The sequence below is a fragment of the Andrographis paniculata genome, unplaced genomic scaffold, assembly GCF_009805555.1.
Source record: "Andrographis paniculata isolate CXL003 unplaced genomic scaffold, ASM980555v1 Contig75END, whole genome shotgun sequence".
NCBI lineage: Eukaryota > Viridiplantae > Streptophyta > Magnoliopsida > Lamiales > Acanthaceae > Andrographis > Andrographis paniculata.
In genome coordinates, this window is record NW_026137612.1 from 508,732 (window position 1) to 580,820 (window position 72,089).

The 72,089-nt window shown below is 30.0% G+C and overlaps 6 protein-coding genes across 19 annotated transcripts in view; 2 read left to right on the forward strand and 4 right to left on the reverse strand.

Moving 5' to 3' along the window:
- Positions 1–209: 209 nt before the first annotated feature.
- On the reverse strand, positions 210–6,058 carry LOC127266319 (putative clathrin assembly protein At5g35200). The gene is made up of 16 exons (XM_051296530.1): positions 5,915–6,058; positions 5,033–5,145; positions 4,881–4,950; positions 4,669–4,766; positions 3,304–3,445; positions 3,119–3,219; positions 2,422–2,505; positions 2,261–2,311; positions 2,111–2,176; positions 1,968–2,033; positions 1,797–1,877; positions 1,631–1,708; positions 1,388–1,549; positions 1,226–1,301; positions 1,032–1,147; positions 210–939 (listed from the first exon to the last, which is right to left on the reverse strand). The coding sequence occupies exons 2-16, from the start codon at positions 5,129–5,131 to the stop codon at positions 589–591; spliced, it is 1,641 nt and encodes a 546-aa protein (XP_051152487.1). The 5' UTR covers positions 5,132–5,145; positions 5,915–6,058; the 3' UTR covers positions 210–588.
- Positions 6,059–10,014: 3,956 nt separating this feature from the next.
- On the reverse strand, positions 10,015–20,954 carry LOC127266347 (uncharacterized). 2 transcript variants are annotated; one of them, XM_051296562.1, is made up of 16 exons: positions 20,763–20,954; positions 17,953–18,020; positions 16,616–16,771; positions 16,355–16,522; positions 15,412–15,562; positions 14,730–14,809; positions 13,817–14,092; positions 13,593–13,736; positions 13,037–13,171; positions 12,715–12,813; positions 12,140–12,196; positions 11,744–11,948; positions 11,138–11,256; positions 10,874–10,942; positions 10,588–10,686; positions 10,015–10,510 (listed from the first exon to the last, which is right to left on the reverse strand). In XM_051296562.1, exons 1-16 carry the CDS (start codon positions 20,884–20,886, stop codon positions 10,271–10,273), a joined length of 2,190 nt encoding a protein of 729 aa, XP_051152519.1. In that variant the 5' UTR covers positions 20,887–20,954; the 3' UTR covers positions 10,015–10,270. The 2 variants fall into 2 exon arrangements, with proteins under 2 accessions (XP_051152519.1, XP_051152518.1); XM_051296561.1 differs by having other exon boundaries at positions 10,016–10,510; positions 11,138–11,259.
- Positions 20,955–22,390: 1,436 nt separating this feature from the next.
- On the reverse strand, positions 22,391–30,307 carry LOC127266238 (probable sucrose-phosphate synthase 1). The gene is made up of 14 exons (XM_051296417.1): positions 30,196–30,307; positions 29,884–30,093; positions 29,679–29,768; positions 28,012–28,253; positions 27,708–27,771; positions 26,836–27,534; positions 26,169–26,282; positions 25,932–26,063; positions 25,646–25,822; positions 25,108–25,161; positions 24,960–25,022; positions 23,915–24,847; positions 23,653–23,780; positions 22,391–22,962 (listed from the first exon to the last, which is right to left on the reverse strand). The coding sequence occupies exons 2-14, from the start codon at positions 30,064–30,066 to the stop codon at positions 22,692–22,694; spliced, it is 3,150 nt and encodes a 1,049-aa protein (XP_051152374.1). The 5' UTR covers positions 30,067–30,093; positions 30,196–30,307; the 3' UTR covers positions 22,391–22,691.
- A 21,428-nt stretch (positions 30,308–51,735) lies between these two features.
- LOC127266305 (calmodulin-binding receptor-like cytoplasmic kinase 3) lies at positions 51,736–56,485 on the forward strand. 8 transcript variants are annotated; one of them, XM_051296502.1, is made up of 10 exons: positions 51,736–51,753; positions 52,071–52,194; positions 52,280–52,314; positions 52,394–52,742; positions 53,094–53,342; positions 54,350–54,633; positions 54,754–54,919; positions 55,005–55,094; positions 55,288–55,583; positions 55,972–56,485. In XM_051296502.1, the coding sequence occupies exons 4-10, from the start codon at positions 52,496–52,498 to the stop codon at positions 56,176–56,178; spliced, it is 1,539 nt and encodes a 512-aa protein (XP_051152459.1). In that variant the 5' UTR covers positions 51,736–51,753; positions 52,071–52,194; positions 52,280–52,314; positions 52,394–52,495; the 3' UTR covers positions 56,179–56,485. The 8 variants fall into 8 exon arrangements, with proteins under 8 accessions (XP_051152459.1, XP_051152463.1, XP_051152458.1 ...); XM_051296506.1 differs by having other exon boundaries at positions 51,737–51,753; positions 52,283–52,314; XM_051296501.1 differs by lacking the exon at positions 51,736–51,753 and adding an exon at positions 51,755–51,772.
- Positions 56,486–58,985: 2,500 nt separating this feature from the next.
- LOC127266288 (synaptotagmin-5) lies at positions 58,986–66,954 on the forward strand. Its single transcript, XM_051296479.1, has 13 exons — positions 58,986–59,330; positions 59,435–59,539; positions 59,632–59,682; positions 59,801–59,921; positions 61,055–61,176; positions 63,663–63,764; positions 63,895–63,969; positions 64,113–64,192; positions 64,414–64,564; positions 64,638–64,868; positions 65,392–65,682; positions 65,783–65,896; positions 66,384–66,954. Exons 1-13 carry the CDS (start codon positions 59,226–59,228, stop codon positions 66,531–66,533), a joined length of 1,698 nt encoding a protein of 565 aa, XP_051152436.1. The 5' UTR covers positions 58,986–59,225; the 3' UTR covers positions 66,534–66,954.
- Positions 66,955–67,646: 692 nt separating this feature from the next.
- Positions 67,647–72,089, reverse strand: part of LOC127266407 (bifunctional purple acid phosphatase 26) — a 5,213-nt gene continuing 770 nt past the window's right edge. For all 6 annotated transcript variants that reach the window (XM_051296647.1, XM_051296646.1, XM_051296649.1 and 3 more), the window contains 9 exons: positions 72,006–72,089; positions 71,527–71,727; positions 71,161–71,272; positions 69,739–69,965; positions 69,346–69,484; positions 69,004–69,224; positions 68,799–68,905; positions 68,545–68,706; positions 67,647–68,014 (listed from right to left, as the gene is read on the reverse strand). The exon at positions 72,006–72,089 is cut by the window's right edge. In XM_051296647.1, the coding sequence (XP_051152604.1) occupies positions 67,894–68,014; positions 68,545–68,706; positions 68,799–68,905; positions 69,004–69,224; positions 69,346–69,484; positions 69,739–69,965; positions 71,161–71,272; positions 71,527–71,727; positions 72,006–72,089 (1,374 nt within the window). In that variant the 3' untranslated portion in view covers positions 67,647–67,893. The remainder of the gene's footprint in view (positions 68,015–68,544; positions 68,707–68,798; positions 68,906–69,003; positions 69,225–69,345; positions 69,485–69,738; positions 69,966–71,160; positions 71,273–71,526; positions 71,728–72,005) is intronic.

Genomic DNA, 72,089 nt, shown 5'->3' on the forward strand with positions numbered 1-72,089 from the left:
GTAGATCCGTCGCTGCTTGAATCATCACAGCCTAAATCATTGATAATACTACAAAACATTTTTACAAAAATGTATCAACAATTTTTTTGTCAATTCTACAAGAACAGAGACAAATAACTACCATTGAACTAACTAATTTCCAAACACTATATAGATATATATATATATCGATTATCCATAGAAATCAATAATGCATTGACAAGAACCACTTGACCAATTTCTTCATCTTCATTGAAAAAAATAAACTAAAAGTATAACTACACGTTACAACAAATTGAAAACAAGAATGAATATTATCCACACCACAAAAATACTTCCGAAAATTCAAAAATAAAAAATAAAATATCTGTTCTTCACTGAAAAGCCACACTCACACAACAAATCTATGACCATAAAAATTATTGCCAAAAAAAAAAAAAAGGAACCGAATCATGGACCAAGAGTTATATCCAACGATCGGATCGGCTCGGATCTACTCGACTCCCAATCGCTCACACAACATCGAACGAACAATATATATCATACACCGATCATTTCCCCGAACTAGCTCGATACGAATCGAATTTCGATTCCATTCGATTCCCCGATTTATATGAGACCCGAGTAAGGATTGTGATGAGTTTGAACAGGCATACCTGGGCCGTAAATTTGTCCACCGGCATTATAGGCATTTCCGAAAGGATTCATCATCGGCTGCTGGACGGCCATCATCATCGATTGTTGCGGCGGGTACATAAACCCGGGTTGCTGGTGGGACATGGCAGCCATTTGCACCGACGGGGGCGCAGCGACGGCGTTTGACGCGTAGAACGGGTCGTGGCTCATTTGCGGGGGCATCATCGGGGATTGTTCCCACGGGTTGTAGCTTACGTTCTGGTTACTTCTTCTGATTGCGTCGTCATATAGGCTGTCGAGCGTGAGTTTATCCAGACCTCCTCCCTGCACCGTGGAAAAAACCAAAACGAAAATCGATTGGTATGATATGATGATTGTAGAGATGGAATGCACAGGTTTGGAGTTCGAGATTGTACCAATTTGCTAGTAGCGGCAGCGGTCTCGTTGGAGCTCGGAGCGGTGACGAGTGCGAGTTCCCAGCCGGAAGTTCCATTTGCTGGGTTCGGCGCAGTCGTATGGGATTGTCCCGAAGCTACATTACATTCACGACTACAAAGTTAAATATATCTGTAGAGTACAACGACCGAAACTTTTGAAAAAATCCACGTACCGACTGGCACAATAGCCAACGCCATAGCGTTCTTCTCATCGAGCTCTGAGGCAGCCGGAAGCGGCTCGTGCAGGCCCTGATGCAAAAAATGTTGTTGAGAGAGGAGAAATAAAGAAAATAAAAATGCACGAAAATTTATTACGTCAAAAGTCGAATAATTACCAGCAAATCAGGTTCTGCTTTGGGAGCAGGAATCTCCTCTTTGACAGTTTCGACTTCGGGTTGTGGTTCGGGTGGCGGCGGAGGCGGTGATGTTGGATGCTCTTCGTTCGCCTCCGGACTCTTTTTGTACTCAATGGCAAGGATAGCTTTAGGTTTTTCGCCCTGTACAATCGAATTGTCGAATAATTTTAAAAACATTCTGCTTCATGTACAAAAACGGCGCCAAGTTTGAACAATCAGTACCGAATCCTTTCGAGCTGTAGAAGCACGAGGTGCGTCTCTAACATACTCTTCCATAGCTTGTATGAAAGATGCCGGAGGCTTCCCCATTCATCACAAGAACAAAATAAATCAGGTACGACGTAAACAGCCAGTTAAATAATCACCAAGAATCGCCTAGAAGGTAAACCTGTTCAATCTTGATATATCGTTCTCCACGACCAACGTCTAGGTTCTTACATATTTCATAAAACTCCGATAATTTCTCAGCCTAGAGAAGCGAAAATAGTTCATTAGAAAAAAAGGTTCTCACACGCCAACTTTTGAAAAGACTACTGCCAAATGCATGTAATAGACGTACCTGCTGGCCGGCCCTTCGATATATATCCAAAGCCTTGAGGGCGTCCTGCCTTTGCATCTCAAAAAACTGTAAGGTGTAAAGGCAGTAAAAGTAAATTTCTGTACGGAGTTACGTTAGTTAGTGTAATCAAGAATCTTTCGAACCTTGTCGACCAAATTCACGGTGCCATCACTTATTGCATTGTATATTTTGATGCTTTCAGAAGCAACCTGCAAGAAAGAATAGCAGTGGATTAGATGTGTCAAGAATGACATTTCCTTGGTGGGATGAGGTAAAAACTTGGATCGGCATACCATGGAAAGGGCCAGCTGAATGATAAAATTATTAACTGTTGCTCCTTGTGGCTGCAAAAATACGAAACACACATTTTAACTTACTGGATCGACAACATTGTTTCACTCCATGGTGGATTAATAATCTACAGTTATATTGTGCCGTTATATATAGATACTACCTGGCAGCCAAGCACACGGTGAAGCAATTGTTGCAATGCAGGTAAGTGCTCGAGTAAATCTGGAGTGTCGAGATCTTTCATTCTCTGTGTAAAAAAGTGAACTTTAGTTTAAACCAAGAATAAAAAGATAAACACATCAATGAAGTTTTGGCACAATCATTGTTTTGAGTGAGACGACGATTAAACGAGCATAATGATTTTCGACTTCACCAATTAGAATCAACCTCAAGATTTTCGCAGTTCATTTAAGTGTATTGAGCAATCCATTGAACAAAACCACAAAATATAACACAAACTTTTTGTCACTATTAACCAGTCCAAACACTATCCCCGAAACTTGTTTTCCCTCTTCAAAGCATGTGAACTACCCAATGACAGAAACTGTGCAAATCCGAACAATGCTTACGACTGTATATATTTGAAAACACATAACAAATACATATAAAGGAGACGACACATTGGCTAGAAAGTTCAAACCATGAAGGAATAGGACATCCAAAATGCCATAACAATTTTTTTATGTAGCAACAAGAATTTTCAATCGTAAAAGACAGGTTTGCACAAGCTAATTCTGGCACTACACATTAAAAGAACAAGTGAACAGACTTAAACAAACACAAAGTGTATATATAAACATGATATTCAACAGTATCTAACATATTTGGTGAATATAAGAATTCCTAGAAAAGAATCTCACCGAGCGATCTGCCTCTATGTCATATTTCAATACTCTGAAACATTCTAGCCGCTCCTCCAAAAATAAAGCATAAGCACGCACCCAAGCAGAATAATCCCATGCTGTTCAAAGGTTGAACGTCCAATTTGGTAATGGATGATTTCATTTCCTTAAGCTATAATCATATAAGAAAACAATAGCTGTACCATTCGGACTGGAGTCATCCTTGAAATGAGCCATATTGAGCATATGACTTCTGCTCCTACCATAATTGATCACTTCTTCTTGGAAAGTCGGGTCCACCTCTCTCAAGGCACGATGTACGACAATCAAAGCTTTCAGGGCAACCTATAGAGAGAGAATGAGCAGTGACAAGGCACTATAGTCATCAGATAAAATAACATGACATATCCACATGCAACAAGGGAATATACTAATGTATGGACATCCACGGCATAATTTGCTGTATTCGTCATAAATATTATCACAAGTAAGACACAACTTTACTAATATCACCGAGTCAGTTTGTTGCCAAGAAAGAGGTCAAATCTCCATCACAAGGCTATGCCTACTGTGGTCGCAGCTCAAACATGAAACACTAAGCGTACAACACATCATTTAATCATCATTGAGCTATCAGAAAACTTAACACCAAGAAAACACCCACATTTTACCCGTCAAAAAGGTTGAAAAACCAAAGCAAAAGACTGCAATTTTTCTTTTGTTCTTTGTTTTCACCTCTACATTCTGAATTCAGTTGCCAATTTGAATAGCACAATTTTCTATTCAAGTGCCAGAGTCCATCAATATCAATCAATAGAGCTAGAATGTCGTTATAGAGCTAGAAGTTAAAAAAAGGAAGCAATTAAGCCCCTAGAATGTCCCCCAAACAATGCAAGATGAGGTACTGTAACAATTCCGAGACATCATAAAGTTAGTTTAAAAAGAGTCAAAACTGTGATTCTTGTCATGAGAGGGGCAAAGGCAATGTTAATATCTTGTTTCAATTTGGTTGAAACTTCCAAATCTACGGTTCAACATACAACCGCTGCATCCAGAATTAAAAACACTTAAATTTAGTTGAACCCAAGAAACGGCACACCAAACCCCTGAAGCATTGAAACAATCTATAGAAAATGATGATAGTTTAGATGGTTGCACTTAAATAATTAGATTGAAATTTTGAAGAGTTCGCTATATTCTACTTGACTTTATAAAATAAATTGCTCCCTAGTTAACTCTTAGTCTCTTACAAATTGAGTTACGAACCTATGATCACCCCCCCCCCCCCCCCCCCCCACCACCCCTTTTTCTGTGTTAACCTTGAAAATAGTATTTAACCACCCTGGGGAAAGGAATATTTTTAAAAGCATGAGCCGAAAAGGACAAGATAGACTTAAAGCTAAAACCAACCAGCTGGCGTAGCCACTAAATTTCGTCACCATGAAAGCCAATGCCTCCTAATATTCAAGAAACTTCACATTTCTTCACCTAACCAGCCTTGTATCAATTATTATTATATCCATTACATCATCCATAAGCACAATGACGACATTGTCGCAATTACATACCGCCCAATTATGAGTCTTCGCCAATCTCCTAGCAAGGGCATGTATGCAATAGGCAACATCAGCTCGTGGCCGAGTGGCCGATATAGCAGCAAATACAGCTGAAAATCAAATTGCACAGTCGATCAGTAATGTCTCCTGGGTACAATGAGAACAAACTCTAAAATCACGATGAACAGTGACACATAGTTATCTTCTCTTTTAAGATATAGTACCTTTTATGTGTCTCTCTTTTGCCGGGCGTTCGACATGATTTGTTGCCTTCACAATGGCAATATCCAAATCCTGCAATCAAATAAAGTTATCAATCGCTAATACATAAAATGCAGCTTCAATATATTGTGCATAACAAGAATTCAATCATTACCTTGTAGTCGCTGTTAATTTTCGCCAAACTAACCGTGGTAGTGTCCTTAAGAGCCCCGAGAGTTTTCCTTAAACTGTTTTGTGTTCCCCCACTTGACATCCTCTCTCCAAATTCTACAAAAGGATTCCAATAAACAATTAAATGCTGCAGTTTCATTAAATACATCTCAGACATACTTCAAAAAGACACTAAATTACAAATAAGAATCTTCTACTGAAAAGTGAACAATTCAACAAATGCCCCACAATTTCACTTCCAAATGGCAAAGATCTAACCAAAATCTAATTACATCACCAAGGCCATAACATTACAACAATTAATAATATACCAAACAGCAAAAAGGAGATTTGGGTAAGGTAAAGAACAATAAAAATAAAAATGAAAGTAAATAAACTGTTACCCACTCAAACCTTTAAAGTAAAAAAGTCACTCTTGATCAAATTCACTCACAACATAAGAATCTAAATATAAATCTAAAAAAAATCCTAAATCTAATCTTCAATTAGATTGAATTTTGTGCATAAAAATACCTTCACAGATATCAGCTCTATCACTACACAAAGCTCAACCCCCAAAATACAAATAACTCAAAGCAGCCCCACAGATTAAAAAAAAAAATAATAATAATAATAAAAACGAAGAACAATTCTCAAAAATCAAAATTAAAATTCAAAACAGAAATCAAACAAAACAAACAAACACACACACAATTCAGCCAGAACAACGAAAATCAAATCCGAAAATTCACCAACAGGCAAAGTGATCGCACTGATTCGAAAAACAGCAAAATAACGAAACAAAGGCACAATAATGAATCGGTCCCGAGCTGAATCCGCAGCAATAATTAGAAGAAAAAGGAGATCGAAAAGTGTTGAGTCAGACCTTGATTGAGCTGAGAAGAAATGCGAAATGCAGGAAGGAGGAAGGGAGGCGTATTTGTGTGGATGGATGGGTGGGGTTGGGTTGTCTTCGTCTTGGTGTCTCCAGAAGAATAGTCTTCAGTTGAATCAATGAATGAATTTGTTCTGCTTGGCCGTCGCCCTCAATATTTATTTATTATTATTATTATTATTATTTTATTTATTTATTTGTATCTGTAGAACATTAATTAATGTGCACTACAACGCATATAAACGGTAATAATTTGTCGGTAGTGACTCTTTTATGGGAAAGTTTTGCAAATATGGAGTTTGTTATTTTATGTTAGAAATTAACATAATAATCAATGAAAACAAAATTAAAGTATTATATTAAGATCTTATTTAAATAAAAATTTAAATTAATATATTATTTAATTAATTTCAAAGGACATATAAACTCTAGTGATTATTTTATTAGATTATATATTTTTTGTTTTATTTACTAAAATTTGCATGATAATATACTTCCATCTATATTTACTGCATGCATTTTCTGCTCTGTTTTAATTTTTTTTTAATCATAGATTTTAGTTGAAATATAATGAAGACATATTAGAGTGATTATATATATATAATTTAATATGTTTTATGTGATTTTTTTTTATTAAAACTAATTATTAATATTTTTATAAAAGAAAGGTTTATAATAGACTTCCCTTCTATGATGTAACATCATCTGAAAATATATAATTAATAAATAATTAAAAATTTATTAGTAAAACTAATAAGAATATAATACATAGTAATTATAAATTAAAATTAAAATAATTAAATAATTTAACTAAAAATTTTAAAAAATATATAAAAGTATCTAATTTTTTTTATCACAAAAATACTTTTAGCCCCTCCATGGAATAATTCTTGTTCCGTTATGAAACTGACACTGTATTTAAACAAATAATAATAATAATAATACAATACTTTTTTTTTTTCTCCAATTAATTTTGCTACTATACATTAATTTAATAATTCAATAATTATAGTTAATAATTAATTTTCATGTGAAATGAAACGACTAATTAATTATATAAAACCAAAAGGAACAAATCAAAGCCAACCAAAGTTGTCCGGAATCTATTGGTTATTATTAATATTATTATTATTATAATTATTAGGATAAACTGTTTTTTAGTGGAACTGTATCAAATTAATTCTAAAAAATTTTAGTTGTTTTAGTCCTCCGGTGCCGGTGATGCCCGCGTGGTTCACCGGAGACGCTCGCGTGGCTCACTGGAGGCCACATGTCCACCAGGTGTCCCGCCAGGTGAGCGACACATGGCAGACATGTGGATTTTTTTTATTATTATTATTTTAAATTTTTTAATTTTTTTTAACTAACCAAATAAAAAAATTAAAAAAAAAACAAATACAATTAAAAATAAATTTTTTAAAAAAATGAAAAAAAAATCCACGTGTGGCGGACACGGGCCTTCGCGAGCCACGCGGACGTCTCCGGTGCCAGAGGACTAAAACAACAAAAAATTTTCACTTATAAGACTAGGTTGCGACATGCTCCACTTACGAGACTAAAATGATAAAAAAGTCCAGACTAAAAAAAATACTTTACCCTTATTATTATTATTAAAATGCATTAAATAAATCTATTGATGATGTGATATTTTTAATCCTTGAGTGTGTAAAGAGAATAAACACATTACATTATATTTTCTCCTTAAATAATATTACATTACATATTATTTTTCTATTTTCTTTTATTCAAATTTATTTTTATTTACAATATAATATTAAATATTTATTTATATTACGTAAAAAAATCATTCTAATTTTAAAATTTTACTATTTATAAAACAGGCTAAAACTCAACAAACAAACTCATTAATCTTTGTTTACTTTCTGCCTAAATCTAACCAATATTGTATTTTAATAGTATTTGAAAATACTTATGTATTTAAAGCCTATCTTATCCTTGTATTTAATTTAATTTAATTTAATAATATTAATATAAATACATTTAAGTGTCATGATAATATTTAGTGAGTCTACTATTCATACTTAAAAAATAATATTTTATATTTTAACTATCAAAAGGTATAAAAACAAATATTTTTTGAGTGGAAGAATGAAATTTTTTATATATAAAAAAACTTAATAAATTCAATATTTGTTGACATATATCTTACTCTCTCTTTGTCCCAATACAATAGTCTTGTTTACTATTTTTTGTTCGTCCCAAAACATTAGTCTCATTTCAATAAATAATCATATCACTATAAAATTACCCTTACTTTTTCGTTATTATTACACAATTATCACTACTTTTTACACTAATACACTCACAAGGGCAAAGAAGTTTTTTACCCGTACTTTTTAGCCACTATTAATATAATATAAATATTCTTTAAATCTCGTGTCAAATACAACCAAGACTATAGCTCTGGGACGACGGAGGGAGTATAATATTGACTTCATAATAAATTTTGCTTGAATTGTGTATCACTATTGAATTAGTATATGATTTTATTTATAGTTTTTATTTTAATTATTGGTTTAATAGGGTTTTCATGTAATATTTTGTTATTATATAATAAAAAATAAAAAAAAAATGCAAAGTAAATAAACCTGAAATTATGTTATATACATTGAGTGAATAATGTCTGATAAAATAAAATGCAAAGTAAGGATAATGCATCTAATTACTTCTTTTTGATGAAATTAAAAACAATGTTTGATTATGTAAAAAAAAAAAAAAATTATCTAGAGAATAAAAATTGAATAATTAAAAGTCAATTAATTTTTCTAGATTGATTTGTGAATGCTTTCTAGAATGTATTTGGCAGAATTTTCTTTCTAAATGTTTATAGATAAAACCAAGCAAGGGTTTGAGGACTAGCAACTTTTTTAATTTGACTATGACTATGACTATGAAAGTTTGTGGATTAATTATTTGTTTATCTTTGATTTTTCTCATATTTGTTTTCATTTTCCAATATAAAATAAAATATTTACAATATATATAAAACACTAATATCCATTTTTCAATTTATTATCCCTAAATAAATTTATCATATACTATTGTAAGAGTGTAGTTGCTGTAATCATTATGGTACCTATAATTTTAATATTTGAATTTTATATTTTCAAAAATATATATATATATATACTATATAACTTTTTATATCATTCATACGAGAAAAACATCATACCGATAACATAGTAAGAGTCCGTTTCTTTTGATATAGTTTAAAAAAATTTTGATTTGAATTTTTTATTAAAATAACTTATGGTTGAGATATTTTTGTAAAAAAAACACATAACCCAAATAATAAAAACTGAAGTTTAGAGTTAAAAAAACAAACCCTAAATATTCGAAATACCGATAATTACTGTATAAAATTTTCATACCTATGCTAACCGTATATCATGCGAAAAGTTAATATTTCAAAATTAATGCAAATTTTAAAATATACTGAAAACCCAAAAACAACTAAAAATAGTAAAAATAATCATAATTAAAAACGACAATATAAACATATTAATATTTTATTTTTTAAACCTAATTCAATAATGAATTATTTTTTTTTATTTGGTATTTCCATAATATACCAAATGCAAGTTAATATCGGATTTACAATACATACCAAACCTTTTATATTACTAACTCCGGCCCGGCTCTAAATATCACATTTATTTTTTTTTTCTAATTTTTTAATATTAATTATTATATCAAAATATAGTATAAATTAAGAAAAAATTACAAAAATACTTTTATTATTGGTGTCTCATAATACCAATAGAAAACCATTTGTCCAAAAAAAATTATACAAATATACTGGAATATTTTTAATATAAGTACAACAATGCAAAAATTAAATGCGACTCTTGGAGGCGGAGGCGGACAGAGTGAGTACCAAACTTCAGTACGATAATAATATACCTTGGTATACAAAATATCATTACTCGATACTCACCCCGGACTTAATTTTTTCGAGTTCAATCCTAACTTATAACTCAAATTCGATATTACACTCGACCTATATTGGATACTCAACTCGAACTTTATTTTTTCGAGTTCAATCCGAGCATTGTACTTGTATAAAAAAAAATCACAAAAATTCACAACAAGAGCTTTTCATAAAAATCAAGGAATGGTTATGAGTATTCTTATCCTATCAAACCATAAAAAACTCACCACATAAAATGCAAACATCCTTCAATATATTCTTTTCTATCGAATTCGGAAATTGCACGATTATACACTTCTTGAAGGAGGAAAGGCAAATCAATGAAGAAAATGCAAAAATCTAACAAAAAGCTACAACAGGGAACCTAAAATCAATAACCAAAATTTTTCGGATCATCAAGACCTCTTCACAACGGCAAGAGCAAAGTGCGGATGGTGAATAAATTCAAACGATGTCTTAAGTGAAGGTTCAAGAGCGCCTAACCGGGAAAGAAGGTTGAGAGCAACGGCGTTATGTTCAGCCACCTGTTCGATGCGGCGAAGCTCTTCGATTCTTCCCGGATCACTAGAAAAATTGCCCCGAAGATCTTTGGCTATTCTCTGAGCATCTTTGAAGCAATCATACATGGAGAGAGTCTGCAAAATGAGATAAGAGTCGAATCAAAAGAAAACAAGAAGAAGATAATCTAAGCAGGCAATTCAGAATTACTTACAGAGAATCGAATATGGGCCGTAGCTTCCATGAATGAAAGGAATGATACGTTGTCGGGAAGGCAAGCCTTTTGCAATAGCTCAAAGTGCTGGAGAAATCTCTGGGAAAAATAAGAAATTTACGAAAATTGGCATCATAAATAAATAAAGGACAACGACAAACAACATTATATATGACGAAAAATTGAAGAATTGAGAGGACAATTGAATAGTATGCCGATCAGTCAATCACAAGGTTTGGTTGCGACAAAAGGGAAAAAAAGAAAAAGACAAGTTGAAGAAAGATACCTCTTGCTCGGTGTTAAAAGGGCCCCGACAGAGAAAGTTTCCATTTTCATTCCTCAAAGCAGCAAGCATCTGAAAGTTTTGTATGTGAATTTCAATGGTTAGATGGTCAATCAATTGTAGTCCCAAATAAAATCAATGAAAATCCTTAAATGGTAGAACTAAAAGACATTCAACAGAAATATTTATAACTTTAAGACACTGTTCTCATCGTTCATGGTAATCTTAACTTCTATACATCATCAAATGACAACAGACGGTGGTTACCATCATAAGACCTTCTGCAACATAGATGTAGCACTGAAGCAATAAGACAGCGGCTGGGATCTGATAGTCATTTGCCGCATCCTTAACAAAATTTTTCTTCTTTTTCGATTTCCGCCGACCTGCTAGAGAAGCAGATAAAACATATGTAAGAAAGGCTAAACTGCAGAATAATTAATACACTTAAAGGAACATGCTCGGTTATATTTTCTAGCAAACATCCAAACATTATAGACGCTACTTCAGTTTATAGAAAAATACTGTTGAAAGAGAAACTTGTGCTTTACAAAAGGGGTTTAACTATCATAAGAAAGCTTGAAAGATATCAAATCTGATCTTTAGGGTTCTTAAAAATATAATAATTTTTTTTAAATAGTATGCTGAAACAGAACTTCAGAGTTGAATTCATTAAGGCAAAACAAATGTTACCATCGTGATTATCACGATCACCAAGATCTATGCCTTATCCAGCTTTCTGGGTCGGCTTTATGAATTACATATCACCCGTTTGTTCTATAAAGCACATAACTCATCCTCCAGATTGAATGGTGCACTACTCTTTTGTATTAAAATGAATGAAGAGACTCAAGAGACTCAGTATGTACTCACTAGATTCATTGCTCAGCATCATTTTGAGATGACTTTTCTCAGCGAGTTTGACCAGAACAACATAAATGTACCAATACACCATGCAATATTCACTGGTCGAGTACAGCTCTAGCTCGAATCCCAGCACAAGGAAACGCAAAGCTATCCAGTATGTTTGCTCCTCTACCCAAATGAGAATGTGTCTGAAGATCTTCGCAAATGGATTCTGCAGGAAGGAAGTGAAGACCATAGGAATGAAGGCGCAAATTCACATCTCAAAGAAATTTGACATAAATGAGCAAAGGCATGAAATTATTCCAGTCAATAATAATATTAATTGCACAACAAAGATAAATTTTTAAAAATTAATGAAAATAAAAAAAGACAGATTTGCATTCAGGGGAACGGGGCATATACCTGATAGATGGATGTGCTTGTGATATCTCCAAACTCCTTTCTGAATGCCAATTCCATCTATTTAAACAACATATAGTTAAAAACCAGTTTGGTCTCTGGTGTTAATTATATGGGTCACTTTAGCAACTTATCTAAAAATGTTCACAATCATCACTATGTTTAATACATATATCATATTTATACTGTTCAAACTAAATTTTCTAACAAATTGAAATTACAAGAATAATAAAGTATTAAAAAGAACCATATTGTAGCATATTGTAACAAATGGGAGAGAATTGTATCCCATTGTTAAAGGAGCAATAATGACACATATGATGGGGCAAAAAAAGTGATTAACCCAAAAAATAAGATAAAGACATGAATCAAGCACTATGTAAGTGTTATCATTTATCGAGCTTCAAGATTGATTATAGTGTTCTTAATTTAAGTGTTCTAGATTGGTTCATTTGGCACAGTTTACGGAGTGATGGTCACCTATCACTTCCTAAATCTTAATATCTAGACTAATTTTGCAAATAAGATTATTTTACACCAAAAAAAAAAGAAAAAAAAAAAACATCACTTTGACAAACCTGTACATATATTACTTGCCAATCCTGTAAGAGCTTCCCAAGTTTACGCCTTTGCCATGCCATGTTAGCACATAGAACTCTCAGCAAACTTATCACTAACTGCATGAGTAAAAATGACTGCATTAGAATTTCAGTCTCATAAGTACGGATTGAGAGCAAGCAAGCAAGCAATCTAAGTAGAAAGAGAAAATATAGTAGAAGATACAAATGCTAGCTTCAAACAACAACCTCACATGCATTTATAATCGGAAAATATAAAATAAAAATAAAATAAAATGATTGACATCAGCTTATAGAAATTTATACATAGCAAGGAATTCACCTGCCCTAATTGCACAAAAGTTTCATTATTTTGGAGATCATGACTCTTTGTCCCATCAGGTAGCAGGGCAGCTTTGCAAATAACAGCAAACATAGGTTCACGTCCATACAATTTCCCATCTTGAACCAGCAGAAGCTGACATTAAGTTTTCAGACTTGAGCAACCAGTTGGTCAAATAAATTTAAAGATAGTTCAATCATGTGTTTATCGCATATAACAAAGGCAAAGTAATGAGGGACCACTGGCTCGATTTGGCATAAATCAGCAAGTACAGAAAATGTTAACCATGAGAGAGCCCTATTACTTCTGTTCCACAAAATCATCTTAGGGTTACTATTCGCACCATGAAGTTTGTTTTAAAAAAATTGTTAAGGCCTATAAATAATCCCCAGTGGCATCAATCTTGGCATCCATACAGATTTAATTTCCATTGCAATTGTAAGAACTTTCTAAGTCACCCTAAACCTAGTAGGTGGAAATGCAAGTTTAAACAACAAAATGTTATTAAGCTTCAAAACTCGTTCTCTATCAATATGGCTTCCAACCAGAAGCAAACCTGGGCATAAGCTCTAGCAACTAAATCTGGTTGAAGCTTCTGAAAGTCAACAATAAAACGCAAGGCAGAATCAAAAGCAGGATCCAAGGAGCAAGAACATATGAATTCCAGATCACGAAGAAGATCCTGAAAATAATTAACAGCCTGCAACAAAAAATTACAGAGAAAAATTCAACTTCCCCATATCATGTTTAATGTTAAATCGCAAATTCCTTGTCACTAACCTTTATCCAGCTGAGCAGTTTAATTGATCGAGGTGGGGTTGGGGCAGCAGATCTACTGTTCAATGTAGAATCAAAACCTACTGGCATACAACCAGAGGCTGTTGTTTTATTTTCTATATAGTCCTCTGAAGTTCCACTTGCACTGTTTTGCCTCAGAAAATCTTCTGACTTAAGCATAGCGTCTAGCTCAGACGAGCAACAAACAATATGTTTTTGAGCTAACTCTAACCCTTTGCGTTGAGGCTTCCTCAAACACATCAGCACATGGTAAAAATGCTGGGCATACAGAAAATTGACCAAAAATCATTTTAGTGAAAATGAAGAAACAAAAATTTACCAAATTTCACCTATTGAACTCTATATTTTAACATGATCCGTGGTAAGTTTTAACCTTGATGCTTCCATTTTTATATGTCAGGGATGCTATAGCATTTATTTTCAAGGAAATTGTCATTATGAGATCATCTGAGGCAATGAGGCTGTTAAGTGGCTAACCATTTGGAAAATCAACAAGCACCAGCACAATTTTTAGCAACTTCTAAATTCTCCTGGGTATTTGGCTGGATTATATTTTAGAAAGAATAATTTCTACTGCGATCCTCACAATAATCATCAACACCATCCTTATATTCTTAGCTAGGTTTTTCAATGTACAACTAACAGAAAGAGAATATCGGTCCTATCATTTCTTCATGATTTACGAAATACTATTTTCAATCTTCTCTGTTCTTCCATACACACTGAATTTCTTAACTACGATTCTTAGCTGCTGAAGTTACCATTTTAAGAGCACTAGCACAAAAACATTATCCAGGAGGCATTCTAGTGGAGTAGAGAATAAAAAAGTATCAACCCTAATTTAAAGCCTTTGAAATTGTAGTTGGACAATACAGACATAATACAAAGATGAGACCTTACGAAAACGTAAACGGCATAAAACAGCTTTGCAAAGTCCTTCTTCTAGATCAGGATTATTCTGCAGTGGCTCTACATCTGCATAAAACAGGTAGAAAAACCAATCTTGACTTCTAGATCTTCTAAGGAAAAAAATGATAAATAAATAACATTCACAAGGCAATGGTACCATAGAAAAACACTATATGCTAAAAAACCAAAGATACATGAGAAGGTTCTAGGATTTAATGAATTTACAATTACTAATTCATGCCAATAATATCGATTATCTATACTTCAAACTATAATTCACACTGAAAATACACAAAATTGATTGGGTAGGTAGAGACATTAATAATAATAGCAGGCCAAGAGTAAGTTTTACAAACAATACTTGTTGCTTCATCGATTAGAAACAAAATCAGTTGAATAATAATAAAGTAACAAGGGGTTTGTTTGATTTTGATTTAAAACTAAAATCAACACTATTCAGCTCAAACAGTTCCCAATACAAAACATCACATCAAATTACTATTTAAACCAAACTTCAAATCAAATCTCAAACTCAAATCAAAATGAAAAAAAAAAAAAAAAAAACCAATACTTGTTATTTATTTAAGTAGATAAATTATATTAGCTGGAAGTTTTATAAACATCATCACAATAAATTATCATTAAGAGATGTCAATGCAACCCTGTACCTTCTACAGTTCTCCTTTTAGGCAAGGATGCTTTACAAGCTTTCAGTTGGCGACAAATTGTTTCTTCAATTGCATGAAGCATAGATAAGCATTTTTCATCTCCATCGACTTTTAATGGTAGACCATAAGCCATGGTGAAAAGATCTTCTTCCTGTACAAGAAGAATACATTGTTATAGATCATAACTGACAGAATTCAGGCAAACAATCAAGAAAATTTATACTGAGAAAAAACAAACAAATGATGCAAGGATGAAAGTAATAGTGTTCATCCAGGTTGGTAAGTTTTTAACCGATTGATCTAGTCCAGAATCTCATAAAAGAGGAAGTTATTAACATCGAATATAACTAATACTGGGTACATATTTTAAGACCTTAAGAATTTTTTAAAATTTTATTTAATTATAAGTATCATTGGTTGCGCCAAATTCCAGCAGCTGCCATCTAATATATCAAATAATATTATCCTTGATATTCACAACATTGGATAAAAAATCACTAAAGGTTGTTTATTCGACAACATGATGCGAAGCAACAGGGCACTAATATGTTACGAGGCTAACATTTCTTTAAATCAATGCCATTAGACACCTCTAATATCTTTCAAATCAATAGCAAGATCACAATCTCAGAGACCCAAAAATTAAAAATAGAAGTAACAATTTAACATGTCTAGTAATTTTGTTGACCAAAGGATTCATAAAAGCTAGCGTTCTTGTACAGCATCTTCAGCATGAAGCACCTTTTTTTTTTTTTGTGTGTTTTTGAAATTTCTAAAACCTATAAAGAGAAGATGGTACAGGTCCATAGGCATGTCTTATTTAACTGTGCTGTCAAATAAAAAATTACTTTTCGCATAAATTTACTAACACACAATATGTTCATAATAGAAACTCTCCATTAAAAAAAAAAAAAAAAAGCAAAGATTCGTTGAAGTACTTTACTTCATTCGTTCGTGCATCTAAAACAGCTGAAACAACAGCATTGCAAGTTATACGAATGATTCTGCAGAATGAATGCAGCAAAGCATGTGATGATGTTCTCTCAGGCCTCAACAGGTAGATGCAAGAGAAAACGGTTTGAGCCAATGAACCCCCCTTATGCCATGTTGCCTGCAATAGCAATGACCAATCAGGAATGGCTTTGCTTTGCTACTCGCAAGTCACAAGCAACCATCAGATTAAATTAATGATTCGTAGGCATACCTCAAGAGCTAGAAGATGGTCCATTATGTCAATTATACACTGAATGTCAATCGTTCTATCATAGCTTAATGGAACAGGAGCAGCACCTTTATCAATGGCTTCATCAACAGAGTAATACGTAGAAACAATACCTGAATCCATCTTTGGGTCCATTATCTAGTTAAAATAAAATGCATGCATTAGGAACAGATTCTAAATATTGCAAGATGTGAAAAATGACAAAAGAATGAGAAGCAGAGTAAAGAAACTTCTAACATAAACCAAATAAACACAATAGGTTTGTTTGTTTGGAGGACTCGCACTATTCATCATTTTGCCCTGCTCAAAACCATCAAATAAAACACCAATTTTTTATTTAAAATAGTACATTAAAAATCAAATATCTATTCAAAACGGCACATCAAACACCTGTTTACATCATATGAAAACCCTATTTCATTTCAAACTTTTATTGTTCCCATCCAAACCCCAAACCAAACAAACCCAATATCTCTGTGTTATCTCAAATACCGAGAAGCATGAACGGTGCCAACTCATTTTACAGTTGTTGTTGTTGTTGTTATTATTATTACAGCTGTTAGTATATCAAACTGTGAGCATTTTTTGTCAAAAAACTTCAAGAAATAAAAGAAAATCACCAAAATTTTCCATTTGAAAACTAAACAGTGGTGTAAAGAGACATTATTGGTAATTCTTCAATTATCAAACCACATATAGAAGGTTGTATCAGTTGAACATATCAACCATTATCCCTTAGACTTAAATGGGTTCCAAAGTGAATGCTTTTGTTGGAGCTATAGAGGAATAAAGAATAAGAGCATAAGGAAATAGTATTTTTTTAGAAGAAATACAATCACGTCACATCATTAAGCACGTGACCACCAAAATATGGATTCTCCAACAATAAATACCAACTATAGGACCGCAGACATTGTAGAGTCATTACAGCATATTATTGATAGGAAGTATATACATTCCAAAAAAATGCAACCTATCATTATATAGACTCAAATGGTCACAGAAATAGACTATCTTTAAGAACCCACAATAATCAAGTCATAAAAAGGTTTTCGGTCACCTAATACATTTACAGGGTAACTTGTTTAACTTTCATTCAAGTGCATGTAGCCTCTAAAGAGGGAAGGAGTTAGTCATAATATTTCATGCAAATTCATCACAACAACCAGATTTTAACTTAGGAATTGAAGCAAGGAAAAGTTTAAATTTTTTTTTTTTTTTGGCTCCAAGTGATTAATTATGTTCCTTCTTCAATATTTTACACTAACACAATGTAATGAAGTTTTCAGAATCTCTATAAGGAAAAGAGTAAGTATTACCTCTAAAGCAGACATCGCCGCGAACAGATTAAAGTTTTCTCCATGTATAAGCTCATCAAAATTGAGATCTGTCGGAAAATAACATTAAGGTATAGGCTTTTTTACGAATATAAAATGCAGTAATGAAATTTAAATTAAAAATTTATCATAAAACTGAAGTTCTTGGAAGGCAAACTTAAAGATCATTTTCCCATCCAAAACTATGATTTCAAAAGTAAGCAATCTATAAACTTAACAAAGCTCTTGGAACAAGGATTTCTGTTACAAGTAAATCACATCTTCGAAAACCAAGTAAAACTATCACAGGCTATTCATATTAGAAGTAAATAAAACAAGTGGCTAAACAAAGTTATTCCATGTTTCCAATTCTATCTGTATGTGAATAGTGATATATTTGATAGTTTAGGTAATTTAGTGAACAAGATTTTAGGTGCTTCACAACATGCCTTAGTCCAAGACAATCAAAAATATTGGGAAGACTGTCTTACTCCTGCTGAATTAGTTTATAATCGGACAAGTCACCAGGACAGTAACTGCTTACTAGTTAAGATAGTTTATGGGTTCAATCCGCTAACCACTCTGGATCTCTTGCCATTCTCCAGCAATGAACAGAAAAAATTTTATGCAAAGAAATGACTTTGTTTCCTTCAACAGATTTGCTCAAATTTGCAACAGGCTGCCGAGAATTATACTAACAAGGCCAACTATGGACATAATTGTCCTATTGTAGTCAATTGAAATCAATCTCAATTGAAAATTTATTCAGTAAGTAAATGGTGTTCCAACCAAACAACAGGGTGTAGCTGCACTTATGCAAGGAGCTATGTCCAAAGCCGTAAAAAGCCCAAGCTGAAACAGCACAGGGATGGTTCATTTTTCGTTTCATGTCCTTGAGTGAACCAAATACACGCATTGATTTAAGTAGCCAATACTTGAACGAACCAACTACGTGCAGTGATTTAAGTAGCCAAGCATCAAAGCCATAATAATTACAATGTTGCAAAATTAAACCTCTTCAATGCAGGAGATGAGCACCTGGGTTTAAACAAATAAAATGCCCTTTTTAAGAGCGAGGAAATAACATGCATCAAATCCAATCTGCCTGCCTATGATGAGGCCGAATGACTTGTAGCCAAGCATGAAATTTCAAAAGCTGGTCCCATCCTGGCTAGGCAATTAGAGGAGGAAACCAGGAGGCCCCTCACACCCTTCTTAACTGTGGTCCAACTTGCTGAAATCACTACCTAAGTGATTGAAGGAAAACCCATCACTAGGCTTGGACGACAATAGCAATTCTATCCCAAATTTTCAATAATTTGCGTTTATTCTCCTTAATAATTTTATAAGGAGTTGAAACTTAATGAGATGCATTTTTGCTTATTTTGATTGGACCAAATGGAGATCATTGCAATCCTTGCACTTGGTCTAGGCCGACCCACTTGATTGCAAATGTTATGGGATTTAAGCAGAAATGGTTATCACTTACATGGAAGTCAAATTAGTCCAAGTCAAGCTAGAGCGAGTCGACCTTCTCACAATGAAATCACTAAAGTTATGCGGAACTACTGAGAGCAAGAGGATACCAAACTCACTTAAGATGGACAACTAACTAGATTGACATCTTGTTAGAATTAAGTACAAGGCGAACCTGCTTAAGTTTAACCAAGTCACTAATGCACAAATACTAATCTGTTTTTTGAGTTTTCAAGTAGTGGACCCAAGGTTCCCACCGTTCAAGAGTTGTTTGACGCTGTCTAGAAAAAGAAAAGTCAACCCACATGGGTGTTAAACTGCTTAGAATTTTGCTAAAGACCTTTTCAGCTGCTTAACTCACTGGAACTTGCTGACAGCTAAGCCCAATTCACTCTGCCTAAGTCACAAACCAACACAACACAACTAGCTCCATCCCAACTTGCTGCCAAACCCAGTGTACTTTGATGAATCTTAAATGCGCTTCAAACCAACGTCTAAATGGCCACTACCCGACACGGATTTTCCGCACCAACACCTCATGTCCTCGAGGACACGTTTGAGCTTTCCAACTACTTTCCATATAAGACATTTGTATTGTTCTTCTAGATATTAGCATTTAATTTACCATAACCATACATGGGAGGATGATCCAAGCAATAACGACCTCTCTGACAATTTTAGATCAAAATACCCTTTGTACTTCCTTCTTACTTTCAGTGCTTGCAAGAGATTTATAGCACCTGATTATCCATTTCAAATCAGGTCTTTGGCATTAGTTCTTGATTCAAATCCTCACATATGTTTTACTCTTGAATTAAGGATTTCGACTTACCAAAACTATGAGTAACATTGTTGGATTTGTTTGCAAGTGAATATTAATGAATTTGCAGGTATCCTCTAATTTCAGTTAGCTTCAATTAGGCAGGCAACCCATAACCCTATCCCTGCACCATGGCTACATATCTTTCCTCCTAAAAATTAATCATCCACCATCAGAATGCAAAATTAACTCAATTTTAGCCAAACATACATTTATATATATGATCACAACTAGGACAAGCATCTCAATATACTGTACGAGCTACAATCAGATTAGCAGTGTTTGATCTTCGTTCAGCTTAAAAACCAAAAAATTAAGCGAGCTTCATCAGCTAATGGAGACAAATAAAAAGCTTCAGTAAGTTCCTTACACTATGTATAACACTTCCATTTCTAACAGTGACCATACTGTGTAACTTGCAGAAAACCTCTCCACGCTAAATCAAACCCACCCATTACCAAGCAAATACCATCAAGAATTCACAAACCCCAGAAACTGACAAGTGAGAGAAACGAACCGTCGCAAGCGAGGCGGAGAAGAGACGAAACATCGGCCCAAACTGTGTCACCGCCGGGAGGAATCGAAGAGCCCATCGGCACGTTCATATAGCCACCTCTCGCGGCGTCACTCTCGTCTGCCATCGAATCTCTCCTGCTGCCACTGCAGTACGGGTGAAAATTGCAAAGCTTCGATTTTTAAGACTCTGAGTGTGAATGGAAATGCGCGTTGGGGTTTGGTAGGGCAACAACTGGGTCGGGCCCGGTTATGGCCCGGCCCATATTGGACCAGATCGACAGATCCGATCTATGTATTTACCATGGATTATTTTAAAAAAAAACTGAATTTAAGTTATTATTTTAATAAAACACTAAAATAATATTATATGAAATAAAATAATATATTTTTACTAAAAATAATAAAAACACCCCATATAGCATGTCATCTACAAATCAATCTTACAAAATTTTCTCAAACCTTTCATGTTATAATATTGTCTACTTAAAAATATACGGATGCCTTTGTTCAACTTGGAGTTTTTACTTAGCAAGCAGTTAGATTGTCCACTACCCAGCAGACATACTGCCGACAAAGTTTTGTCTTAAAGCTTTATTATTATATAAAGAATAAAATATTCTATAATATTAATAAATAAAAATTTAAATATATATATTGTATATAATATAAATGTATAATCAAATCATGCGATATAAATTTTATCAATTAAATTTAATACACATTTATATTATTATATTCATTATTCATCGAATCAATACATATCAAAACTCTCAAAACTTAACCCAAACTTAAACAAAAAAAAAATACACATAAGTTCAAACTCACTTCAAAATTCAAATAAAAGTTAAACCGAAACCCAAAATTTTCCAAACCTCTTAAAGAAACACACCCTATATTTATATCAAAATTATTTATTTTTAAAATAAAATAAAATTAAAAATATATCATTATTTATATTAAATAATAGAAAAATTTATATAACATAAAATTATAAAATATAATAAAAAAAAAAGAAGGCTGTGTTTGTTTGTAAAATTTAAATATGATTTCTATTATAAAAAATAAAAAAAATAAATTAAATACTTATATATTATATTTAAAAAATTATAATGATATAAGGATTTTGAGACTACAATTACAAATTAATTCTTCACACTGCTTAGACCATTTTTACAATTAAATTTTTTCTTATAAAAATCTACTGGCTTAGAGCAGACATAGTGACTCTTTTGAGATGTCTTTCTAGTTATCTTGATGTTTTTCATTTCTTATTTACCATTTTTGTCTGTTTCAAATAACCATAAATAATATTTTTTCATTATTATTAAGTCAGTTAATACACGAAGGACAAAAAAATCATTTACCCATCATTTTTACTATGTGCTAATATAATATCAATATTTCGTGCAATTTTAGTTATATAATGGAAGATATTGCAGTGCTTATATATTGGGAGAGTTATCATCAACTACTCATGGCTATGAGATCGATTTGAGAGAAACTTCTCCAATGCCAACATAGAATTTCCGCGGGTAGAGAAGCAACAAGTTTGTTTGGGGATAAATATGCAAAATTATTGTGTACAAAGCAGTAATATTTTGGAAATTCATCAACGAAACAAACTTGACATGTATAGAAAAGAGTGGGGCATCGAATTAAATCATCATCGAAGCCTCACAACACATGTTTTATTCGAAAGCAAACCGTTCCAAAGGGATCATTCAACACAAGTACCCACTCAACCCTCTCCATTTTCAAGCCCCAAAAAAGGGCTCCTATTTATAATACTTGTTGGATGAGTCCTCGAATCGTAACGAAAAAACATTTATTACAACGTAGGATAATCGTCCGAGAGTGTACCTGATTTTCCGTACGCAGGCAGGCGCATCCCGGAAACACAAACATGTATGTATTGCTCCACAGATAGATCTCAGAGCTGTAGCTTTTCCAACGTGGTTTGGAGATCGGAGCTGCTGCATCCCTCGGAGGTTCTCACGATGTTAGGACTGTCGTAATATACGACGTCGGTGAGAGGGTAGCTCCGATTAGCGTGGAGCTGAGCAGATGCAGTCGAACAAACTCCGGTCAGCACCACAGACTTGTGGATGCCGCCGAGTAATTCTTCGTAGTCGGTATCCCCGCTTTCGCCAACAAAGACCACCACTTTCGATAGATCCATACCCCACCGGAGATACAGGTACCTGATGAGGAGAGTTTTCTGAATTAGTTCTTCTGGTAATAATCGGACATGGGTGATGACCACGTGTGCATATCATGGTCGTGATTGGAACCGTAATGTAGGAAAAACGACAACCGTGAATGAAATAATCTTATTGCTAATCTAGCTACTAGAAGTTTCTAGATGCCCTGCATTCATTGCTGTTAGAGCAGCGACCATTCAACTTTCTAAATATATTTTTTTTATTGCAAAGATGTACCGAATTGTTTTTCAATTAGGCTAATCATCAAAATCTGTGGCTATACCGTAGCATACCAGCAGTGGGAAACAGAGATAGATTCACAATACTAGAACTAAGTGACAATACTCTGACAAAATTTACGCCCGATGTATTACAACAAAGAAAAAGTGTTGTCATAAAAGAATCTGTTAAGGGCGTGTTTGAATTTTGGATTGAAATTTAAATAGTAAAAATTTTAAATCAGAATAATTGCATGATTGAGATATAAATGAATATTGATGTGATGTTTTGAATGTAAATTTGATTTTTAGAATGAGGAATCTGAGGTCTAAAAAATGACAGTTCAAGGTGAACTGTGTGATGGGGCAAGGCTAACAATATTGTCCTAACAATAATGTATACTCAGGGATTTATATGAAAGAAAAGTAGCCAAACAATTGCATATTTTCACGCAATATAAATATATAGTACCTGAGTGCTTGGGCTCGCGATGCCAGGACTGGAATCACATTGATTTTGCTTCCATTTTGACAACAGACAACATGACATCGTAGCGCCTGAATTCTCATTAACTTTCTTAATTCCTTCACAGGGGGGGTCTGAAATACCAAAACAATTAGTAAAAGAAAAACCGCGGGCAGCAAAAGATGGAAATATCAGTTAGTATTGTAGAGCATAAGTCGTTTTAGAAATCCAAAAGATGAAAATAATTACTAACGGTACAGATTTTTACCATTTCAGGCTTCAGAACTTTGAATGTATAGCAGTAATCGGCTGAAGTCTCTTCATCTTCAAGAACAACGTGCTCGTCCTTTTCTCCTTTCTTGTCTGTTACAGAAGCCGCCCACCTGACCAAAGTCCTCCTCAAACCTTCGCCACCCCAACGGTACTCAATCTGTGAATGATAATACAAGTCCACCACAAACGGATTCTTTTCCGAGTGAAGAGATGAATAATAAAGATCACCGCCGCTGTTGCAAATGAATGCATCGAAATCAGTAGCATTCAATCCTTCGGAAATCAGAAAAGAGCGTATTTCCGAGATGTTAAAGGATGTGGCTAGTACAAATCCAACAGAACCGTCCATCCTTTCCTTCTCAAATGCCTCAAAGATCTTTCCAACACTTTCGGAAAGACCGGCGCTTGCATCGCAATCCACGGCAATAACAAAAACGTATTTCCTTCTCCTCAAAGCTGGGAATTTACCTGAACCCTGGTCCCCTTTGTCGGTAGCAGATCCAGATTTCTGAGCACTCTTTGGAACACCTTTGGACCATGCCATAACAGCACTTTCTAGCTTACTTTTACGATCTTCAGGGTCCGCGGATCCATCAGCACTTTCTTTGCTCTCATTTTTGTCTCCATCAAAGGAGAACTTCAAGTTCAAGGATATATCTTGTATGTCTCGTAATGAGTCGCTTGGTGAATCTGATTCTGAATTTTCATCATCATCATCGATCCGCAGCCAACGAGGCTGCCTGGGTTTACATGCTGCTATTTTAGAGAGATATGTTCTGCAATGTTCTGGCCACGAAAAGAGATGAATATTTTTCAATCCATTTGCTCGACATTTTGTCCAGAGATGTTTATCAGCTACAAGTTTCAAGAGGGCATCAGCTATAGATTGCTGATCATGTGGATCAATGAGAAGACCATTATCAAGTACCTGCCATATCATGAAAAAAAGAAAAAAACCCACAAAAAGATGAATCAATATTTGGGGGACAATATATTCAATGACATCCTTGTACTCTTGAGTAGGAAAAAACTCAAAATACCCTGTGAATGTCAACTGGACCTCCATTTTTTGTGGCAACAATTGGCAAACCATGTGCAGCCGCCTGTAGAAGATTGAAAAACCACAACCAGTCAGCCTAATCATCATTGTACGCATCTAGACACAATGCGGATAGCTAATGAGCATACCTCAATAAGTGTTAGCCCAAAAGGCTCAATAAAAGCTGGATTTATGAAAACACCCTGTCAAAATTATCAAGACAAGTGAAGATAAATATATGTATTCATAAACACATCAGTCATGACCAAAAAGATAAAAAGAAGTGGTGATTCATATGCATTAGCAACTTCATTTAACATCCATTGTAAACTATTTCAACCAGGTTGTCCTTTAAATAGTGAAAATTGATAGAAAGCTAAATAAATAAATAAATAAAAACAAGAATTAAGCATATACCTATATATATATATATTATCACTGGTAATCAAGTCCACAACATTATATCCCTGGTAGGGAATTTTTAACTCCAAGAAATACCGGTTTATAAAAAAAGCAATTTTTCAAGAACAGAATTGAAAGCAAACCTTCGGTCGACTGGCTTTGATTTGTACCAAGAAATTTAGCTCACAAGTTAAATCAAGGGCCTTAACACTGAACTCTAGGCAGAAATTTGTAATTCTTTTAGTTTAGCCATGCCAAGCTTTAAACTAGAGAATAGTAAAGTACCTTGGTCTTAGCGGCCAGACGATAGATGTCAGGAACATCAGATTGCTTGTGATGTTTGGGATATGCAACTTGACCGTAGAGATCATATGTATCAATCAGCTTAAGAATTGATAGAAGAACAGATGCATTCGTACCAGACATTTCGTCAATCGTATCTCGGTTGCCCATTATTAAGGTCTGCAAGAGCAAAGAGGGAACAGAAAAAACATTCAACGAAAGTGCAACTCTCCACAAAATGACAAAGACAGAACTCACTAGCTGATGCCTTAATAAATGTGTTACTTACAAGATTAGCAAGCTCTCTTAGTGGGCGGCATTCACCAAATGCTTTGACTAAGGTTGTCAGGTTTTTCTTAGGATCTGGCCTGGCAAGGGCAAGAATCATAGGCTTCCTAGGATTTGTAAAGAAGCGCATTACCTGTCCTTACAGTTGGAGTAGGGATGATATATTAAATTGTCGCTCAAGATAAATTTGTAAATAAATGACCTAAAATGGCATTTGGAGGAATCACATCTGTCTAACCTCAGTCCAAATAGGTGGATCAGGAGACTTCCCATTTTCATTTGTTTCAGTTTCACTATCCATGTCTCCATCATGTGGAACTATGTGATGAAATTCCATTCCGGGTGGAATTACCTGCAAGAAGAAACTCATTGCACTTGGGAAACTAAAAATGCATTAATGTCAATATTGTGGCAAGCAAAGTCATATGTTTTGAAAGAGAAATATAGGATAGGCGACAAGATTATCTGAATCTCATGGAGTACATGATCAAGAACTTCTAATTTTCATGAAATAATTACAATCCTACAATATTTAGCCATTTAAAAAACAGATTATATTCAGGAAATCAGACTGTCACAGATGCAGCAAGTCAAGCTACTATCACCAGGGCATCCTCTTTTATTAAACCTACCGTAAGTGGAGCTTGGAAATAGAATTCTTTCACAAACTATACGCAATATTATTTCTTCGACATTTCATCATCATAAATGTCATGCTTGTGGCCACAGAATCAATTACAGAAAGATGTTACCAATGAACTGCATGCTCAGTAATTCTCAGACAAACAGAAAATTCTGCGAACCAGATCAAAATCGAAGGGAAAACAGATCAAACTAGAATTATTGACAAAAAAAGTCTGACTGGATGAGACCTTCACATTCGCAAAATAAGATAGTATACTTACAACCATGCGAGGCATGAACCGTCCATAACAGCTCACATTACGCTTTATCCTAGCACGAAGCTTACGCTCTAGAATTGGATCAAACCCATCATACAATCGCCACTGTTCATCTATCTCTTGTCTTGTGCTGGTAATGACTATTTCAGAGGCATCAAGGGATAACTCTTCTCCCTCTATTCTTCGCATTATTTTATAGGTAGAGTTGATCTCATCCCTGGACAGTCGGCCTTGTCTCAAAAGTTGTTCCAGCTTGTCACGACCCAGCGAATGACCAGTGAAAATCATTGGAATATTCAGAGCACCAGATAACAGTGCAGCAGAGTCACCTGCATCCGCATAGTGCCCATGGACAGCAGCAGGCCAAACTGGATGCCCATTCCCAATTTGCTCACCAAGAACCTTGGACATTTGTATAATGTGGCCGAGAGCACCATCAACAAATTCAGGGATGTGTGGCCATAGTAGTTCTTTTGGAACATATTTATCTTTTGGTCCAAATGGGATGCGAATTATGTATGCACCACTACTTTCTCCCATTTCCTCTGTCAAGCCATCAGAACTTCGTGGAGGCAGCATCTCCGTGGGTTCACCATAACTCCAGTCTACTTCTGGTGAAGATACTTGCCTAGTGAGCAAATCAACACGATATACACCAGGCATTGAACCTAAAGCCCTTGCCAATTCAACAACATATTTCACCTGGACAGAGAAAAGATTGTTATGTTTAAAGTACGCATCAAATGATCCAAGCACAGCCCTACAGTAACAAGCTTAGCTCTAAACAATGGGTAAATTTTTTCTTCACACAGAAAGAATTAAACATTACATTAAAGAGAACAATTGTATGGAAGGTCCACTAAAGCAAACCCTACCTGGCCACCAGTATCAGAATCACGGCCAAGCTCCATGTTTTCACCACGTATCAAACCATGAAGACTGTAAAAATACCATGTCAACGTAGAATGCAGATAACCTTTATTATGCACGTGAGAATCTCTTAAAAGAGCCATCAAATTGAAAGAAGTTAAATCTTCATTTTTCAACTTGTGATCCTTGAGGATGACTAATGTTCACAAGTTTCAGGAGGTTGATCTATTGTTTGTCATTCAATAAGATGGATGTGAGAAGAGAAAGAAAAAACATAGCAATATAAAATTTTGAAATTTAATTCCATACCTTATTAATACAATGTATAATTTTTTGCCCTTTTGTTGACTAAGCCAGGTCTCCATAGTATCAACTGAACTGATCCTAGGTAATCGACCTCTGTTGCTTTCTCCATGAGTTGAAAGATCACCAACTACATCTCCTTTCTCACCCTCAGATAGGTCTTCAGACATATCAGCAACTGCTTCTCTGCGACCTCTTTCACGTTCCAGGCGACGTTTAGCATTTCTCTGTGCCTCCTCTCCCTCAAGCTAAACAATGAGTTAATCATCAGATAGCTTTGTTGGATTGATGCCGATAAAACCTATACTCTCTAACAAATTTTAACAAACCCATGCCGGAAACCATATGCTTTAACCAACTCTTAAATGTTACAAAAGGCAAAGGAAGGATACATCAGTTGCTATTGCAAGTATATGGCCCAAATCCATTGCAGTGATCATTATTACTATATATTATAAGAGACTGTCATGTCAAAAGGTAAAACAAATCAATGGGTATTATGCAATCCTAATTTTTACATATAGGCACAAAATATTTGGTGCCAATGAAAACTGGCAGCTGTGTTAATACATTAGAGTAATGAATGTGTATTTCTTTTTTTTGGAGTTAAAATAGATTTTATTGATCAATAAAACGCTACATCCAAATAGATAACTCATCATTTCCTTTGGCACTATGCTTAGCAAAGTAGTTTGTTACTCCACTACCGCACCGGGGAATATGTAATTTGTGATTACATGACTGTATTTTGACATTTGGACGTTTGATGCATACTGCATGTCACAGTACATCAAAATTCAAAACAAAGAAATAAAGACTTCTTCTTCACACTTGTTGTAGCACTTACAACTACAGTGGTAGCAAAGAATTAAGTCCTGAAATTATTTAAATCTCGCAGAACCTGCGTGTATAGAAGAACATAACTCAAAATTCAATTCTCCATTTCTCAATGCGATGACTGCTGACTATACCAATGAATGATATGACTGAGAGATTGCAAATCATACAATTTAGTGAGTGCTTGTTTCTGAGCTTCATACCTAGCTACAGCTTTGCACCTAGAGATAGCTTGATGAAAAGTTCGGCAACAAAAAATAAAGCATCACCGGAAAGGAATTTACACGAGGATAGAGAGCATAAAAAAATAATTCCTTTATTTCACACTCTTCTAGTCATGGTAAAATTTTGGAAATAGGTAAAGTTGACCACTCTTTTAGTTATATAAAGCATACTTTAATAAGCAGATTTGCCTCCTAAACCACCCCTGATATTTACACGTGTGAAGAATCACAGCCAGTGGGAATAAAATAATAAGAACAATCTCTGAACGAATTTCACCATTAGTTTCAACAAGCAATACTTGGTCCCAGGATTTAAGGAAAACGAAAGCAACAAAAAAACAAAAATACACACTATCAAATCTTCAGAAGTGAGTTTTTCAGGATGCTTTTCATCAATGTCGAGGGATATATGTCTAACAATAGTTCCAAGCCAATATCTACACCATATATTACCCGCACACCTCTACCATGATAACCACACTTTAAGACAAGTACAAAAATGGGGGAAAATGTCATAAACCAAAAATTCCAAGAAAACGTTTATTGTAGTATACATGATCCAAAATTCCAATGAACATTAGAAGACAGCATAAAAAATCAAAAATAAAAAACCTGCTTTTTCTGGCGAGCCAAATTCCAAATCCGCCAGCACATATTCTCCAACCTCGTGTTCCTCTCCTGCGGACTCCTCGTCGCTTGCGCCTACGAATTCCAAAACACACACACCAAAGTCACGAAACTACTGTATCCATCGATCCATACGCATACACAAGCGCAGACACACAAGCAACAACAGATAAACGCCACAGGCACATACTCGAACCCAGGAGCGATGCAGATCGGACTCATCGAACCCCGTAATCACCTCCTCCACGAAGTACCTGGTCGGACTAAACCTTCCCCTCTCCCGGAGCAGCAGCGATGACTTCGCCTCATCGAGCCCAGGACCTACATCCAGAATCGCCTCCAAGTAGCTGTTAATCCAATCATTTCCCGCCATTAATCCACCGCTCTTCAAATACGTCTCCTGCACGCAACAATTCAACCGAATCAGCACACAGCAAGCTCCATAGAAAGCGAAAACAGATAGAGAGAGATCAGAGAGATGGAGGCGGAGGAAGAAGCAGACGTTTCTGGAGAGTGGAGACAGACGGTGCGTGATGGCAACAGCCAGAAATGAAAGAGAAAGTACTTTTATACTGTGGAGAGAGAGAGATTCCGGGAATATCAGCAAGAGTCGCCCCACCCCAAAAATATTAAATAAATAAATAAAACCTCTATTTTAGAGCCTAATGTTTTTCGCCTAATATTTAGCCTTTTCTGAGTTTCCTGTTTTTTCTTCTAAAAGTAACTCACAAGCTTCTTTTTTTTTTTTTTCTTTTTTTTTTTAGGTTAATGAATAAATTTGTTATGTTCGTTTTTAGAGCTTAATTTTTATTTTTAATACTCCCTACATTCTAAACATGATTTAACATTTGTTTTCTACAGTTTGTTTTCTACATAAAATGTGGGCAGATAATAATATTAAATAAAATAATTTAAAAATTAAATAATATGATAAAGGATAAAAATATATATTCTGATGTAATAGAATGATTGTAGAATGTTTGGTAAAAAAATATATATTACAGGTGTTTGGGAAGAAAAAGTATATAATCTTGTGTAATAAAAAATACATTTTAGGAGAGATGTAATTAGTAGATAATTAAGAATGTATTAGTGAAAATAATTATCTTATAATATAAACAATTATAAATTAAGATCAAGATAACTAATTAGTTTAATTAAAATTAAAAAAATAACAATAATAAAAATTTAAAATGAGATTAAAGTGTGTAATCATTTTCCAAAAAAGAAAAATGACATGGTATGTGGGATGGACAGAAACGGCAACATGGACATGGTATCTGGGACGGAGGGAGTAATTTTTTTTTAAACTAAACTTCTCATTTACCTTTTTGCGTCATTATATTTATATAATTTTTTGTATAAATATCATTGTATTATTAATATAAGTATTTTGGTCATTTTTTCTTAATTTATACTCCCTCTGTCCACACAAAAAGTAAACATTTACTTTTTGCGCGATGTTTAAGAAATAATAGTATTTTAATTATAGTAAGTAGTTAAAAATAGTGTAATGACATATTTTTCTTTACTTTTTCTGCAAAAATAATGATGTGATGTAAAAAAAAAGTGATGTATTTAATGAAACGTTTACTTTGTAATTGAACGAAATGAGAAGTTTAGTTCTAACGAAAGGATTATTAAAAAAAATATTGATATAATATTATTATATTAAAAAGTTCATTAACATTTTTTAATGGAACAATTCTTCATAAATATTATTAAAAAAATACAAATATATACACGTACTAATATAATATATATCATTCATTTATAAAAATCAATCACTCAACCCAAAATATTATTTTTTATATTACCAACACGGTCTTATACTACACACAAAAAAATCAATTCATCTAAAAAATATTGCATCCTGAATATGTTCTTTTTTTTTTTATAATTGTACTACTAAAAATATTTTTACAACTTGCTTGTATAAATATAAATATTTTTATTTGACCAAATTATAAAAAATTAATATTCCATGTGTCCATAACAAAGTATCTATTTACTATTTGCATCAGTATATTTAATATTAAAAATATTATTATATTTATATATATATTTTTTGTACAAATGCTATTATATTAATATTATAACACACTAATAAAAATATTTTTGTCATTTTTCTTTTATTTGTAATACATTTTAGTATAGTAAGTAATATTTAAAAGTCAACACGTAAAAAAATAAATGAATATTCAGAGGGAGTATATATTATTAATAGAAATGTGAATATGTCATTTTATCTCATTTTATACTATATACATATATAATACTAGTATCTAAAAAAAATTAGGAAAAAAAAAACTATATGCAAAAATACAAAATTATCTTGGATTACAGGTTTTCATTTTATTTTTTCAAATCAATATATTTATTTTTTTAGTAAATATATTATTAAAAATATTTTTCAACTATAAATATTACTATCTTTATTTAACCAAATGACAAAATTAATACACATTATTAATAGAGTATGAATGTATCATTTTATTGTTTTTACTGTGTACATATATAATATTAATACTAGAAAAAAATACATCTAATACACATAATTTTACTCAAATAACAAACTTCAATTTTTATTTCTCTTTTATTTTATTTTATATAAATTTTCATATTTATAAATTGCACCATATGACGTGTGTTTGTTTGGGAGTTTGGATTTTGAATTGGGATTTGAATAGTAAAAATTTTGAATTTGAATAATTGTATAATGTGATATAAATAGGCGTTGATAATGTAAAATTGATTTTTAATATAATATAAAAAAAAAGTGTTTGATTTGATATTTTTGAAGGAAAAAATTAAATGAATAGTGTAAATCCAATCCAATCAATTCCCCGAACAAACACACCCTATATTTTTACATTATCACTAAAAAATATATAATTTATATTTTATTTATAAAATTACATATTTTTTTAAAAAAATAAAATTATATATCACTTTTCAAAAAATACAATTATATATCATTTTTAAAAAACTAAAATTACACAAAACATCCCAAAAATAATAAAAATACACAAAATATCATTGCATTTATGAGTGGATTGAAAATAATCTAAATCAATAGTTTTATCATCATAAATCATAAAATTATCTTTTTTTAATTATTATTATTATTATTATTATTATTATTATTTTATCATTATACAAATATCATTATTTTCGTATTTAAATTTAAACATTTGTTCATAACGATAAAAAAAAAGTAAATGAATAATAAAAAATACTCCCTCTGTCCCAAACACTGTGCAATATTTCTTTTTTTGATATGTCCCAAATATCCTGCAACATTTTCAAAATAAGAAATAATTAATTATACTTAATCTCTACCTCTCACTTTATCCCATCACATTACTAAAATAAAAAAATAAAATATACATTTCTCTCTCCATAACATCACCTAATTTCTAAATTATATTCCATCCGTCCCAAACACCCTGCAACATTTCATTTTTGGTATGTCTCAAACACTCTGCAACATTTCCAAAATAGGAAATAATTAATTATACTTAATCTCTACCCCACACTTTATCCCCTCACATCATCCAAATAAAAAAATAAAATATATATTTATCTCTCAATCACATCACCTAATTTCTAAATTATCCTACTTAATACTACCTACCTAAAAACTCGTGTTACTACCTACCTAAAAATTCGTGTCAAAAGTAAATATTACATCTTGTTTGAGGTAGAGAGAGTACTATTTAATATTACATACCTAAAAATTCGTGTCCAAAATAAATATTGCATCTTGTTTAGGACGAATGAGTAATGTATACTCAAGAATTAATCTTTTTTAAAATTGTAAAACGAAAACGGAACACGCCCATAACTCATCAAAGTCAAAGGATACGTAGCTTGGTTTTATTTTATTTATTAAAAATAGTATTTAAATTAATCTTTAAAAAAATATATACAGGACTGAACCCAAGTGGACAAACCAATTTTAAAAAAATTCAATTACATTTTCTTTAAAAAAATATCTGCCCTAAATCTATAGTTTATTAGATTTTATACAAATAGACGACGGATGTGATGACACGATGACTCAAAACCAAATTAAATTAATTTAACGATGACTCAAAACGATGACGTTTTTCATTGGTTATAACAGAATTTAATTAATTAAACTATTAAATTAAAATTTTATTTTTTATTTTTTTTATATGAATAGTATTATTGTAGTTTTAAAATAAAAATTAATATATGATTAAAATAAATTTAAAATATATGTTCAAATATTTTAATTAATACAGTATATCTTAATCAAATATATATTTTAAATAATGCAAATAAATAAAAATTTTATTTATTTATCTATAATTAAGATATATTAATTTTTTAAAAGATAAGAAATTTTAAATATATATTAAAAATATTTGAGAAGAGAGAAATAAAATATGTTGAGTGTACAATACTTTATGAGATTATATGTTATGAATTTAATTAAATTAATATATATTTGCTAAATATATTTTAATTTAATATTAAATTTATGAAAAATAAATCATCTGATTAGAAACGAAAAGAGTATAAAAATAAAATATTATTTTCTCCGTCTTACTTAATTTATCTACTTTAGTTTATACGCAAAGTTTTAGATATTGTAAAATCAGTAAATAATTAAATTTTTTATTAGTAAAAATAATTATAAATTAAATCAAGATAACTAAAAAATTTAATTAAAACAAAAAAATTATTAATTATGAATTTTAAAATTTGATTAAAGTGTATAATTATTTTTTTTAAAAAAAATAAATTATATGGAATAAATAAAAATAGAAAGAATTGGCAAATTAAGTTAGACGAACGAAGAATTTATCATAAATTTTCTTTTAATACTGTACATCCGTCATTCAAATTTATGTCTATTTTCTTTTTTATTTCTCATTAAAAAATATTATATTTCTTTTTTAAATAAAAAATTATTATATTTTTATATTTTTTTACTATAAAATAAAATAATAATAATTTATGTCGATCAAATGAGTATATATTTGTACGAAATTTAATAAATAAGGAATAAAAGAGCAGTATATGTGTCAAATCACATGGTGATGGAGCGATGAGAGATAAGACGGGGAAGGGTATTATTCGGGTAATATTCTGACACACAGCCCGAAACCTTTGCAAGGACAATTGGACAAATTCGTATTCTAAGGGCAATTATGTAATTTCCATGTTCGGTCTGTATCGTGATTTATGACCGGACCGGACCCATTCACCATGTTGTGTTATCTACGGATTTTGTGGGACACTTTTTGTTCTCTTCTATAACCCCCATGCTGTTTGAAATTTGTTGGTCTTTCGCTTTATAATAAAATTAATTATATTTTTTCAAATTATCTTCAATTATTATTTTTAATTTAATTTTTAAAATTTTTTAAAATATAAGAGTATTTTAATTTTTTATATTTTAATTTATATCAATTTTTAATTAAATACTATTATTTTTTAATTTTTGTGTCAATTTCTAACAGGATATTTTTTCTCGGACGGAAGGAGTATTAGATTAAAAAATAATAATATTATTTTATTAGTTAATAAAAGCAGTGGCGGAACTATGATCAAGTTAAAAGGGAGCTATTTTTTTAAACTAACAAAATACTTTTTCCGTTTCAAAACAATAACGACATTTGAGTTCGGCTTGGAATTTAAAAAATAATAATATTATGTTTAAAATAAATATAAAATAGATAGTAAAAAAATTAAAATATCATTAATAGTGTATTTGTGTATAAAGTAATGACATTTATATATAAAAAATATATATAAATAATTTTATGATGATATAATTATTATAAAAATAAAATTATTATTTTGAGACAGAAAAAAATAAAAAAATAAATTATTATTTTAAGATGGAAAAAATATATTTTATGTGTATTTATTGTCCAACTAATTTTATCTTTCTAATTGTTATATTTTAAAAATATTACAAAATAACAATTACAATAATATTATTTATTATATATATTGTAAAAATTCATTTTTGGATTTTTATGAAATAAAAAATAGTAATACATTTTTATTTAAAAAAAAATCTATAATTAAAATTATTACTAGTATTATTATTTATTCCAATCAATTTTTCTATTCTTATATGTATATGTTTAAAAATATATAAAAATAAGAAAATAAATTAAAGGGAGGTGGGGTGGGACAAGGGGAGCTGGAGCCCACCCTTGCCCCTTAATAGATCCGTCTTTAAAAATGTGTACGAAGTTTTAATATTTTTGTTATTTGATTTTGTATATAAAGTATTGTATGTGAAATAAAATATTTATTATTTAAGTTAAAATTAAGAATATTTTAATATTAGTCAAAACGTATGTAAATACTATATCAAAAAATATAAAACAAACACATCCAAATTTTTTTTTAAAAAAAGATTTTTAAGAGAGAAGAACAATGAGTTTGTTTTTTTGATTTTTTTGAGCACATCTTTTCAAAAGTATTAATATCTTATTTATATTCATTATTTTTATATTTCTTACACAAATTTTATAATTTACATAAAAAAATATCTCTTCAAATTATTTTTACAAAACAAACACACCCAATGAATAATGTGATTTGTATGCAAAACCAAAAGGGTTTCCTAAACCATATAAAACAAATAATATGTGACAGACTTTATTTAAAAAAAAACATCAATAGAGTTTAAAACATAATAAAATATATTGGATAAATTATATAATACCGTTAGTGTTTTAGTAAAAATGCACAAAATATTTTGTATTTTATTTATTGCGTGAAAAATCCTTTGTGTTAGTGTAACATTTACACGAAACAACATTTTTTTATCCAAAACTGATGTTTGATTTTAAATAAAATTCGTAAAATATCTTAAATATTTTTTTTTGAATCAAATAAATAAATAAATAAATAATTGTTCAATCAATTTATTTTTATAGTATTTATAAAACTAAGATAACAATTTTGTTCCAAAAAAACTATAAAATGAATTATTAATCAATTATTTATTTATATAATCTATTCAAAAAAATTATTTAAGATATTTTACGTTTTTTTATACAATTTGCGTAATTTAAATATTTATTTAGAATCAATCATTAATTTTGGACAAGAGAGTATCACGTGCAAACTTTATATTAATATAAAAGAATTTCACCCAATAAATAAAATATATAATATTTTGTGCATATTTACTAAAAACACAAAAATATAATATTTTGTACATATTTACTAAAAACACAAAAATATATTATATAATTTACCCAATAAATTTTATTATGTTTCAAACTCTGTTGATATTTTTTTAATAAAATCTGTCCCACATCATTTATCTAATATCGTTTACTCGGTTTTGGATACAAATCACACTATTCATTGTTCTTCTTCATTGTTTTATATGATTGTATATATGTATTTTCTATGTTTATTATGAAAAGTCATATTAGTAATATTAAGAATAATATTTTTTTATTGAATTATCAATTTCTTTTAAATTTATAAAATATGTATTATATAATGTGTATAATTTATATGAATATATTGTATTTTTTAATAATATTAATCCAGCCTTGAATCACTAAAAATAATTAGATGAACAAATCATTTTTATTGGCAAAAATCAATTATTCAACATTAAAAGATAAAAACATTAATTAAGTTTTTTTTTTTTTTTTTTTTTTTTTTTTTTTTTTTAAATTTAAGATCCATCATTAGCTCTTTGAATTAAATAAATTGACGCAATGCGTGACTATAGATTTAATAAGTATTCATTAAATAATGAAACCATTTATTGATTATTTTTAAATAAATACTTAGTGAGTTTAATGCTTAATAATTAACTTCAAAGTTTAAAAGATAGTTAGGCTATGTTTATATTTATATATTTAGATAATTTTTTTCATTCTTTTTATAAAAAATATACTGTTCCCACTTAATTTTTTTATTTTTTTTATTTGTGTCTGTCTCACGTAATTTGTTATTTTCTTTTTGAAAATATAATTATACACTTTAATCTCATTTTAAAATTCATAATTTATATTTTTTTAATATTTTAATTAAATTATTTAGTCATCTTATTCTTAATCTATAATTATTTTTATTAAATCATAATTATTTTTACTAATAGACTTCTTAATTATTTACTAATTATACAATACCTAAAACTTCGTGTCTAATATAAGGAGGGGAACAAATTAAGTGGGACGGAGGGAGTACTACAATATTATTTTATTTTATAAATTTTATACTTTGTTTATTTTAATTTATTCCCATTTATTTTTTTTCCATAAATTTCAAAAGATAATAATATTTTAATTATAATAAATAATTAAAAATAGTGTAAATACAATTTTACCTTCACTTTTATTGTAAAATAATGATGTAATGATAAAGTAGAAATATTTATAGAAAAAAATGAAATCTATAGTTATTAAAAAATAATTAATTTGTAATTAGACAATCCAAAATAAAAATATATATACTGGACGAGAGGGAGTATCAAATTAATATTTGAACACAACATACAAATAAAAGAATATTCTCATTTGTTGGGATTTTGTTCAACAAGTGTGCTATAAAAGAATGACATAATTTTCTGTATATATTATATTTATTAAAAAAATAATAATTCAATTCAAATTATTTTTGGTATTATCTAATACATTTTTTTTATACCTAACATAATACACTTCAAACTAAAAATAAAAACAAACACACCATAAGTTTGTTTTCTTATCATTCTTGTAGCAAATCTTGTTATTTTATTTATCAAAATTCTACCAAAGCAATGCATTTACCTAAATTTTTATTTAGGACATAAATCAATTTTGGTCTCAATATAATTAAAATTTATAAATTTTAGTCCCATTATAAATTTTTCAATTAATTTTGATCTCGTTATAAACAATTTTAATCAATTTTAGTCCTACTGTTAAAAAATTAACAGAAAGTGCTGACGTGGACGTAATAGAGTTGACGTGGCAACTGACCTGAAAAATACACGGTCATGTACAATTATACATGGCAATGTACAATTATACACGACCATGTTTAATTCTACACGGCCGTGTACTTTTCAGTTTTGATCTAATTTTTGTTTTTTTTGTTATATATGTTTTTTAACAAATATATTTAGAATAGTTGTTATAGTTAAAATGGAAAAAAAAAAATTAATAGTCATCTTAATATAATTAAAATATATCAATTTTAATTCAAATATAAAAATTTATAAAATATGTTATTTCGAAAATTTGTCTAAAATTCTTCTATTCATAAAAAAATTTTCTCTTATAAACATCCAATTACACAACTATTTTTTTTTATATTATATTAAAATTTTATTTTACATTTTAATACAATTTCAACATAGATATATATAATTGTATTGAAATATAAAATTAATTTTTAATACAATAATCGTATAATTGTACATGACCTATTTTCCAGGTCTACCACGTGAACTCCATTATGTCTACGTCATCAATTTCTGTTAATTTTTTAACAATAGAACCAAAGTTGATTGAAATTGTTTTTAACAAGACTAAACTGATGAATTTTTTATATTATAACCAAAATTGATAAGTTTTAGTTATATTATGATCAAAATTAATTTTTTTTATTTATTTAATATTACTATATTTTTATGACAATATAACAAAAACAAAAGAAAAAAAAAACTATAGGTGTGTTTGTTCTGTGAAATAGGTCGAAGAAAATTTTTATTTTTTATTTTAATATAAAATATAAAATATTAGGTAAATAATATAAAATAATGAATATGTATAATATATTAATATTTTAGATAAATATATATATATTTTTAAAAGATATATATTAAGTATTTTTCTTAGATAATATACTTACATAAACACAACTTTCTAAAATTTTGAGCTTAAAAGCCCAGTTTAATTAGGCCCAAGTCACATTAAGATATAATTATACTTTATTTGCATCATTTTCTTAAATAAATATATTTATGTGTATATATATTTTAAAAAAATATATATTTTTTATTAAATTAATTTATGTAAATTATATATACACATTACTTTTCGGTCCTAAAAAATATTCTCATAATTTTGGCACAAACTTTAATATTTGTGTGTATTTTTATTAATTTTTTATAGTATAAATATATCTTTTTACTAAAAGTAATAATATATATATATAAATTTTAATGACATATCACAAGAAATTAAAAATAAATTAAATTAAAGAATGAGCAATTATGTGCATGATTTTATTACTATATAAACAACATTCATATTGAATATGTTTATTAATGTATAATTCTTTGAATATGTGTGAGTTTACACATGTTTGTTCATTATATATATATATATATATTTTTTATGGAATGTATTTTGTATACTAGGTACCAAGAATTATATTGATAATAATATTTAATATTTTTGATTCTTTGTCTTTTGTAATTAAATAAATATATAGTGTTAATATATGTATGTATTTAATTTTTTCTATTCTTCCTCTGTCCCGGTTATGATGTTCATTTTTCGTGTAGACACATGAATTTATGAGTTGTATAATTAGTAAATAATTAAGAATATATTAGTAATAATAATTATTATATAATAAAAATAATTATAGATTAAAATTAAGATAATTAATTAATCTAATTAAAAGTAAAAAATTATAAATGAGATTAAAATGTTTAATTTTTTTCAAAAAATGATATAAATTAAGTGGAACATACGAAAATATAGAAAGGAGAAGGGAGTAATATTTACAAAAAATTGTGCAAATAAAATCACATGTGAGGAGGGAGTAATATTTACAAAAAATTGTGCAAATAAAATCACATGTAATGAAGATTTTTTTTTGGTGGAATAATATTTATTTTTCTTAGTTTTTTTACACTTTTTTTTTTTTTCAATAAAAGCACATTCATTTTATTTATAAAATATCATGTTTAATAATTTCATTTTAAAACAACAATATTAAAAATTGTGTTGAAGTTTGGATTTTGAGTTGAAATTTGAATAGTAAAATTTTTTGAATTGAAATAGTAGTATAACTTGATATAATTCGCAATTGATGTGACACTACAAAAAAAAAATAATATATTTGTAACGGAATTCCGTCCCTAATGTCCACATAGCTAACGTAATTTCATTCCTAATTTCGTCTCTAATGTCATTAGTAACGGAAAAAGTTAGATTTAGAGACAAAAAAGTTTTGTTACAAAAATAATTTTTTCTTATAGTGTGATGTTTTAAATGTAAATTATTTTTTAATTTAATGTAAAAAAATAAAAAATAAATATTTAATTTGATATTTTTAATATATATATTTTTATGAATAGTGAAAATACAAAGAAATCTCCAAAATAAATGTACACACATATCTATTGTGTGTTCGATTGTGCTTGCATTTGCATAATAATTTAATATTATATTAAGAAGTAATACTTTCTTAGTCTCATATATAACAAAGTTTTTTATTTTTTATACGAGTATTTAGGTGGTTAGTATCAAGTAGAATAAATTAAAATTGGGTAGTATGATGAGAAAATGAAATGTGCATTTATTTTTTATTTGAATTATATAATGAGATGAAGTATAGTTAAATACTTTAGAAATATTACAAAATATATGACACAAATTAAAATAGAAAATATTGTATGATATGTAAAAAGAAATAAATATATTTTTAAGAAAAGTGAAAAATTGTATAGTAACAAATACATAAACAAATTGCTACAAAAGTAGTATTAGGATGTGTGTAGTTTGTCTTTATGTTTTGCATGTTTGTTATGTATTTATGAAGTTATTTGGTGTAATATTTTATAAAAATAAATAATTTACTTTTCCTTAAAAAATATGAAGAAGTGAGAATTTGTTTGTTTAGTAAAACAATTTGAAAATATATATATATATTTTTATGTAAGGTAGAAGAAATACTAATAATTTTTTTCGCGGTGTATCCTTTCGGTTCGTAAAAAAATAGGTGGTTGATGTCGGAATAGATTTGAAACTATATTCGAAACCGATTAGAATAATCTAGTATAGGTATAATGGATTTCATTGAAGCCGAATTACAATTCATTGAATTGCGAAATTCATTCCCTTCTCAATTGTGTATTTGCTAATCGTTAGTGATATTTTTATTATTAACTATTATGGTAACATTCAATTTCCTTATAAGCTTGCTAATATTTTCTATAAATTCAAATTTATAATTTTCTGTCTCGAAGATTCAATTATGCTTTACTAGATTTTGTATATTTGATTGTATAATTTTTATCATAAGCTCTCAAATTTTATCATTGTCCGATTACGATTTCTCTAGTTTAATTTGTTATGGGGATTGTTTTAGTCATTTTGATGTGGACCTTTAATCTTTACGAACGACCAAATATCTGAATATATATTTCTTCAATTTAATTGAAAAGCTTGATAGTATTTTTTACAAATTCAAACTTATAGTTTTCCGTCTCAATAATTAAATTGTGTTTTACTTTATTAGCATTTTTTATTGTATAATTCATGTCACATGTTCTCAAAGTTTATCATTACTTAGTTACAATTTCTCTAGTTCAATATGATATGAAGACCATTTAAGTTATTTTAATGTGAATCTTCAATCTTCACAAACAACCGAAAAATATGAATATATATATTTCTTCAATTTTTTTTGGAAGCTAGATACTATTTTCTATAAATTCAAAACCTATCGTTTTATGCCTCGATAATTAAATTGTACTTTACTTGATTAACATATTTGATTATATAATTCTTGTCATATGTTTCAAAATTTATCATTACACGGTTACAATTTTTCTATTTCAATTTGTTATTAGGACTATTCTAGTCATTTTGATGTGTACATTCAATCTTCATAAAGGACAAAAAAATCTGAATATATATTTTTAGTTTCGAATGAAACTTTCGAGAGATTTAAATATAAGTTTCTTTGTATAATATATATGGGTGAAGAAATATATTTTTAGTTTTTATCTCGATAATTAAATTGTTCTTTACTTGATTAGCATGTTTGATTGTATAATTTCTGTCATAGGTTCTTAAAGTTTATCGTTACTCGATTATAATTTATCTAGTTCAATTTGTTATGGAAACTGTTCTAGTCATTTTGATGTAGAACTTCACTCTTCACATACGGCCAAAAAATCTGAAGATGTATTTCTTCAATTTTCTTAGAAGCTTGATGTTATTTTATAAAAATTTAAACTTATAATTTTTTGTCTCAATAATTAAATTGTATTTTACTTTATTAGCATATTTGTTTGTATAATTTCTGTAACAGGTTCTCAAAGTTTATCATTACCCGATTACGATTTATCTAGTTCAATTTTTTGTGTGGACTATTCTACTCATTTTAATGTTCTTTCAATCTTTACAAACGGCAAAAAATTGAATATCTATTTTTTGAATTTTTTCTTGGAAAGCTTGATACTATTTTCTATAAATTTAAACTTATAATTTCTACATCAATAATTTAATTGTTTTTTACTTAATTATCATATTTGATTGTATAATTCATGTAATAGGTTTTCAAAGTTAATCATTGCTCGGTTACAATTTCTATAATTCAATATGATATAAGTACCATTCTAGTTATTTTGATGTGAACCTTCAATATTCATAAACAACCAAAAAAAATTGAATATATATTTCTTCAAATTTTTTTGGAAGCTAGATACTATTTTTTATAAATTAAAAAGTTATATTTTTCTACCTTAATAATTTAACTGTGCTTTACTTAATTATCATATTTGGTTGTATAATTCATGTAATAGGTTTTCAAAGTTTATCATTACCCGGTTATTTCTCTAGTTTAATATGATATGAGGACCATTTTAGTTATTTTGATTTAGATCTTCAATCTTCACAAACACCTGAAAAATCTGAATATATATTTTTTCAATTTTTTTTTTTTTTCGAAACTAGATACTATTTTCTATAAATTCAAAATTTATAGTTTTCTGCCTCAATAATTACATTGTACTTTAGTTGATTAACATGTTTGGTTATATAATTCATTTCATAGGTTTCAAAATTTATTTACCGATTACAATTTCTCTAGTTTAATTTGTTGTTGGGACTATTCTAGTAATTTTGATATGGACATTCAATTTTCACAAAATAAAAAAAAAATCCGAATATATATTTCTTAGTTTCGAATGAAACTTCTGAGAGATTTAAATATAATTTTCTTTGTATAATATATATGGATGAATTAATATATTATTTAGTTTCGAACTCGATAATTAAACTGTATTTTACTTAATTAGCATGTTTGATTGTGTAATTTTTGTAATATATTCTCAAAGTTTATCGTTACCCGATTAAAATTTATTTAGTTCAATTTTCTGTGGGAACTGTTCTAGTTATTTTGATGTGGACCTTCACTTTTCACTTCTGAAAAATCTGAAGATGTATTTCTTCAATTTTCTTATAATATATAAATTTAAACTTATAGTTTTTTATCTCAATAATTAAATTGTATTTTACTTGATTAGCATGTTTGTTTGTATAATTTATGTCTCAGGTTTTCAACGTTTATCATTACTCAATTACAATTTATCTAGTTCAATTTGTTGTGGGGACTGTTCTAGTAATTTTAATGTGAACCTTCAATCTTCACGTACGGCAAAAATAAATAAATAAATAAATAAAATTGAATATATATATTTTTATTTTATTGAAGTGATATCATTTTCTATAAGTTCAAACTTTTAGTTTTTGCCTCGATAATTTAACTGTGCTTTACTTAATTAGCATATTTGATTGTATCATTCATCTCATAGGTTCTCAACGTTTATCATTACCCGGTTACAATTTCTCTAGTTCAATATGATATGTGGACAATTCTAGTTATTTTGATGTAGACCTTTAATTTTCACAAACAACCGAAAAATTTGAATATATATTTCTTCAATTTTTTTTTGGATGCTAGATACTATTTTCTATAAATTCAAAATTTATAGTTTTCTGTCTCGATAATTAAATTGTGTTTTACTTGATTAACGCATTTGCTTATATAATTCTTGTAATAGGTTTCAAAATTTATTATTACTCGGTTACAATTTCTCTAGTTCAATTTGTTGTTGGGACTATTTTAGTCATTTTGATGTGGACATTCAATCTTCATAAATTACAAAAAAATCTGAATATATATTTCTTAGTTTCAACTTTCGAATGAAACTTTTAATAGATTTAACTATAATTTTTTTTGTATGATATATATGGGTGAAGAAATATATTTTTTAGTTTCTACCTCGATAATTATATTGTACTTTACTTAATTAGCATGTTTGATTATATAATTTATGTCATAGGTTCTCAAAGTTTATCGTTACCCGATTATAATTTATCTTGTTCAATTTGTTGTGGAAACTTTTTGTAGTCATTTTGATATAGACCTTCAATCTTCACAGATGGCCAAAAAAATCTGAAGATGTATTTCTTCAATTTCTTATAAGATTGATACTATTTAATATAAATTTAAACTTATAGTTTCTTGTCTTAATAATTAAATTATGTTTTACTTTATTAGCATGTTTGTTTGTATAAATCATGACAGGTTCTCAAAGTTTATCATTATCCAATTACAATTTATCTAGTTTAATTTGCTTAGGGGGTTGTTCTAGTCATTTTAATGTAACTTTTAATCTTCATAAACAAAAAATAATAATAAAATTGAATATATATTTTTTTCAATTTTCTTGGAAGCTTGATACTATTTTCTATAAATTCAAACTTATAGTTTCTGCCTCGATAATTTAACTGTGCTTTACTTAATTAACATGTTTGGTTGTATAATTCATGTAATAGGTTCTCAAAATTTATCATTACCCGATTACAATTTCTCTAGTTCAATATGATATGGGGACTATTCTTGTTATTTTGATGTGGACGTTCAATCTTCACAAACGGACGAAAAATTTGAATATATATTTCTTCAATTTCTTTTGGAAGCTAGATACTATTTTTTATAAATTCAAAATTTATATTTTTCTGTCTCGATAATTAAATTGTGTTTTACTTGATTAACATGTTTGGTTATATAATTCTTGTCATAAGTTTCAAAATTTATCATTACTGGATTACAATTTCTCTAATTCAATTTGTTGTTGGGACTATTCTAGTCATTTTGATGTGGACATTCAATTTTCATAAATGACCAAAAAAAAAAAAAAAATTGAATATATATATATATATCTCTTAGTTTCGAATGAACTTCCAAGAGATTCAAATATATTTTCTTTGTATGATATATATGGTTGAAGAAATATATTTATTAGTTTTGAATGGAACAACCGCCGCTAACCTCTGTTTTGAGGCTCGGGTGGGGCTTCGAAAGCCTTCATTTTATTGCCATGAATTTCAATACTTGATGCTAATAATATAAGAGGTCAAAGTTACAATAATGGTTCTAATATGAAAGGTAAACAATAAGGAATTTAGAAAAGATTGCTTAATACTCCATCTGTCTCACATTTTTCGTCTACTATTTCTATTTTCGTCCGTCCCATCTTATTTGTCATTTCATTTTTTAAGAAATATAATTATACACTTTAATTATATTTTAAATTTTATAATTAATAATTTTTTTAATCTTAATTATACTATTTAGTTATTTTAATTTTAATCTATAAAATCTTAATTATGCTATTAGTTATTTTAATTTTAATCTATAATTAGTTTTATCATACAATAATTATTTTTATTAATATTTTTTAATTACTTACTAATTATATATTATCTAAATTCTCTGTATTTGCATAAAAATAGACAGAAAAGATGGGACGAATGGAATATAAATCATAGAGCATTATAGATGCAATATACCTTTCATAGTTTTAACCTTAAAATTCCTGATATGACATATTCTTATACAAAAGTGGTTTTATTTTTTGGGATTGTACAATATATATATATGTTACATCAAGTTCTACAAAAAGATGAAAATTTTTACCGGGTAATATTCCAAATTTAACTTTAAACTATTTGTCAAATACCCGTTGGAAAACTGTTATTGATATGAATAATGACTATATATTTTCAACAGGGAAATGTTAAGGTGCTGAATTTAGAAAATCAACACCATGTTGATTCTCCAAATCAGCACACGTAAAATATAGAAACAACAAACGTCTTTATTATATACAACATGTGTTGTTTGTACTAAAAATATGTGTTGTTAGTTCATAATTATAGCGTGTGTTGTATGAGAGTATGTCATGTGCTGAAATCAAGTATTGTATGTGTTGTGCGAGACTATATCATGTGTTATTAGGTTATGCGTTGTATTTATATTATATTAAAGTATATTATGTGTGGTTTATGGTAACACCGTGTGCTATTTTATAGCACATAATATGATATTCAACACAGTTTACATTCAGCACTGTAGCCGCCGCAATTTCCAATAAAACATACTTCGTCCATCCTAAACATTATGTTTTTTTTTTTAATTTATTTTTTATTATATAATTTTTTTTTTCTATACAATAATATAAATATTGGTATTTTTTTTCATTGAAGTTTAAGTTTAAAAATAAATAATTTTAATATAAATATATTTATATATATGTATATATTTTTTTTGAGGTGGAAAAAATAAATGGTGATGTAGAGATGTAGAGAAACTTTTTGTTCGAAAGGATTTTTGAAGGAACTATTTACACAAAAAATTTTCTAAAAAATAGTTAAATCAAACAGCTATATTTTATTTTTATATTATTTTAGAAAAATTAATTTTATATTTAAAATATCACATCAATACTTATTTATATCATATTTTATAACTATTTCAAATCAAATTTTTTACTATTTAAATTTCAACCTAAAATTCAAACCCGCAACAAACATACTCTCTGAGTATATTTGTTTATAAGGTTTTGATTTTGTGTTTTGATTTTGAAAGATATGTGTTTTTCTTTATAAAAAATTTTAAATTTTTCTATTTAAATTATAAATTTCTAAAATAATATACTAAATTTTTTAAATCACAAAATATCTATCAAATATTACTTAATTATATAAATCAGAATATTTCAAACCAACCCAAATACAGATACACTCTAAGGGTGTGTTTGTTTGAGGGATTTTGTGGAATTTCTACTAATTTTACAAAATTTTTTTTTTAAAAATATCAAATCAAATATTTATTTTTTATTTTTTTATATTATACTAAAAATTAATTTTACATTCAAAACATCACGTCAATTTTTATTTATATCGCATCATATAACTACTCAAATTCAATTTTTTTATTATTCGTATTGCAATTCAAAATCCAAACCCTCAGACAAACACACCCCTGGTATGTTTGTTACTAAGGTTTTAGGTTTTTAGTGATTATATTGAATACAATGATAATATATGGACAAAATGAAAGAGATTTGATGTAATGTCTATGTGCGTGTTATTTTTAATTTATAACAAAAAAAAAATTAAAATTTAATAGTAATATTTTTTATTATTTAATAGTGATTTGTTTGTAAGATTGTAGTTTTAATATTATTATTATATGTTCTTTTAAAATATCACATTAAGACTTCTTCTTTTCTGTTGAATTAATAAGTTTTATAAGTGACATAATATTTTAAATAATAATGTTGAATTTAATTAATAACAGTAAATTATAATATTACTTTATTATTATTATTTATATAATTAATAATATTAATAATTTTATAATAAATTTAATATATATAATTATAAAAATTAGAATATGTATTTAAATATTTAAAAAAATATATGCAGTATGTATATCATTATTTTATAGAAAATAAATTTTTTTATACTATAAATCAATAAAAAATATGTTTACTTATTTATAATTAATATAAAATAATTTTATAAAAGAATTGGAGTTTTAAATGTAGATAAACATATTTGCTTTTTAGGTAAGAGATAAAAATAAAAATATTTTGAATGGATCTAGGGTGTGATGCTATATAGAGTTAATTAAGTTGATTTATATTTGTTATATATGTTTTATTTTAGTAAATTTTATCCAAATAAAAATGTGTCCATTGTTACAAGAAATATAAAAATGAAAATTATATAAATTAAGATGGGACAAAGAAAATACTTATTTTTATTTATTATTTTATTTGAAATTTAATTTAAATTAAAAAAAGTTAAATCAATATATATTTATATTATATTAAATAATTAATTTAATTTAAAAAAAATAATCTTTTCTAAAACCAAATACAAAACCAAAAGCCGGCGCGGTGGAAAAGTGTAATAATAATAATAATAATAATAATAATAATAATAATATGCCACGTCAATTTTTGTTGCAGTCATGCACACATCTCGTGTAAAGTTTAATGATGAGATTAAAAATGATGATTTGTTTTGTCTGTATAAAATTAGTTTTTGATAATTATTTTTAAATGAGATTAAAAAAAAAATAATAATAATTTTGATTGAGACTAATATTAATTTTTTGCTCATTTGAAATTTTTTTGATTTGATTTAATATTTAAATAATATTCTCTCGTAACAATTGACCTATTTCATAATATTATAACGACGTCTAATTAGTTAATAATAGAATATTATGATATTATTTATTATTTTTTTTATGAAATTTGAATAAATTTAATATATATTAAAAAATAGAATATGTATTTACATATTTTAAAAATTATATCCCAATTAAAAAATATATGCAATATGAATATCGTACAAAATAAATTTTTCTATAATACAAGTAAATTAAAAAATATATTTTTATTTAATTATAATTAATTTAAACTAATTGTATAAAGAATATGAAGTTTTAAATATAAATAAAAATATTTACTTTTTTAGGAGAAATCGAAACAAATAGGTTTTGAGTTAGTGTATGATTTTATATGTTATGTATTAATTAACTTATTTATGTATGTAAAGTATGTTTTGATTTAATAATTTTATTCAAAAATAGAAACGTGTCACTTGTTATGAAAAAAAATACTCCCTCAATTTCACATAAAATATTCTTTTTTTTTTTTTTTCATTTTGATTAATCCCACATAATTTATTTTATTTTTTGACAATACGATTATAAATTGTAGCCACATTTTAATTTTTATAATTTATAAGTTTTTGAATTTTAATTAAATTATTTAGTTATCTTAATATTAATTTATAATTATTTTAACTAATATACTTTTTTTTAAAAAAAAAAAATCAATTTTAGTCTCAATATAAAAAATTCATCAATTTTGGTTCAAATATAATTAATTTTAATCAATTTCAGTCTCACCTCTAAAAAAAACTAACAGAAACGCTGAGGTAGACATAACGGATGAGCTGATATAGCATCCGATTAGGACCAACACAGCGGTGTTCGTGTACATAAAAAAAAAAAAAAAAATTCAGATAAATTCAAAACTACACGGCCGTGTTAAAATCCGACACGGCCGTGCAGAAAATTATTTATTTAGAACGATATGCAGTATTAATATTGCAAACATACATATTGACTATTAAAAGGCTGCTCGAGCTCATCATTGTCAATTTGTCTGTCTAGATTTTTTTTCCCCATAAATATTACTAAAATATTATATTTTACTTAAATTCTCTTATATACACAGTAATATTGATAAAAGATATGGGGCATACAAATTATTAATTAAAATTGAACAAAAAAAATAGAGTATTTTATTAAGAAAAAAAATACTATAATATGATGATAATGTAAAAGTTAATTATGTTAATTTATTTTTATTAAGAGGGTGTTTGACAAATAGCTTTTTAAAGAGCTTTTAGCTTATTGAACAGCTTTTCAAAAAACTAATTTAGGTGTTTGGTAAATTAGCTTTTTGGACCCAAAAAGCTAATTTCTGAAAAGCTAACTTACCAACGTTTTGAAATAGCTTTTTCTGTAAAAAAAAAATTTATTCCTTATATGCCCTTAAAAATTTATTATACATTTTACACAAATAAATATATTTTGATTATTTATTAATTATATTAGAATATTTTATTATATTATAGTTTTATTTTTATAGATTTAAAATAATTAATTTTTATATAAAAATTATTTTAATTGTAAAATATATAAATTTATTAAAATCAACATAAAATAAAAAATATAAATATTAATAATTTATTTTTTATTAAAATTACATTATATAAATTTTATACTAAAAATAAATTAAATTTATTGAAAATTATAAATATAATGAACTAATCGATAACTAACATAATAAATATATACACTAAAAATTTATTATTTATATTTTACATCATTTTCAATAAAAAAAAATTATTTATATATTTTAATAAAAATATATTATTTTTTAAATCTAACCGTAATAAAAATAAATACTTTTATAATACTTTTACAATTTTCAATAACTAATAACATAAAAATTTTAAACATTCCAAACTCAAAAAAATTATAATTGAATATATTAGAAACATAAATAAAATAGAAATGTTACGTATAAACAGCTAATATCAAACAATTATTTTACCAAACATTTTAATTTTAATACAAACAGCTGATCGAATCAGCTAATTGAATCAGCTAATTGTCAAAAACACGTCCTAAAATATATAATTAATATAATTATGTATAATAATATTTACATTATCATCGTGCTGATTTTAAAACATGATCACCCAATTCCCTCGCTACGTTAAAACCATGTGAAATTGAAAATCGCACAAACAAGCACAGCCTCAGAAAATTTAGGTCTAATAAAGCAAATCCTAAGAAAAGAAAAACCTCATTGAGTCAACAATTTCCCAATCCCGATTCAATTGGTACGTAAACCACCCTCACAATCAATGAGTACGAATTGAATTTTGAATAATTGTTTGTTTGCTGCTGTCACTTTTCACCACCAAATCGAAACAAATCATCTGCTACAAAATGAAATGAGGTGTTCACACATGGCGTGGGAGCCCACCGATCTTCCTCGACGCTTCCTGCACTGCTTCCCGAGCTTTATCTAAACGCCCTTATTTATTTAATTTTATTAGTACTATTTTTTTTTTAAAAAAAAGAAAAATTGATTTCCTGGACCCTATCGGAACAAATCATCAAAATCTACGTTCAAACTTCGCCTCTGTTGGTATGGCTTCTCATTCTCTGTAAGCAGCCTTTTATCTTTTTGGATTCATTGGTTGACCTCAATTAATGTTTTGACTTGTATTTACTGCGCCTATTTGTGTGTGTATGTATATATATATATATATATATAGAGAGAGAGAGAGAGAGAGGTTACTCAATTAAATGCTTGTTTGATTATTGGAGTTTCCGAAATTGTAGAAAAAAAAATAAGTTGTTGGGTTTCTTGGGTTCAGTGGCTTTTAGGATTTCGTGATTTGCAGCTGGGGTTTTTGTTCAGTTTTGATTTTTTTGATGTGATCTTGGTAGTATTGATTTTAGGGATTGGATTCTCTGGTGGAAGTCAGGGGTTTTGTTTCAGTGATTTGGCTGTGAAATTGATGCGTGGGTATTCGAAAACTGAACTATCCTGAGTTGAATCGAAGGTTTTGGTTCTGATTCTGAGGTCTGAAATCACTGCCTGTGTGATTATTGCTTGAATTTTGATACCCCTCGAAGCTTTGTAATGAAAATTACTTTTTGATTGTCAGAAGGTTCATTCAAGAGCAAGAAGAATGTAAGGAAGGTATTTGATTTTGATTTTGATTTTGAAGAGTGTATTCTGTTCTTCGATTCAAAAAAATTTCTATTGTGATGCATATCAGGTTGGAATTGTAGAGATATATATACTAATTCATGATTCTGAGGCCATGGTTGGATGTGGAGCTCCATAGTGATGGGAATTCTGGTGTGAATCATTGCTGAAAATGGGATTAGTTTTGTTGATTTTACTTGTTCATGTGCTTTTGCCGATCGTGCCTTGTTTTGGGTTGTCGAAACATGGAAAGGCTTGTGGAACATTCCATATAGCTAGGGTCGATGATCCTAGTCATGAGCTGTTTTACATTGATGGGAAATTGGTGGACAGATATTTATTCTGTAAGAGTTTGAGGTTTCATAGGAGAGATTGCTTTCTTCCGAAACATGTTAGAAGCCATTATTGCCGTTCGTTAGGTATCATCGATCTCTTCTTTCATCTTTAGCTTTCGAGGTTTATCATTATTATTCGTGGTTTGGAAAGTCTGCACCGTATTCATAAGGCTCATCGTGTTTGAGAAAATATTGCACAAAATTTTCTTTAAATTGCACGAGACGCTCTTTTGTTTTCAAAAATGTCACCTAAAAATGGGAATGAAATTTTGCGCAATGTATTTTAAAACACGAGAGAACCTGGTGCAGTTTGTAAATGACGAGGGAGAATGGTGAAACACTTTACAAATCATGAATGGATCGGAAGCAATTTTGCCTTAGGATTATAATTGTCGGGATTGGATTCATTAGCTTAATCGTTTCACTGTCTTGCAGACGCGCATTCTTTGTTTGCAGGAAGAAGATTGTTAAAACCTGTGGTTAGGGACGGAGACAGTAGGATTGGTTATGGTAAAAAGTCTCCAAGTGGAAATGATGAAAATGACGATCGGATTGTAAAATCCAGTATGCTAGTCATTGCGGCGCCGGGTTTCTTCCTTTTATGTTGTGCGTTGATTTGTCCGTGTTTTCAAGCAAGGAAAAGAGCTACCGAGCATAAAGTTCTCTCAAAAGAGCCTAATTCCAGTGAGTATGGTCAATTCCATTTAATTTAATGTTTGCCATTTAAATTTTAGATCACATACAACATTATATCTTATGCAATTGGCATCTATATTAAAGTATTTTGTAAATCTGTGTTATTTTAAAGTAAAATTGATTTCTTCCGATATGTGATATGTCAACTCATTATGGAACTTTTCCCAGTGTCCAAGCACAAACAAGTAGCGTTTCTTCCGGCACCTCAGCAGAAAATTAATCCTTCGAAAATCGCAATATTAGCTTATAGTAGGGTCATGATTGAGTGAAGAAGCAATTATTTTCTCTAAGTGTTCTTAAAGTGTAGCTTATTAGGACGACTTAGAGAAAATTAAAGTCTCGGTCCAAACTTTAAAATTAATGAAAAATAGTAGTAGATACATTTGCTGATCTGACGAGCGAGGTGTGTTAGAATATCGTTAATAATGGTAGTTGTTTTTTACCTTTAAAATTATATATATATCTTGCGTGTTTGATTTTTTAAGTTTATATGCACTACTAGCTGAGTTTCATTTCTATTGTATGATATTTAAATGCTTCATACATTCTAAATTCACTATTTGATTCGATTCAAGGGGAAAACATTGATCCCATCCTTCCTAAAATAGCTTTAGGTTTGAAATTTTCCAATTACTGTTTTTCATTTTTGCCCGAGAATATCCTCTGAACATTCTTTACATTTAAGCCCAATGTGGCATTTATATACATCGCTAAATAACATTTATCTGGAAACAAAGTAATAAAGCTAGTGAGAAATAGTCGATGATAATGTTTCAATCTTTCAATCGTTTGCTACCAATTGTGCATCTGTCTTGCCTACATATGAATATGAATGTTTGCTTACTTATGTCAAGATCATGTTTAATCTTATGCTGTTACGATTTTCGTATGCTTTATTTATCTCGCTTTTTGCATTCAACGCCAAAAAAATATCTTAATAAGTTTCATGCAGCCTGCCTTGTTTCTATTTGTATGACATCGAAACATTCTTGCAGTGGACTCAGTTACGCCTTTAGAAATGAATCCTCCATTCGAAAAGTATCCCGGAAGTCCGTTGAGGGCTCCTCCAAGTCCACTAAGAGTGCCACCAAGTCCTTCAAGATTTTCCATGTCGCCAAAACTAAATCGCCTTGGATCTGTCCATCTAAATATGAACCATGTTGCAAGGGCTACACACAATTTCTCTTCGTCTCTACTGATAGGCGAAGGAGGATTCGGGACTGTCTATAAGGCTGAGCTACCAAATGGTCAGGTCGTTGCAATCAAACGAGCAAGAAGGGTGCGTAATATGTTGCCTTTTTTTTTATCCCACAAGCATAATTTCTAACAATATTCATTGTAGTTTTTGTGTTTGAAAGATGGACATTGTTTTTTCTCGCTTTATTTGGATTAATTTCAGGAACATTTTGAGGCCCTACGCACTGAATTTAGAAGTGAAGTTGAACTTCTGGCAAAAATTGATCATCGCAACCTTGTCAAGCTTCTTGGTTATGTTGAAAAAGGAAACGAACGCCTTATTATCACAGATTACGTACCCAACGGTACCCTTAGAGAACACCTTGATGGTAAATGATCTTGATCTTCGAAAGCCTGCCCGGTTTTTAGCTCACATACAGAAAATTTGCTTAATTTGGCCGTTGATCTCTGCAGGCCTTAAGGGAAAAATATTGGATTTCAATCAGCGGCTCGAAATCTGCATCGACATCGCGCATGGCCTGACGTATCTCCATCTCTACGCTGGTAAGAAGTTCTACTTGATCGTTTTTTTAGCTATAATTTCTGGGAAAGCATTTTGATTAAGGTGCATAAATGAAACTATTTTGTTCGATGATCTTTAGGAAAAAGTCGAAATGCGGTTATTTGTGGTCGATCCCTTTGCTAATTTAGTTCATGCGAGCGCTCGTTATGGTTGTTTAATATGTCGAATTTGCAGAGAAGAAAATCATCCACCGAGATGTTAAATCCTCCAACATACTCTTGACGGAGAGTTTGAGGGCCAAAGTTGCGGATTTCGGGTTCGCAAGACTCGGGGACGAGTCTGATAAAACACACGTATCGACGAAAGTAAAGGGAACAGTCGGGTACCTCGACCCTGAGTACATGAGGACGTATCAACTCACGGATAAGAGTGACGTCTATTCGTTTGGGATATTGCTAATCGAAGTCCTGACGGGCCGGCGACCTGTGGACTTGAAAAGACATCCCGACGAGAGGGTGACGATTAAATGGGTAAGCTTCTATTTTCTGGCTTCGTTTAGTCGACGAGTTTGAACTCTAATGTGGTTTCGAAATTCAGCGTAAATTATTTTAAAAATTGCATAGTGTCCCTTATACTTTTAAAAACATTGTATGAATTTTTTTTTACATTTTTCGTGTGATGAAAAGATTTTTCATGTATATTTTTTGAATGGCGGGGGTTTCATGTAACGTTTTTTAAAGTATGAAGGGGCGTCGTGCAATTTTCAAAGTAAAAGGAGAATTTACCCTGAGTTTCGAAACGGTAGAGGAGTTATGAATAATTTTGTCAATTAAATTATTCCTAGTACCTAAATATTTAGATGAGACAATTATTCAGATCATCTAACATACAGAAATATGATCGAATTAAAATATGCAGGCTTTTCGGAAATACAACGAAGGGAAGTACCGGGAGATGGTGGATCCGATGATGACGGAAAGCGTGGACGACGAAATTCTAGTGAAAATGTTCGGTTTGGCGATGCAATGTGCTGCACCGACAAGAGCGGATCGGCCGGACATGAAGGCGGTGGGCGAGCAACTGTGGGGGATTCGAATGGACTACTTGAGGAGCGAGAGGCGATAGATAGGTAGATCGATTGCTGCGATGACAAATCGATGCTGGGCGACTATTCGACTCTGTTCTCGATGAATCGACGTCGATATTGTCGCCTTATGGCAACAGAAGACGATCGATTGATGGGTGTATGAAGCTGGTTTTGGTCTTTGATTCTTGCAGTTGCAGTAGAAATTATTTGGATATGAATGTATTGTATGTATCATCTTTGAAATGTTCGTTGGATTTAGGTTAGGAGTGGAATGTTGGTGTGTATATATTATATGAATCTTCGACACGGCCGTGTTTACTATTTTAAATTCTACATTGATTATTACTACTATTGCTTAGGGGGTGGGTGTAGTTTGGATATTTGCAAATAAACATAATTTGATATATTTGAATAAATAACTGAAATCGCAAATAGTATTCGAATAGAAAATTTCGGTTAATAAAAAATATCTGTAATATTTTAAAATAATTCGAATCGAATCAAAATTAAAAATATATATTCATTCGATTAATCGAATAAAGAAAATATAAAAAATTCGAAATCGAAAATTCAATTCGACTACCGATGCGACTGTTCAGTTTGTTTGTTTTTTTTTTTTTTTTTTTTTTTCACCTATTACAGTATTTGATTGTAACATGCTACGTGGAGGATTGTAATTGGGTAGAGATATACATCGTTGTCATCTGCATTGTCGGCAAGTCAATCTTTACACCTTTGAATCTTGGAGCCATTATCATTAAATTTATTGTTATTATTATAGTTGAAATTCGAAACTGCTTAATGGCATGGGCACTGTCTGACTCATTTGCCTCTGTTTTATCCTAAGACATCAGAAAACATAAATGGGTATGGCATACACATACAGACAAAAAAAAAAAAAAAAAAGAATATTTTTATATAAAATAATATTCTATAATTCAAAAGAATTTTATAAATAATTACATAATTGAATAAAAAATTCATTCGGACATGTATCCAAATTTACTAGTTAATTCAAGTATCAATTTCAAATTCTTTCAAAATGTATGATTGTATTCACCCAAATATTTGTTTGCCGACATAATTTCCAATTAATTTCATAAAAAAGGGTGTGCGTGTTTTTTTTTTCTATTTCAAACGAATTCTTTCTTTTACCGTATTTATCTGTATTTGCGGGATTTAATAAAAAATACAATATTTTATTTTTTACAAATATAATTATATCAAAATACTACTCTCTCCGTCCCACATATCGTGTTGCTACACCGTAGACACATTAGTAGATAATTAAGAACGTATCAGTGAAAATAATTATATGATAATATAAATAATTATAAATTAAAATTAAGATAACTAATTAGTTTAATTAAAATTTAAAAAAAAAAAAAATTTAAAAATTTAAAATGTATAAACATTTTAATCAAAAAAAAGTGACATGGTATATGGGACGGACTACACCGTAGACACATTAGTAGATAATTAAGAATGTATTAGTGAAAATAATTATCTGATAATATAAATAATTATAAATTAAAATTAAGATAACTAATTAGTTTAATTAAAATTTAAAAAAAATAAAATTTAAAAATTTAAAATGAGGTTAAAATGTATAATCATTTTCCAAAAAAAAAAGTGACATGGTATACGAGACGGACAAAAACGGCAACGTGGACATGGTATGTGGGACGGAGGGAGTATTTACATCAAAATTCAAATTATCTATTTTATTTTAAATCAAAATCAAGGAGACCTGCAATATATGGTCACATTCACCTAATATATAATATTTTTTTTTTGTTTGTCTCTAAAATTATATTTATTTTTTGCATCATTATATTTAACATTAAAAATATTTTTATACTTTATAATTTTTTTTTGTTATATAAATGTTATTATTATATTAGCATTATAAAATACTAGTTAAAATATTTTTATATTTTGTTCATAATAATTAATATTCAAATATAAATAGTAAAAAGTAAATATAACCCTTAAAGTCGAACGAACTACTATTAATTGCTTGTATCTCACATAGATATAATTTCAGATTAAAATATTAATATTTTAAAATATATGTAAAAAAATAAATAATTATATTCCTGGAAAGAGTATATTATTTAAAAGTAATATACTTAAAAATTTACCGTGAATAATAATAATTGAATTTAAAATCCAAACGAGACTCATCAAATGAATCATTGAATAAAAATCAAATATCATGTTTTCTTAATTTTGATTGCATTTTCCACTATGCAATCTTTCGTACTCCCTCCATCCCAAAAATTAGTCTTTTGGATACGAAAATTTAATAAATATTGATATTATATTGGTGGTTGGTAAAATTTTTTTTATAAATAATCTTTTTGCCTTGTGAGTATTAAATTGGATCACCCATGCTGACTAGGTAAAATTTATTATCTATAATTATATTAATTATATATTTTATAAAATATATTAATTTAATTATTTTTTGCTCTAATCAGCACCCAATTCAAACGTATTAGTGTAAAAAATAGTGACAATTATATAATAGTAATGAAAAAATAGAGATAATTTTATAGTGATATAATTATTTATAAAAATGAGACAAGAAGAACAAAAATGATAAACAACACAATTATATTGGTACCGAAGAAGTACAAAAATCACACTACTTTTCATTACTCTAAAAATAACATTAAAAAAAAAGTCTAATTTCAAAAATTAAATTGAAAAAACCTTCTTCGTTGTTTTTTTCATTATGTTTTTTACTTGTGTTTTGTTTTGTCTTTTTAATAATGTATATTAAAAATAAATTAAATTTGACATATTTTCCAAAGGGATAATTAGAAGCTTCAAGAAATAAATAAATAAATATTTTCTCGGTCGCTTCCGTTTCCTCCGGCCCGTTTGTCCGTTCGGATCGATGTTCGGAATTCTTCACTGTCCGTAGCCTCCAATCGCCATTAACGAACCACATATGCCATTCAAATCGACTCCCCTAGTTCGTTTCTGTACTACTGTATTGCCATATCTCTACAGACAAGGCGACGCGAGAAAGCGGGAATTCCGAAACCCCCACAGTTGAAGAAGAGTCAAGTTTCAGATGGCTTTTGTGGTTGGTTTGGTAATCGGATTGGTCGTCGGTTTGGCTCTGATCGTCGTTTTCGTCCGCTCCGAAAATTCCCGATCCAAGCGGCGGACTGACCTCGTGAGTGTTTGTTTGTTTGTTTCTATATTCGAAATTCAAGTGTTCTTTGTTTTCCTCCAAGTGTTGGTCGAGTTGCTGTTTGACTGAATTTGGAATTTGGAAAGGCGGCGGCGGTCGCGGCGTTTGCTCGGATGACGGTGGAGGATTCGAGGAAACTGCTGTCGCCGGAGTATTATCCGTCCTGGGTGGTATTCTCGCAGCGCCAGAAGGTTTGTCGTTCTGCTAGTTAGGGTTAGGGTTTTCGATTCGTGTGGATATATTCTAAGGAGGCTTAATGTTGTTTTATGGTTTTGAATTTCAGTTGACTTGGCTTAATGTTCAGCTGGAGAAGATCTGGCCGTACGTTAATGAGGTATGATTGTTTTGCCAAGAGGAATTGTGTTTTTGATGAAGATTTGAGTTATGTTGTTCTTGAAGATGAGTTGTTTTGATGTTTAGGAAATTTCTTTCTTGTTGTTTGAACTTTGAAGGCTGCATCTGATCTGATAAAGTCGAATGTGGAGCCTGTTTTGGAGCAGTATAGGCCAGTTCTGTTGGCTTCTTTGAGCTTTTCGAAATTCACGCTTGGGACTGTTGCTCCTCAGTTTACAGGTTTGGTTATGGATTTGCTTGTCTTGTTGATCTAGTTTAGCACACATACAAGCTGCAGTAGTGGTGTTATCGATGCCTTTGTGGCGGGTGTGTGTGTTTGAGCGCCTATGGGATGATTTTATGGATTATGAATTGGAAATATGTTCACTTTTACATGTGATGTAAAAGAAATATATGATGTTTTATGGAAGTTTTACTTTTATCCTTTGGGGGTGTAATTCTATGTGAGTTAATGACCTGGTGTTTCGATTGCTTAGTTTGAAGCATAGATATATACTTTGTTTATAGTCTCAAAACTTGTCTAGGGGTTGGTTGGTTTGGTTTGGTTTTTTTATTTTTATAATTTTTTTTGTAGTTTGGATGTAAATAGTATTTTGATGTGCTAATTTGTGAAAATAAATAAATAATACTCCCTCCGACCGAGTTAAATGTATCCATTTTTTCATTTCCTTTTCTTCCAAGTCAAAGGTATCCGGTTTTATTTTTATTTTTATTTTTATTTTTAAAGTAAAAATACTTTTCAATTAAATACCAAAATATCATTTGTTTTGTTTTTCTTATTCTTTTAATCCCAGTAATGCCAAGAGTAAAATAGACTTTACACCACTATTATTACATCATATATCTATAAAATTCTAAAATATTTAAATCCGCATGCAAAAGTCAAATGAGTACCTTTGACTCACACGGAGATTTTTATTGTGAATCGTGCAGGCTGTATACTGGTAATTTTGGTTAGAAATCACAACCAAACAGACCCCTAACTAGTGCTAGTGATCTAGTGTAATTAGTGATGTTAATAAGCACTTGTAAATTCAGTGTGTTAAGATTTCTTACTGCATTGTCAATGAGCTGGACCACGGAAAGATTCATGATGTTTATGCATTTGTCATGTTTTACTTTATTTGCTTACAAACATTTTTGAGTGCTCGGTGCTAATGAGTCATGGTTGCCTTGCAAGCTATGTGAAAATTTGATGCTGATTTAGCTGTAACTGTAAGGCATAGAAGAAAGAGGTTCAATTTATTTTTAGTGGCATCTCATCATAGTTTGTGAGGGAGAAGCTAAATCTAATTGGGATGCAAATGATACACTAAGAATTGATGGTGTGCTTACTAGTAATAATTTTTCAGGGGTTTCAATTATTGAAGATGGGAGTGAAGGAGTTACCATGGAGTTGGAGATGCAATGGGATGGCAACCCTAGTATAATACTTGATATTAAGACTTATCTTGGTGTCTCTCTACCTGTGCAGGTAAGTTTATAAATTACATGATTAATACTCTATTCATGCCCACCTCATGCCCCACACTACTTGTGTGTTTGTCTCAAGTAAAAACCTATACATGTTTTACTCAGTGATATATGGGGTGTGTTCTTTTTGGTATATATATATATATATATATTGTGTTTTGTGTTTTGAACCTTTTGACGTGAAATAGTTATTGGATGTGCTGTTTGTTTTAAATGAGTGTTGGATGTAATGTTTTTGAAGGGGAATTGTGAGATTCAGTAGTAACAAAAATGTAAAAAACCTCAAAAGTGATCATACCCTTGCTTTGTTTGTAACTAAATAGTACTTCCTCCGTCCATTAACCAGATATACATTTGCTTTTTTTGTAAAGATTAAGAAATAATAGTATTTAAATGATGGTTGATGGTATTTTTTGTGTGTAAAGACTTTGTTTTGTATTTTAATTTGATGTAATGTTATTGATGTAAATAAGTGTAAGTTTGAGGGATTTATAATGGTAGTGTAGTCAAACTTACTAAAAAAAGAAATGCATATTTTCTATTTGGACGGATGAAAAATGAAAAAATATATATCTTTTGGGTGGAGGGAGAATATGTTTGTGATGTTAAAAAGGTTTTAATTTCGCAGATTTTTTTGTCGGTATATTTGATACGATTAATTGTGTAATGTTCATGTAAGATTGCATGGCATAATATGTTCGAGATATAATTATTATAATTATTTTTATAAGGTAGGGATATATATAGATGTGTTTTGTGTTTGCAGGCTTGTGTTTGAATCATAATGAAGTTATTTCATAATGTTCATTTTTATTTTTATTGTTTTGAATATTTGTATCTCTGGGTGAAGAGAATTATTTTTGGAAGGTTCTGTGCTTTTTGTGAAGGTGTTTTGAAGTGGCTTAAACCCTTTAACAAATTTGACTGAACTTAGCAATTGCATTCTCATGACTTGCCTGCCTTTCCCATTGAATTATCAAAATGGAAGTACATTGCTGAGCCTTCTAGGTATCATTGCTTGTCATTGTGGTTCTGTTATTATATTGATATAATTTTTATCAGTAAAACAAATTGTGTTCTTTTAGTGTTTAGGATTTCTGTTATTATTTACTGGTAATTGCGGAATTGTTATGATGAGTTGCAATGTTTGGGTAAATTAGTTTTTGTCTTTTAGATGCTTTTTTTAGAAGAATGTGTACTTTTTTACTGGAAAATGTGAATTTTTTTTATTATTTTTTTTGGGAATGGGAAGACATTAAAAGATCAAATCCAAAGCAATACAAATAGCCCAAATAAGAAAGGTCTTTTCCTTGATGGAATATAAGTCCCAAAATTTGCAGAATTCTTAATTACTTAATGCTCCCTCTGTTCAATAATTTTTGTTTACTTTGGACAAAGTAATACTCTCCACCCATTAGTTGGAGGTATTTTGGTACTATTTTGCAGTTGTATTTTAATTTTATGAAGACTATTTTGCCCTTATGTTTTAATTCAATGTAATAGTATCAATATACATAAGTGTAAAATGAGGGTGCTGTAATCTGTAATGTGATTAAACATATTTTCAAAACATGAAAGAAAAAATTATGTGGAACAAATAGAAATAGGAAAAATGAAGACTTTATGTGGAACGGAGGAAGTAGCAGAATGGATACCTCTCAAGTGGACGGAGGAAATATTATACTACCTCCGTCCGGCTCTAAGGTCCCATTTACTTTTTGCATGTTGATCTTTGAATATTAATTATTATATGAAAACGCAGTACAAATCAAAGAAAAATGACAAAAATATTTATATTTGTAGCTTCTATTATTATGACATTTGTACAAAAAATTATACAAATATAACAATATTTTTAATGTTAAATACAATGACGCAAAAGGTAAATGAGACTATTAGAGCCGGACGGATATAATATATATACACATATTATTGATGTCAAATTGTGTTACCATTTCTTTCCATTTGCAAAATAAATGCATGGTTTGCATACATGAAGTCAATAGTTAAATTTATGACTTAATTATTGACTAAAAATTGCTAATAATAGATTGTCTATGCTAAACTTAATGTGACAAACAAAAAAATAGAAAGGTGCTTATTAGGTTTTGTTAATTAAGTATTGTGGAAGATAGCTGGGAAACCTTCTTGGTAGTAATTTCACATAAATGACACCTAACTGTTACTTAAAGTGACAAACCTGATTTATATATACTGCTAAAATGATTGTAATTACCGTTTACGGTTATTTACTTGATTATGTCAAGGTAAAAATAACTTAGAAAGTCAGTAGACTTAATGAGCTAGCAAGCATCAAGGTTTCAATAGAACTAACAGTCCTCAAAATTAATGAAGAAACATTGCCCACTCCTCTTCGTGGGGGCCACCAGTTACAGCCCTTCAAAATGTGTAAATACTGTTATTTCATACTCATCTAAATTGCAAATTTTTTGCAGGGTTTATCTTTAGGCTTTTTATTTAATGCAGGTGAAAAATATTGGGTTTACTGGGGTCTTCAGGCTGATTTTCAGACCTTTAGTTGAGGAGTTGCCTTGCTTTGGAGCTGTTTCTTATTCACTACGCCAAAAAGTATGGTATTTTTGTTGGCCAGTTTGCATATCTGTATAGTTATGCCTGTTAGTTTGTACATATATTAGCAGCATTTTGTTTTCTTCTTTGCAATCAAAGTATTATCATATATGTTTGTTTTAACATTCAGAAAAAACTGGATTTTACACTTAAAGTTATTGGAGGAGACATAGGAACAATACCTGGTCTTTCTGACGCCATTGAGGTCAGTTTACTTTAAATGCATAAATTACATTGTTTTGAACCAAAAGAAAAAAAAAAGTAAATATGAAGGGAAAACAAGAATGTTATATAAGTCATAATGATGCCTCGGTTTTCTAGAATTTAACTGATGCATTACTTTTATAGAGTACTATTAGGGATGCCGTTGAAGATTCAATAACATGGCCGGTTCGAAAAATTATTCCTATACTGCCTGGAGATTATAGGTACGTGACATTTGTAGAAACCATTTTTTTGCCTAAATTTTTCTTGTTAATTATAGGTACACAAGAATGAAAACATTAACTGTACTTTACCAAAAAAGATGTGGGACTTATTCGATTAATTTTTATATATAATATACATATATAATGGCACAAATAATTAACTTTTCAGCATCGTTAATAACTGATGACCCAGTATGTTTGTTCATTGTATTTTCATTTAGTGATCTTGAACTGAAGCCTGTTGGAACCTTGGAGGTGAAGCTTATTCAAGCAAAAAATTTGACCAATAAAGATCTTATTGGGAAATCTGATCCTTACGCAGTGTTGTACGTTCGGCCCTTGCGCGATCGAACAAAGAAGAGCAGGACAATTGTCAGTTTCTATTTCTTCCTTGGTTCTTCCTCCTCGAGATATATTTGTGTTCATTGAATTATCTTCCTTGCAGAACAACGAGTTGAATCCAATCTGGAATGAACATTTTGAGTTTGTCATTGAGGATGCTTCAACCCAACACTTGGTGGTTAAAATCTATGATGATGAAGGGATTCAGGCCTCTGAACTAATAGGATGTGCCCGCATTCAGATATCCGAGCTTCAGCCGGGAAAGGTGAAGGATGTGTGGTTAAAATTGGTGAAAGATTTAGAGATTCAGCGAGACAATAAAGACAGGGGGCAGGTAAAGTATCTATTTGCTTTAGTTATGAGTTATGAAAATTACTCTGCTAGGAAAAATTATGATGGCTTGAGATATTATTGATGACATCTTTGTTGCCTCTTGTGAGATTATTCCTTCAATTTTATTTTATTTTTTTTCGAATTTAAGTTAGTTTGTTAGTATCCTTATTCTTGTGCAGGTTCACCTATTTATTAGTACCGAAGAAAATTTCATGCTTCCACATATAATATAGTACGTGTGTTTAGAAGCAACTATTGCAAATAATTTAGTAACTAATAAAAATTTATTAAAAAAGAAACTAATAAAGAATAATTTACCTACAAAATACCTCTTATTAATTGAATTAGATTTGACTTTTTCTTCCTTTCTGGTTGCTTTATTGTCTTCAAATATCATTATCATGATCAAATTTTAGTGCTTTGGATGGATTTGGTGTTTCAAATGATATTTTAATCACATTTAGAATTCGATTGCTTAGAGCAACAACTTTTTATTTATAAACTTCATGTCCATTTATTTCTAGGTGCACTTGGAGCTTCTTTATTGCCCCATTGGCATGGAGAGTGAGGTTGCAAATCCGTTTGCCCAGAAGTACGCAATGACTTCCTTGGAGAAGGTGTTTAAAAGTGGAGCCGAAGCAAAAGAACTAGCTGAAAATGGCAACGGGAAAAAAAGGAGAGAAGTCATTGTAAGAGGAGTGCTGTCTGTTACTGTCATATCTGCTGAAGACTTGGCGCCGGCTGATGTTATGGGGAAGGCCGATCCTTACGTGGTACTCACTATGAAGAAAACTGAATCGAGAAATAAAACCCGGGTATGTTGCTCTTTGTTCCTGTAATTTTTTTATGCTTTCTTAGTATGTGTTCTACGTGAAGAAATGATAATCAGAGCACGGTGATATTTTTGTTACTTAGGTTGTGAATGATAGTTTGAACCCTGTGTGGAATCAAACTTTTGATTTCGTTGTTGAGGATGGACTGCATGACATGCTGATCGTTGAACTTTGGGACCATGACACATTTGGGAAGGTACTTTACTTTTTCGATCCCAATAATCATGTTTTGCCTTTTGCTGATTAATGTGTGTATATATTATACGGACAGAAGATAGGACAAGAAACTGGTTTTAGAAAGGAAACTGGTTTTAGAAAGGAAACTGCTTTAGATGGATGTTCTAAGGGTGTGTTTGTTTGGGGGATTTTTCCCAAAATTTACTATTCGTCAAACTCTTTTTCTCAAAAATATCAAATCAAATATTTATTTTTTATTTTTATACTATACTAAAATCAATTTTACATTCGAAGCATCACATTAATACCTACCTAAGGAGTCGATTCAGATCAAGTATTTGTTACTGTGTTATGAAGTTTGGTCCATGGTTGATGTAGTGTTCTAGAGTAAAAATTTGTGGCAAAAATCCTTGAATAGGAAATATTTACCCAGTCTTTAGATGAGATTATTGTAATTATTGTGATTCCAATCTGAGTCGAGCTCTTTATGATTGTTTTTGGTGCAGGATTTTATGGGAAGATGTATATTGACTCTGACAAGGGTTATACTAGAAGGTGAATATATCGAAACATTCCCATTAGACGGTGCGGAACAGGGAACACTCAAGCTGCAGCTAAAGTGGACTTCGCAACCTATCTATCGCGACTCCTCCTGATCCAATTCACAGGCAAGTGTTGGTTAATTCGATTCTCATGTGTTTCCACTATGTTATGTTGTAGAGGGTGGACATTCGAAAATCGGGATCTTATATTCGACTCTAAAGTGTTGTGTTTTTATATGTAAAATATATGTTGGGTTGTGTGAATAATAATATATTCAGTCACTTGAAGAACTATGAGACTTAGAAGAAGGGCATATTCATTCCATTCTAATTCCTTGGGAGATTATTTAGAGGGAAGTTTATGCAGCCCTCCCTTGTTTAGCCATAGGTACAACTGTTGGACTATTTATATATACATATATGTATATATATTTGTTTGTGGCATTGTTGTATACTTATGTACCATCAGTTTTGTGGTGTTATATTTATATTTGAGGAAATACATTGGGAAGGAAAGGGGTATGTTTTGTATCAATTCTTAATTTTTTTGCAGAAGTCATTAGCATCGTCATGTTTGGATCAAAAATTTCAACTCGATTATATATACGGGTTGACTCGAATCCGATATAATAGTAAACAGGTCGGGTTAGGATTGAGGCTCTCAACTCGAACTCGATACGACAACCCATTAATATTGATTAATATATTTATTGTATATGTAAAATAATTATAATTTAATAATTTTTTTATAAATTAATTTAATTTAAATTCAATTTTAAATAATTTATGCTCAAATTAATAAAAACTAACATAATAAAAAATTATTTAATTTGAATAAAAAATTCGACTTAATTATGTATACGGATCAACACGAGTCAATCCGAACCCGACACGATAATAAACGTCCTGACACGATCATAAACGGTCGAGTTGGAGTTGAGTAAATCGGTCAGGTTAGGGTTGAGTAAACAGCTCTAAATACCATTAATGGGTCGGTTTATCTAAATACCATTTTTTTCATTAAGTGTAAAATACTAAATTATGTATATATAGATATATATTAGAATAATTAGAGTGTTGACCAGGGTTAACTCGTGTTCTAATATTTCATAAAATTGCTCGTGCAGTTAGTACTAACATATAAGTTTATGTTGAAATTAAATATCTATACTAGTCTGTATGTTGATTAGAACTAATCAACAATCCTAATTAGCACCTTTTTACAAATGGAAAAGGACAATACAAAAGATATAAGGTAGAATGTAAAGGCTTAACCACATTTACCCAATTTAATCAAATTAGATCAGTAAGTAATCTCTCTTATGTCAAGAGAGACACTGAGAACCGATCTTTATTACAACATATAATACAAACACATGTAATCAGATACAATATGATATACATACACACACAGAGGCGCAAGAAATGAACTAGCTATGCACCTTTTCAAGCAAGAGCAGCTTGCAAGCCGAGCTCAGAAGCTCTCGACAGGGCGTCGCATATTGATTCTTGACGAGCGAAGATGGCTTTTAATATCAGTCGAGAAAGCCCGGACACGCTTCTTCTTCAGTTTCCTCCTCCTATGATGGCTTCCCCTGCCGTATACACACATGTCAGTTAAATAATGTTCATAGACATTGCACGCCTTTTTAACATTCTTTTATTGAATTCGAAGGTGAGTGAAACTTAAGATGATTTCAAAAATGTAAAATTGCTCATAACTCTCCTGTAGTTTTAAAATTCAGCGTAAAATTTCTCTATACTGTCAAAATTGCATGTGACACCCATTATACTTTCAAGAACGTTGCATGAACTCATGAAACTTCCCTTTTGTGATGAGAAGATAATCTTCTATTTATATTTTTTGCATGGTGGAGGAGTTTCATGCAATATTTTTGAAAGTATAAGGAGGCGCTATGCGATTTTTAAAGTAATGTGGGGATTTACACTGAATTTTGAAACCACAGAGGGATTTCATATAACGTTTTTTAAAATATAAAGGGCGCCACGCAATTTTTAAAGTAAAGAGGGATTTACGCTGAGTTTCGAAACCACAAGGAAATTATGGGCAATTTTGCCTTTCAAAAAAGAAATATTGCATTAAGATTTATGAGTGCAATCGAACCAGTATTGGTTGTGGAGGATGAATGAATCGGTTTGGACGCGCTTTCCATCATCATTCCGGTTCCAATGGTAGAAGGCATGAGTTCTGTTCTTTATCTCTAGTGTAGAATGGCCATAGCTGGCTTCACGGAAAGCAGAATAATCCGGTTGGGGGTCCCTAAACCTGCGAAAACAACAGAATATAGGATATGATGATTAATGTGTAACACAAGATATTCGAAAACTTATGTGGATATGATGATGATTAACCCTCACCTTTTAGCAAGACCTTCCTGATTTCCTCCGTCCCCGACAGTGATGTAGACAGGGGCTAATTTGTTCGGTAAAGGGTTGGAGGAATCCGGCAGTCTTGAGACACGGTACTGATACGAGAAAGATTTCAACTTCAATTTAATATGAAATGAAAATACTTGGAAGTTGATAAACATTAGCTCTGTAATGGTGTAGTAAGAAGGCGAACCGATCTTTCATAGGCGTGGACATGGCCGGCGAAGATAACGTCAACTTTATATTCACAAAACCAGCTCTCAAATACATCTCTCATGCTTTCGCCTTCCATGTAATGAGCATCGTTGCTGTTGTAAATTGGGGCGTGCATCAGAACAATAAGCCAGGGAGTCTTTTCCCTGTCGACTTTTTTTAATTCTTGCTGAAGCCAAATGTACTGAGGAGTGTATTTTACTGCCAGGATGTTAAAAACACAAGCAATTTAAGCAGAAGTTAAACATTTAAAAGTGACAAGACAATGTTATGAAAATAAATATACAAGGAAAAACATCTAAAAGTGGCAATGGCGAATTACCAAATGGAGAGTAGCTGGACAAGACGATGATATGTGCAGATCCTCGTCTCACGGCATACCATAATGGACTACTGCTTTCGCTAGCGAGATGAGGCGTCGGATATCTGTGGATATAATTTCTGAAAGGTATGACTTCTTGCTGAACACCCACAAGGAACAAAGATGATCAAAGGTCAAAAGGATATTGAGAAAATTCGATAAGCTGTTAAAAATCTTGTTATAAATTCGAGGAAATGAGAACTGATTCTATCTATTTCTCATTTACAGAATCTGTTGAACAAATGAAATCATATAAGACCGTTCATTGAGCATAAATCCTGGATATACTTTCGTTAATCTAAAAAATAAAAAAATGATAATAATTAAGTTGAGGCTTTTGTATCTATTCATTACCAGATGTGGAAAGTACTCAATTTCATGATTTCCAACTGTCCAGATCCATGGTTGATAAGCTGTTATTTTCTCAACAAAACGACCCCAAGAATCCCAGCGAACACCAACATCATGCTTGTCATACCTATCAGCATATGAAAGATCTCCTACAAACAAGACTGTTTGTGCACCAGTCTGTTCATAATGATCAAGGGTTGACAGAGAATTATAGGTTTGACCAAGATCACCTACAGAACAATCAAAGAACACATTCAATAATGTTAAACTGCATAGCAATAACAAGCAAGAAACTCTTTGGATCAAGTATGAATTGTTAGTGTTATTACATTACAAGATCCTTTGATTTAGTGTTAGTAAGTATATAATTCGTTTTATTTATTTGTTTATGTAAATTTGTTTTAGATGGAGATGGAATCGCATAGAACCTTTTTAATGATTCACTTCACTTATGTACTAGGAATTACAATGTCTATTAACTACTCCAATTTACACACACACATTTAGAAATGATTATACCTATTTTGTAATATGAAACAAGTGAAACATATCTTCTACATTTTAAAGGTATTTTGGGACTTAGAAAACATCTTCACTCCTAATATAATCTAAAATAAAAATGAGTATTACTATACAGTGTACCAAAGGTAATGTATTTAACATATAATGTTATATGCCAAAATAAAATGTAAGAGGGGTAGGGTAGGAATCTTCTAGGCCAACTTCTTATCGTTGTGGTGGGATTAAATTTTAAAAATATGTTCTAGTGGAATTAGTATTAAAATAATTGATCTTGTGAGACCAAATTCAAATAAATCTTTCTTAGTTTCTTGTGAGAGTGAGAGTGAGACTAAATATGTAATATTTTTTTTCACTAACAAAACTCACATGAAAAACATACACAAAAAATCCAAATATACAATACTGTAAACATAATATATCTTCTTACTTCCAAACAAAAATCTGAAATCCGTATCACCATTCAATCATTGCCTCAATATTCAAATAATATCTACACACAAAATCACACACTCATGTTCAATAGGATATACAGACAAAAATATATACTATCTAAACATTACAGCACTCAATCATTCTCATTTGAGTAACCGTCAAATATCCCAATAATGATATATTATTACATTAAGAAAATACTATAAATCAGTCAATCAAAATGATAATTACAATTTATTATTAGTCACACCAAATACAACCTCTTTTCACAATTGAAAACACCAACCAAACAAATCCCAGACTTCTAATCTCTATGAAAGATATTGAGGCCATGTTTAGCATTTTGCAAATAAATTTCTGCTTTGATATGCTAGGTTAGAGAATTATATATAGAATAAATCCTAAGGACCACATATTATCCACAATGAATGAGATCAGATATTATTGAAGCAAATACTTAAAAATACTGACCAATTATTCCAAATTTGTAAGAAGCATCTGGATTGATTTCTGGAGGTGTTTGAAACCAAAACTTCCTGGAAGAATCTCCATCCCCAATCAAGTAATAATATTTTGTGTTGTACTGTAAAACAATCAACCATCCCAATTAGGGAAGAGTGGAAGGCAATGAGTTACAGAGAGCACTCAATATTGCAAATTGTTTATGCATTTTATTTGTAGTGTTGAAAAACTTATAATAGCTTCACATCATTGGAAGTCTAACCTACACATGACTGCACTGTGTTAAATTTCTCGCATAAATTTTCAACTTGCTCATATACATCACAAAGATTAGTGCCAATGCAAACCAACAATGCGAGACAGTAACCATGTTACCTCAAGACCATCAACTAAACAATGATGAATATATCCGGATTTATAGTTGTAAAACGTGTAGTTTTGCACTGTCCCTTCTGCTGTAAAATCATACTTTCCTTCCGATAAGCCATATTGAACTTTCTTGGATCCTGGTTGCTCAGTTGTTACCCATGAGATTATAACAGCCTTCCCGTCATAATCTCCCTGCGTAATGTGAACCTGGAAGGACAATATAGCTTAAATGAGGTCCAATTTAATCAAATCAATTATTGTTGCATAGATAGAGCATGCAGAGATACTATAATCTCAAACAAAGGAGTTATATTATATGATCATTATACAATTTTTTATACCCTGCAAAGCAGAAGGTCCAAAACCTAAAACTGGGGCATCTTTTTCAAACACAAAAGAGAATCCCTCCCACGTTCAATCACATAACAGAATTCGTCCCTCTTTCATAAGCCTGATTGTGAGACTACTGGAATCACGAAGCTTACTTGTTGTGGGGCATTGTAGCCTTTAGGAACGGCAAAAGCTTCATTGTCTAGAGGAATATCGATAGATGGCCACTCATGGCGAAT

What these genes read in the sequence shown, in the direction of transcription:
- LOC127266319 (XM_051296530.1), bottom strand. Translation starts at nt 5,131, where the DNA reads ATGTCAAGTGGGGGAACACAAAACAGTTTAAGGAAAACTCTCGGGGCT. An exon ending in CGAAGACTCATAATTGGGCG is followed by an intron (nt 3,446 to 4,668) that starts GTATGTAATTGC and finishes CTCTCTCTATAG; the next exon opens with GTTGCCCTGAAAGCTTTGAT. An exon ending in GATATATCAAGATTGAACAG is followed by an intron (nt 1,709 to 1,796) that starts GTTTACCTTCTA and finishes TGAATGGGGAAG; the next exon opens with CCTCCGGCATCTTTCATACA.
- LOC127266347 (XM_051296561.1), bottom strand. Translation starts at nt 20,886, where the DNA reads ATGGCAGACGAGAGTGACGCCGCGAGAGGTGGCTATATGAACGTGCCG. An exon ending in AACTGCTCAGCTGGATAAAG is followed by an intron (nt 13,737 to 13,816) that starts GTTAGTGACAAG and finishes TTTTTGTTGCAG; the next exon opens with GCTGTTAATTATTTTCAGGA. An exon ending in GGCAAGTAATATATGTACAG is followed by an intron (nt 12,197 to 12,714) that starts GTTTGTCAAAGT and finishes TTGTTTAAATAG; the next exon opens with ATGGAATTGGCATTCAGAAA.
- LOC127266238 (XM_051296417.1), bottom strand. Translation starts at nt 30,066, where the DNA reads ATGGCGGGAAATGATTGGATTAACAGCTACTTGGAGGCGATTCTGGAT. An exon ending in TTATACATTGTATTAATAAG is followed by an intron (nt 27,772 to 28,011) that starts GTATGGAATTAA and finishes GTATTTTTACAG; the next exon opens with TCTTCATGGTTTGATACGTG. An exon ending in GTCCAGTTGACATTCACAGG is followed by an intron (nt 24,848 to 24,959) that starts GTATTTTGAGTT and finishes ATGATATGGCAG; the next exon opens with GTACTTGATAATGGTCTTCT.
- LOC127266305 (XM_051296502.1), top strand. Translation starts at nt 52,496, where the DNA reads ATGGGATTAGTTTTGTTGATTTTACTTGTTCATGTGCTTTTGCCGATC. An exon ending in CCATTATTGCCGTTCGTTAG is followed by an intron (nt 52,743 to 53,093) that starts GTATCATCGATC and finishes ACTGTCTTGCAG; the next exon opens with ACGCGCATTCTTTGTTTGCA. An exon ending in CCTTAGAGAACACCTTGATG is followed by an intron (nt 54,920 to 55,004) that starts GTAAATGATCTT and finishes TGATCTCTGCAG; the next exon opens with GCCTTAAGGGAAAAATATTG.
- LOC127266288 (XM_051296479.1), top strand. Translation starts at nt 59,226, where the DNA reads ATGGCTTTTGTGGTTGGTTTGGTAATCGGATTGGTCGTCGGTTTGGCT. An exon ending in CCAAGCGGCGGACTGACCTC is followed by an intron (nt 59,331 to 59,434) that starts GTGAGTGTTTGT and finishes GAATTTGGAAAG; the next exon opens with GCGGCGGCGGTCGCGGCGTT. An exon ending in ACAATAAAGACAGGGGGCAG is followed by an intron (nt 64,869 to 65,391) that starts GTAAAGTATCTA and finishes ATTTATTTCTAG; the next exon opens with GTGCACTTGGAGCTTCTTTA.